This window comes from Quercus robur, chromosome 3 (assembly GCF_932294415.1).
Source record: "Quercus robur chromosome 3, dhQueRobu3.1, whole genome shotgun sequence".
NCBI classification, from domain to species: Eukaryota; Viridiplantae; Streptophyta; class Magnoliopsida; order Fagales; family Fagaceae; genus Quercus; species Quercus robur.
In genome coordinates, this window is record NC_065536.1 from 6,038,875 (window position 1) to 6,110,963 (window position 72,089).

A 72,089-nucleotide genomic window follows, 5' to 3' on the forward strand; every position below is an offset into this window, starting at 1 on the left:
GGATTTGGGTTTGGGAAAGGTTTTTTTACATGTACCATTCATATTTGTAATTGTAAGGACACGATTTGTGACGACCCGTAACAGTGTTGGTTTCGTACTTAAAAAGGCCCAAACAATATCATTTGTAGAGCGTGGGTTTGAAAGGTTAGGCCTTGGTCACCGGACGGTGATTTTTCGTGGTGTTCATACATAGTTAAATGGTGTTCGCCCTAGGAATCTTTCTCCTGGAGGCGGGCTGGGAGGCTCTGATTTTTGGCCATTTTTCCCAGCCTCCTCCTTGGTGCATTAACCTTTACATTATATAGCCCTTCTTGGTTAATCTTAGCCCTCCACTTGTTGGTCAGGCAGGTGCTTACTTCTGTACCTGTCCCATCAACTGTCCTTTCTTACTTTCTGTTAGTTGCGATGATCGAAGTCTCCCCGCCCAGGCGTCTTTTCTCATTAATGTGGTCAAGACACTGGCTGATGCATTCAATGCGGAGGGGACGTGTTTACCCTGAACCAATTTTGTCCCGTACCCCCAAATGGGTCCCATTCGACTCGCATCTCTTTCAGGGGGCTTTTCGAGGGCATCCTTCATCAAGACGTCGCTCTTCCCCTTGAAGTCCTGGAGTGCCGAGGATAGGGTCGTCCTCAGCTGTTCCCCTTGACACCTCGGCCTTTCATCATTCGTCCTCGGCACACACCCTTCTCGGCATGGGCTCTGAGCCCTAATAGAACGTGGGCTGGATCATAAGTTCCCTGGCCCCACATTAATTATCACTATAAGTTGAGAATATTTTTCGAATCTACCCACCATCTAAATTAAACTCCAAAATAGCGGTGTACATTTCAATTATTATTATATTATATGGTGTATATTATAAATACCCTCATGATTTAAGATGAACATTGCAACTTCTCTTATAGTTTAATTATGGTGGATAATTACCCACTAAAATGATAATTTTTGACATTAAGTTAGATGTTGGGCTAGACATTGCAGATTAACATTAGGGTAGTGGTTGTAAAAAAATTGAAGTTATGATATACATTGCAAATATTCATATAGCTTAGGGTGGATAATGTAATCAACCAAATAAAAAAAAAAAAAACCTAAATTGTGGAAGGGAACTTGTAAGTTGACATTAGATATTTTCCCCTAATTCATTCACAACCTTCAAATTTTATGGCATTAATTGGAGTACCCAATTTGCACCTGCAACTTGCACGGTATTCCAGTGCTTTGATCCAGAATTCACTTAAAGCCATAACTTGTATCTTCTCTAGAAATTCTTGACGTACAAATTTCTCTCTTTCAAATCAATTAACAAGCATAATTAACAAGCATGCTTAAAATTTAAGGGTTAACAGGCTCTTAGGACATTTGTTAATGGATTATTTTAAGAAAATTTTGATACCATTTTTATCTATACTATTTATAAGAGGATTTCACTCTTTGAACTAGACTTTTATATGCTTCAAAAATACCCCTAAACCCTAAATTTAACAATGAAAAAACTTGGGGACAATTTGGTAAAAATATATCTCTAACTTCATTTAAAATGCCTACTGTAAGTACACGATTTGTAACGACCCGTAACAGTGTTGGGTTCGTACTTAAAAATGCCCAAACAATATCATTTGTAGAGCGTGGGTTTGAAAGGCTAGACCTTGGTCACCAGACGGTGGTTTTTCGTGGTGTTCATACATAGTTAAATGGTTTTCGCCCTAGGAATCTTTCTCCTGAAGGCGAGCTGGGAGGCTCTGGTTTTTGGCCATTTTTCCCAGCCCCTCTTTTGGATTGCTTCATTTTCCTTTTATATTAGCATGTGTTCCTTATCCGTCGTCCACGTGTAGGATCGATTTTTCCCAAACTGATACTTGTCCCATCAGCCCATATTCAGAGTGGTTGGGGGTGGTTGTAAAAGCTGGAGAATATGGCTCTGTCAGGTGCAGAGTATTGAATGGCAGTAAGGGCAGCTTTCCCTGGTCGTTATACTTTCCAGCGTATCTTTCTCTATTGACCTAGATATTTTTAGATTTTTTCCATGCTGCTCCTATACCGTTTTTGCCCTTCCTTTCAGTGAGACCTCGGACATGCCGAGGATTGAATCGCCCTCGACTGTATCCTAAGACTATTTCGTACTGGTATTACCGAGCCTGGGCTATAACCTTCCTCGGCTCGGGCCTTGGGCTCCAATGAATAAATGGGCCAAGGCCACAATTCATTGGGCCCCACACCTACAAAATAGGACACTTTCCTACTAATCTATGTCTTCAAACCAAATTTATCCCAAATTAAAAAAAAAAAAAAAAAAATTTAGTCCACTTTGTATATTTCCTTCAAGACCATGTTCCAACCTTTTTTTTTTTTTTTTTACTTTATCAAGAGTCAAGACTCACCGATTTCTTTTATTCATTTATTTTTTGGGGTTGTGTCATAATCTAAAAATTGAGATAAATAAAAAATTATGACAATAATAAAAAAGAGTCTCATCACACGCGTAAAGCGCGTGTCATAAAGCTAGTGAAGAATATAAAAATATTTCAAAATACACTATACCTTAATAGTAAATGGCCACATCCATACTATGTGAATGCACAACTTTGTCCCATGTCCCAGGTCAAACCTAGGAGCTAGACTCAAAAAATGAGTTACTTTTTAAATTTTTCTATAAAATATTTTTAAAAATATTTTCTAAATCAATACTCTTAAGGCATCTACTAACTTTTCCTTAAATATAATAAGGGCAATGTTAACCAATAACCTACGAGCATTGGTTTAAGAACTATTTTTGGAAATATTTTATTGAGAGAATGATAAGCAATAAATGTTGTCAACAATTTTTTGTATTTTCTATAAAAATGGTGTCAAAACTTTTCTATTACTCCCTTCGTCCCACTTTGTTTGTCCTCTATTCCATTTTGGAATGTCCCAAAATATTGTCCTGTTTCTAAAAATAAAAGTTATTAGTTTATTAATGTTCCTATTATACCCTAAGCCTCATTAAGAATAACTCTTTTTAATAAAAGTTAATAAATTTATTTAAGGGTAGTTTTATAAACTTATACATTTTTATAAGGCAGACAAGATAATAAATGATGTTCCTTTAAAATGTTTGACTTCTCAAACAGGACAAACAAAGTGGGACGGAGGGAATATGATTTATTAATAATTGCCTTAAGGGTATCTATTAACATAACTCATATAATAAATTGAGTGTTAAAATTAAGATTTTTGTAAATGCACAGTGGCCCAAAAGTTTTTAATATACAGGGCACTCAAATTGAGTGAGTTTATTGCAAGTTTTTATTATTATTATTATTATTATTTTTTTTTAATGAAATTCATTGCATGATATTGATCTGACTTTATAGTAGTATGATATTAAGGATAATCATCAAATCTTCAAACGTGAGACATCTGCATTTCCCAATAAATCTTGATATTGGTATTTTTTGACTAAAAAAATAATTTTGTTACTATTATTTATTTATTTATAGATTGGGTGTTGGACATTAAATAGGGTTGTTTCCCCACCTCCTCTCTCACGTGAGCATACCCACCATTTAAGAAAGGAAAGTGTGAAAGCACATATTTTTTTTAGCTAATATATAATTTCTCGTGTAGTTTGCCCTTTATAATGCATAGTATGTGGTTTTGTAAACAACCTTATCCACCTTTTTCTCTTTTCTTTTCATTGGGGTATTGAATAGAGTTAGTCCACCCTTTCTCTGTTCACGTGAAGATGCCCACCACTTAAGAAAAGCAAGGTATAAAAAGCTACAGTTTTTGGTGCTGAAATATCAGTTTTCTTCTATTGGTTGCTCTTTTATAACTTATTGCAGGAGTTTTCTAAATATCCTATCCACTTACCTCAATTGCCTGCATCACCCAGCATCGGCAATGCAACTACTCCACTCCATGTGTCATAATCTATTTTATTTTATTTTATTTTTGTCCTACCATCTATTGATTTCTATAAACAACAATGCAACCATATCATTATATAATTTTGGTTAGTAGTACAATTCTATAATACAATATAATATAAATAAATGTTGGGTATAAGTTACACTTGGTATAACTCTAAGCAATATTGTACCACCCAATAATTTGTTATTGAATTCATATTTTGAATTCAATCGTTAAATTACATGTTCTATATATTTTTAACATGCATGTCAATTTTCATGCCAATCGGATATAATTTACCATTTATCCATAAATTCATCTTTTATATATTATTTTAAATTATAAAAATTTGAATTTAAACAATTGTTTGATGACATGACTATTTATCTTTAATCATCTTTAAATTTTATAAGTATGGAGAATATACAAAAATAATGTAATCCGACGGTGAATTTATTGAAATTCAAATCTAATTTAAAAAAAATTAAGTGGTGTAACATTATCTAAAGTTAGTGAAACTTAAACCCAACTCATAAATATATATATATATATATATGTGTGTGTGTGTGTGTGTGTGTGTGTATGTGTAAGGACTAGATTTGAGTTCTTAGCCCAAAAGATGGGTGGACTTAGACCCAAAAAGCCCAAAACAATGAATTTGTAGAGAGTGAGTTGGAAAAACTGGGTTTTAATGAATCAGACAATCACTAAAGTGGATTCAAATCACAAGAGACTGAAAATAGACAAGTTTATACTAAAGAAAATCGTCATCGGCATAGTCCGAGGAGATCAGTTCTTCTATATTCCTTTCAAGTTTGATTACAAAGTCAGTTCTTAATTCTACAATGTTTTTCTCTTAGTTTCTCGATCCCCTTCTCTCATTGCCTCCTTTTTCTTTTATACTATCTCCTCATTTCATCTTTACCCTCCACGTGCAGGGTAGATGGTCGGTGTTGATACCTGTCCCATCAGCACCTTCTTGAAATCTTTGGGGGTAGCTGTAAAGCTGAAAAACACTGTTCAGAGATCACTTCCTCATTAATGCGGCTAGAAAGTTAGCTATAGAGCATTCAATGTGGTGGTAACAGCTTTCTCTTAAATAATTATGAGCTTTCATCCCTCCTATATGTTCATAATACACATCTTTATCAGTGGAATTCCCTAGAAGGTCACTTTGAACGATAAGATATATATTTGATCTGTGCTTTGTCTATCCGAGGAGATACTACTCCTTGGACCACCTCCCCCAACCATTCCATTCGCAACATACTCATCGGACTCTAAGCTTAACACATTTACTACTGTTTATTCGTCCTCGGACCAATCAACATCCTCGGCCAAGGCCCACTATATAATTTTGGGCCCTTGTCCCTACAATATATATAGTCCATTAAGTGGATTTTGAATTCTTTGATCTTCAAAAGATTACTAATAATAATAGATCAATAGTTGCAATTGACAATAATTATAAGTAAAGACCTTCATACAAATTCGGCACAAACTTTTATTTTTATTTGTGTTTTGTATAAAGCACTCAGTATTTTAAATACCTATTTTTTTATTTTTTATTTTTTTATACAAGATAAAATTTCTACTCTAACCTAATCTAAGTGTATATGTGTGTAAAGCTCCTTCCTAGAGACTTGAACCCGGTCCTTACCTCCCACACTTTACAAGCACTTATACTTGTGGAGTGATCATTGCACCAATGGTGCGCAGTGGTAACGTTTTAAATACCTACCATTATGTTAAGTAACACCGAATTTATGTTGGATTCTTGAGTAGTTGATATTATTGTTGTCCAACATATGATAATGATATCACACGTGTAATAATGGACAATTATAAGGACAAAGTTAGGCCACAACCTTACTCATTAAAACAATTATTACTACATATTTTGAAAATCTAATTGTTGAATTGCATATTCTTTACACTCTTAATACACATGTCAAATTTTATGTCAATCGGATATTATATATTATATGATCTATAAGCTTATATTTTATACATAATTTTTAATTACAAAATCTAGCAATTTAAAAAATTTATTGATGACATAGCTATTGATCTTTAATTTTCTATAAATTTTGTAAGCATGAAAGATATAAAAAGAAGATGTAATCCAATGATGAAATTCTCAAAATTCACCTCCAATAAAAAGATATTAAGTAATATTGTAGTCTTAGGTTACAACTAATTTTATAGCAAAACTTTATCCTAATTATAATGCAATGATTAATAACAATGAATATCAACTTATGTAGAACTTTTTCTGACAACTAATGATTAGAGTAGTTTTTTTTTAGAGAGTTTCAACTTATGGTATCTGTTCTTAATAATAGTATTTTATTATCAGACCAAGACACCGATAAGTTTTTAGTATAAACGAGGATTAAACTTTAGATCTTTTATTCAACTACTCAATGATTAGAGTAGTTTTTTATTTTTATTTTTTTATAAACAATGATTAGAGTAGTTGATACTTGATACTAATGTTGTCCAGCAGATGATATTGATATCACGCGTGTAACAATGGATAATTATTATTGTTCACAATGCAATGGTTGATAACGATAAATATCAACTCAAATCGAACTTTTTCTAACAACTAATGATTATTCTAGTATGTCTATAGACTATAGATTTGGTAGAATTTCATTATCTTAATGCCGATGATTTATGTTTGATTTTTTATCCATTTATAGACACTACTTTGCTAATAAGAGTTGCAATCGACCCTAATATAAGTAAAGATCTTTGTCCTTTTCAAAAAAATAAAAATAAAAATAAAGATCTTTGCTGCCGATAATAATAAAAAATTAGGCACATTAATATTGTATTTTGTATAATGCACTCAATGTTTTAAATTTTCGTCATTATGTCAAATAACACCAACTTTGTGTTGGATTTTTTGGGTAGTTGATCTAACAAATAATTCCGATACTACATGTTTACAATGGATTATGATCAATGTTCACTATGTAATGATTACTAACGACATATATAATTGTATCAACCATTTTTTTGACAACTAATGATTATTCTCATATATTTATAGGTGTAACAGGATATTATAATCAGAAACGCTCATAATTATATATATGATTATCGATACCTTAAAAAAAACTTCTATAAAGTTTATTATCACATATATGTATGGCTTGTTACCACGTACACGTGAGTAATATATATTATCAATGACTTCTAGGTCGATTGGCAAACTCTCTTCCATTGGGTGAGCTAAAACCTATCATGACAACATTTCATTCTATATATATATATATATATATAAAATATTGTCTTTTGTTTTGATCTGGTGATAAAGAGCTATCATTAGAAGCGGACACCATAAATTAAAATTCTCTAAAAAAAAAATTAATAAAATAAATTAAACTCCATTAAGAAAAACGAAAGAGTTGAGCATATTTACGACAGCCAAAATTCAAATTTGTTATCATATGGCTGTATAGTTTTATATTGAGTATGTGCATACGTTGCAAGTGGTGCATGTTCATAACTTATAATCATTATGTCCATAATAATTAGGAGCATCTTTCATACTATTCAAAAAAATCAATTCAAATTATTCCATATCTCATGAGTTAGATGCATTTGAAATGTACATGGAGAATTAAGATGACAAAATAGATGTCAATCCGATCAATACAGATAAGTTTACATGTCGGGGGTTCTTTTCACGTTTCTTGTATCTTAAACATACGTCTTGATGTTATTGGATAACGCTTAGTCTAGGCTTTTTTCTAAGAAGGAAGTTGGGCCTGGCGCTCCACGGAATGGGCTCCAAAGTACCATTCTGCCGCTGTCAGTTTGTGCGCAAACGTTGAGTCCAAGTCCAAGGAAAGACGCTGCAAATTGGGCTTATCCTCTGTTTCTGCAGCAGAAGGAACTTTTCTCCAGTTTCTGTCATAGGACTGACTTTTTTGCTGTGCGGTAAAATTTTCTGCTGTGCAATAAAATTTTCTGTAGCGTAGTAAAACTTTCCGCTGTGCAGTAAAGCTTTCTGCTGCGTAGTAAAGCTTTCTGCTGTGCAGTAACACCTTCTGTTGTGCAGTAAAGCTTTCTGCACTTTTCTGCAACATGAATGACTATTCTTTATTTTTTACTGCAAAAATACTTTTCTACTTCCGGCACATAAACAAATCTAAAATCCAAAGAAAATACCAATCAAGCAATGTTAGTTTACATGGGTTAGCATATTCTTAAATATATACATACATATATTCATATATGTACTTATACGTATTCACATATACATATATAAAATATATGGCAGAATATAAGCTACAATGTATATGTATATATATTTATGGCAGGATAATGATTAGTTCGTGTCAAAAGTAAAACACGTAATAACAAAGAAATAAGAAAGCTTCAGCAAAAAAAGTTTAGCTAGTATAATAACTAACACAGTAAATATAATAAAAAGGTGCTACAGCAGAATAACTAGTACAACAAGTAAAGATATCACAGCAAGACAACTGATGCAGCAAATGTGATAAAAACGTGCTACAGTAGAATGACTAAATACAGAAGATATAAGTTCTAACGAGTGAAATCAAATATATTTGCAATTGAAATTAAGTATTGAATCTTCCCACAGAATAAGTAAACCAAGAAGGAACCCAAACCCTAACTTGAACAACTTTGTCATAGGCTTTTGCCATCAAAGTTGTGCATTTTAGAGAATAGGCCTAAATGGCTACTAGCTATTACTTTTGGGGACTTCAAAGAATGGGTTTGCTAATAGGAAGGGAAAAGATAATCTATTAATGCATGCCCCTATTCCTGCCATGGTTTTTTTTTTTTACCACTTTCTATTTCTCTTTATTTCTTTCTCTCCGTTCCTTTTTTACTCTTAGTTTCTAACTACTATCTTGTTATAGGTTGTTTTTCTCACTTGGGTCTTTTCCCTTTTGGATCCCCCTCTCCCTGGGTGCCTCTCCTAAGTGCTTACTACTCTCTTACCATGGATTCCTCCCCTTAGGTACTTCCCCCATTTCATCCATGGTTATCTCTTTCTTTTATAGTGAGCTAATTCAATGAGATTTCTCCCTTTTACCCCTAGGGCTTCACCAACTGTTTTTGACTTGTTGTGGGCATTCCTTCAGGACTGCCCACCAGCCCATTGGTTGCTCGGCCACTAACTCTGCTCAAAACTACTTATTTCATGACAAAATTCAATTTTGTTTGTTCTTACTGTATACTTCTACCTCTAGGTTCAAATGAATAATGATTGAGCTACCTCACTACCTAGCTCTATGGCATGCATCAGATGGTTCCAACCATCTACTACTTCTTTTGGGTAAGATACTATATTCCCAAAAGAAGTTACGTTTGGAAACCAAATATAGACCCCTTTTTCCCCCACCACTAAACCACACCCTCTGAATCCCCTTGACTGTGGGCCTACCTTTCTTGTAGTGGCTGGGTACAGGTTGGTGGTGCTCTGACCCTTCTGTGCTTGCTCCACTATCTTCTGTTTTTGTCATCTTTCGTTCCTACGCTGTTTCTGCTGTAGCAGATTAGTTTTGTTTCGTTCTGTTGTATGTTTTTGTCTTATTTCTTCATGTGTTTCTTGCTGTATTTGTCATTTCCTTTGGTTTGACTTTTCTTTTCTTCATGCAATTACTACTATTGACACTTCTTGTTGTTCCTTGTTTCTTTTCACCGTGCTTCTTCATTTTAGTTTTCACGCTTGTCTTTTTATAAAAAAAGATTTGGGCCTTTGTGGGCCAAATAATATTAACTGGCTTAAAAGGGTCTTGGACCCAATTTGTCTTTATTTGTCGAAGCCATTTTGTCAGAGAACTGTATTCTGCGGTAAAGTTGTATTCTGCTGCAGATTGCTTTCCCTTGCATTTCTTTCTTTGGACCTCTCTTGCTCTTTGGTCTTCTTGGTGGGCATTTGGGTCTTGCTTTTCATTGGGCTTTCTTCCGTATAGGCTTTTGGGCACAGATTCAAAAAATAGGCATCAACAGTTTACATACACAATTTTTTTTTATAATTTATTAAAGTGGAATTATGATGAGTATGATGTTACTCTTATATGCTATCACCATTAACATTATTCTCAATAAACTATAATTACAAATAGTTATTTCAATAATTATGAAATTAATGGAGCATTTAAAAGTATTATTGCAAGATAAAGAAAACAAAAATTATATGTCAATTAAAACAGTTGACTAACTGATTTCCAATTGGGCAATCAATCACTATAAAAAGTAATTAAAAAAAACCCATCAAATTGTTAACCACAACTTCGGAGCAAAATTGACTTTAATAGTGCCCAAAACTCAAAACGTGCATATCCCCCAACTAACGAAAGCTAGTGGGCTTCTACCAACCAAAAAAAATAAAAAACAGCAAGTGGACCGAGTTGTAAACTAACATGTCATTTAAAGTAGAAGATTTAATCTATATATATATATATATATATATATATATATAAAACCGAAGCCTTTGCTGGCACCACAATTTTCCACGTCAGCATAAAAAATAAAAAATAAATAAAAATTATAACTCCTCAAAACCCTAGCAACCTTACCCCTCTCTCAAGTTAAGAAATATAAAGCCACGGTTTCTGCAAACTCTCTCTTTCTCCAGACGTAGGAAGCCCTAAAGCATTCAAGATCTACAAAACCCTAGCAACCTTACCCCTCTCTCAAGTTAAGAAATATAAAGCCACGGTTTTTGCAAACTCTCTCTCTCCAGACGTAGAAAGCCCTAAAGTATTCAAGATCTACAATGCACGGTATAGATTTTAGCTTATAAAGTTCAGCTTTTGTAAGGTTAGTTTGTTTATATATTTAGTCCTTATGTTTAGGTTTAGGTTTTAAGAGATTTATATATTACTACTATGTGGCTGAATTTCCCGTGACATCAGTTTTATGTTTTTTTTTTTTTTTTTTTAATTTGTTTTATGTAAGGTTAGTTTGTTTACATCAGTTCTTTATCTCAAAGATAAGGCTTTTATTTCTACCGCAAGAACTATTTAAGTATGTATCCCTTACAAGCACAAATGAACTTAAATTGTCTTTTAATATATGCATGCTTTATTATTTTCTAATAGTTTTTCCGTGCATCGCACGGATTAGCGACTAGTTTTCATAAAACTAAAACTTTCATAAGACATCATGTTATTAATTACGAAGTTTAACTTTTGCCAATTTAGTCCATTGATTGTTTTTTAGTTACCAAATAATCTATAAGGTGTTTTTTTTTTTTTTATCAGTCAATTTAAAACACTCACAATACGTGGAGTATTTAATAAATATTGTTGTTTGATGAGTATTATTTGAATAATAATAATAATAATAATAATAATAATAATAATAATAATAATAATAATAATAATAAATGTTTGATTGTTTTCATTTGCTAATAAATCTGGGTAAAAGGATTATATTGACTCATTTTGATAAAATGAATAACTTAATTGACAAAAATTATACCATAAGAAAGTATTTTGACAATTAGAATAAAAACTAATCAAACTAAATAAAATTTTAGCCTAATTTAATTAAAATAGAAGTTGCACCTTGGATGGGATGGTAATTACCTTTCTTAAATGATGTATCGTCAGTTTAACCATTTAAGTCCTCTTCAAAGGTAATACTACGTACTTATCAATTATGAATAAAGATCTTATGTGTCACTTTTAGTGTTTCACTTTATACTCCCCCAATTGTAATATGCTACATGTCTTTAGGAAACATTGGTTATTTTATTAAGAAAGTAAAAAAAATATGTGATAGGCTATGATTGATGGAGCATAAAGTAAAACCTATATTTATTAAAAGCCTTAGGTGTCAATTTTTATTTTGTTATTCGTCCTTTTCCCTTTCTCATCAAAGTGAAAAGAAAAAAAGTAATTTAAAAAATGACCACTAAAAAGTTCTACTAAATTATTATTATTATTATTTTTCATTGTAATTTGGAATTGTTTCAACCCACCAAGGATAGGTTTGTTAAAAATTTTAATCTTAACTTGCCCAAATCAATTTGTGCCAAATCCTAATACCAAATGTATAAAATTTTCACAACTTATCGAGGTAATTGGCTATGATTGGTGCAATGTCACTTTCATATTGATCTATTATTGATACTACTTTTATTATACACTTATCACAACATATTACCTTAACAATTATGAAAAAAAAGATGAAAAATTTATTGATATATTAACTAGATGATCCAAAAGGATGGATTGCATATCAATCAATCTCCTATTATAAAAACAAGTTCATCTCCATTTCAAGATGGAAGGAGTATAGTTCACAATTATGATTTTATTTCTTAAATCTAACCATGAATATAATGCTATATCTCACTAATTTGGGTAGTATATAATTCCCTCGATTTTTTTAAGATGTAAATCTCTCATTTCTTCAAGTATTTCTATTTCTCTAGGGTTTCCAAAAACATAAAGCTCTCACTCATTCGGATAGTTTTGGTCATAATTCCATTAGGTTTTCTAAGGCATAAATCTCTCGCTCATTAAAATTCTAGATACCTACATTAAAAAAAAGTAATTGCAAAAGTTAAAGATGTATTTACTATTTAGTATTTATCTTTACTTGAAAAATAAAAGACAGATACAACCTTTTTCGACAGATAAAGCCAAAACAAATGGTAAAATGTCCAAAATGCCCCCTCTGATCCTCAACGTGTTGCCCTCATCCCTTCTCTGCAAAGACTGTATATAGCTCTAACTCCCTCGGCGCACGTTAGCCACCACTAACACTAATTTCGCACAGCTCTCTCTCTCTCTCTCTCTCTCTCTCTGCGAAGAGAAGAGAGCAAAGAAAACCAAAATTGCCTTATTAGGAAAAGATCTGGTGGGCCCGCCCACAGCTTAGCATTGCCTCTTACCCCATTTTATTATTATTATTATTATTTATTTATTTTTCAAGGCTCAATCCGTTACCGAATGTGTACATATACGAAGTCCCATATATACAACTTTGCAGCACAATTTCACACTCACAAAAATAGAGAGAGAAACCGAAGCTTTAAAAATTCATTCAGTCTCTCACTTCGGTAAGTCTCTTCGTTTACTTTTTCTCACTTTCTTATTCGCTGTTTGGCTGCTGAGAAAGTTTTCGAAAATTTTGTTGTGGAAATTGTTTTTGTTGCTTTTAAGCTTTTAGTATTTGTGTGTCTCTCTACGTGTATTTTTAAAAATTTTTTTTTTTTTTTAAAATTTCATTTTCTTTTGCTTCATTGTTTGGTACAGAGAAACTGTGGAACTGAGCTAAATGATTGCATTGCGTTGAGCTGAGTTGAGTTGATTTTTGTTTCGGTGAAAGGCTTGTTTTGACTTTGTAGTTTTCCATGCGTTTTTCTCTGGAAACAAACAGGCTAAAATGTGTCAGATCTTTTGCTTAAATGCTTGATGAGTGCTCATTTTCATGTGTTTGAGTGATTTTATGTGTTAGTGTTTGCTAATGTAGGTGTTAGTGAATGATTTACTGAGTTATTGCTGTTTTAGTTAGTTGTGGCTCTTGTGAGCCATGGTTGATTATGGTTAGGTTCGACTATTTTGGTCCAATATAGTAGCTTTACTAGTCTAGGGGGAAAAAAACAAGGAAAACAAGTTTTACCTTCTGTTTGGTTCCCGAGAAAATGGAGGAAAAAAGTGTGAATGTTTGTATATTTTAGCAATAATGAGAAAGAAGAATGGTTACCACAGTAACCACACACGCACTAAATGAGCAGCATGCCCGTTTGCATGGATTAATTGATAAAATGATTGTAAAATTAACAAAAAAAAAAAAAATTATATTAATGAATTTTCCTAGATATGAATGATTTACTGAGTTACTACTGTTTTAGTTAGGTTAGTTGTGACTTGTGAACTATGGTTGATTGTGGTTAGGTTCAACAATTTTGGTCCAATATAGTTGCTATACTTTTCTAGGAAAAAAAAAAGGGAAAACAAGTTTCACCTTCTGTTTGGTTCCCGAGAAACTTGGGGAAAAAAGTGTGAATGTTTTGTATATTTTAGCAATAGTGAAAGGAGAACGGTTACTACACACACACACACACACGCTAAATGAGCAGTATGCCTATTTCAATGCATGGATTAATTAATAAAATGATTGTTAAATTAACAATTTATATTAACAAAATTTCCTAAATATGAATTTGTATTGATCTAGAAATCATTATAAATAAAAAGAGAAATATCAATTTGTATTAAATAGAAATTTTTGTAGCAAAAGTTTCTAATGGAATAAAGTAGGATATGTGTGTGTATGTGTCATATACAAGGAAAATGCTAGAAACAAAAAGAAATTTAATTTTAGAGTGCTATGGTTTTTGTTGTTGGTCAATGTTATAGTGTGTATTTGTTTGGGTTTAGTGTTTGATTCTTGTTTTCTTTGTGTCCTAAATTGTATGGCTATGATGTGGGGTATGTGTGAAATAGTTGGAGCTAGTTGAAAGTGAAATTGGGTGAGCACAGTTCCATTAAATATTTGCTAAGAGTACTCTTGTCTGTTAAGGCAGAATTAAGAATGCAATTATGAGGTTATTAAGAGACTTTGGTCTTTGTTTTAAATCAAGGGTGTGTTAGTTCACTGATAAAACTTATTCTAACAGATGGTTGTGAGTTAATGGTCAAATCCAATCATTCCCTAACACAAGTGTGATTATTGTGGGGGAATTAAGATTTGTTCATCAATAGTTTTGTACTTTAGTTTTGGTGATTGTGGGAGTTGAAGGATATGGAAGAGTATGAGAACTGAGATGGAACAGGATATGGCGGGCCACTGACCATAGTGCACGAAACCACCTAGCAATAGCATTGCTCACCTATTTAACTTATGTAGATTCTGTAGTAAGTTGTAAAATAGATGATTTATACAGGGCTAAAAAGTCCCATAAACTAAATGTCTTTGATTTTACTTGAGGAATGAGAACTCAAATGCCAACTTAAATCATTAATCCCATTACACCAGGCTCTGGAGCTATCTGCATATGGATCTCTGTTTTACTTTATACATATCTGAGTGTCTTCTGCTTTATTGTAAAAGCAGCTTGTCTTTTTTCTGTTGGCACATTCATTTTACTCCTTAAGTTATGGTATTCGAACGGTATTTCTTCTTATGGGTGGAGGATTGGCCTTTTAGATTATGCTGAATTCTTTGCCTTATAGCTCAATTGATACCTCTTAGTGTTTACAACAAAGACATCCAAAGTTCAAATACCCCCACACTCAGCTATTGAATTATCAAAAGAAAAAAAAGTTTATACTGGGTTTGTTTACTTTCTGTGACATGATCTAGAGGACAGATAGTTGTTGGGTTACAGTTTCTGTTTTGGATATATGGTCAAGTAATACTTAACATGAGTTCTTCCATTTATGTTTTATCTTCAAATTAATTTTTCATTCTGTTTCTAGGATCATAGCTGATTTTTCTGGCATGGGCTTGGAGGAAAGACCTATGGATCTACACAAGAAGAATGACAAAACTGACCAAACAGGGACTATATGCGTGCATGCCTTTTCTGATCTAACCTATATTTCTCCAGTGGTATTCTTATACCTCCTGAAAGAATGTTATACTCATGGTATGATTTTTCTTCCAATCATCACTAGTTTCATTCAATCATGCAACTGCTTTGGATGCCTATTGGAAATTAAACTGTCTCCTTTTCTTTATATTTTTTGTGTTGAAAGTATTTGCTCTGAGCTTCTAACCTTAAACTGGTTGTTTGGATGGGGATTATGCTATAAATTGAAATGGGAATAAATTAGGAGATTCGCTCTAAGGAAAAAAAAGGAGGAAATAGTTTTGTTCTTCTCTCCCAAAGGAAAAGCATTCTACCCGTTTTTGGGCGGAATGCTTGATTTGCTTCATTAAATATGGTGAAATTTTATAGAGAAGAATACATAAAATCCCCATGGTTTTTCCTTAAAACATGGAATCCCCTTGAGGTTTTGAGTGTAACACTTAGCCCCTTGTGGTATTGTTGTGTAATACTTAACCTCCAGGGCATTTCTGTTCCCTAAGGTTTTTGAGTGTAACACCCAGCCCCTTGTGATATTGTTTTATGTGAAAATTTACATTTTTACATAAAACAAAATCATAGGGGCCTTTTGTGTTTCACTCAAAAACTTCAAAAGAGTAAGTGCAATACAATTAACAGTTTACACATAAAACATTACCACATGGCGGTTTAGTTTTGCACTCAAAACTTAGGTGGGTTTGTGTTTTCTGGAGAAACCATAGTGGGCTTTGTGTACTTTCCCCAAATTTATATTTATCCCTCTTTCTTTAAAAGCCATAATAAAAAGAGAAGTAGCTAATAGTCAAATTATTTTTTAAAAAAGTTTAACTTTCAATTCCTTTCTTTATAAGTTCCCAAACACACTAGAAGGAGAATACCACAATCCCTTCTATTCATCTAAATTCATTTTTCCTTATCATCCCTTCAAGCTAGTGTGGTGGTATACTGCAAGACTCATTGTTGGAACACGGCTAAATGTCACCCTGCTTGGATGCTCTTGGTGTCATAAAGTTGGTCTTAGTAGAGTGATTTGAAATATTTTTCCCTACAGAAATGAGGTATGGTCTAATACTTTGGTCTTGTTATTGAACCTAATTTTTAGGTTATATGGTTAGATCAGCTTCGTGTAGGTCAAGTTTTTTTACAACTCACTGCAGTGTCCTCTGGATCTTGCTGGTTTCCTAATATTTCTAGGACACCTCCACATCGCAATTCATTTTTGGGACCTTGTTTGGTTGGCCTTTTAGTGCACGTATTTTGTAGGACTGTTTTTTCAGTATTTCATTCCATGCTTCCTTTTGCATAATTGTTTCTTGTTGATTCCATTTCATAGGCACATTGAAGGCAACTACTAAGTTCCGAGCTCTTCAAAATCAAGTTTATCAAGTGCTGCATAATGATCCGCAACCTGGACCATCTACTTTTGTTATTCAATGTCTCTATGTCTTGCCCATATTTGGCATATATTGTGAAGGCTTCAGTCATCTTATAGTATCTGCTCTACGTCGTTACCTTAAATTAGCAACCAACCAAGCAGATTCCTTGGAGGCAAAAGACCTTGCTGGTCAATTATTTCTTGATATTGTAGGGGGCTTTCTCAACCATGATGAGAGGATTGTTGTAAAGATTCTTGAAGTCTTTGATGTCAAATTAATCAACATTGGGAAATTCATGTGCCATGCAAGGGAAATGAATGATTCTAGCGGTGATGCAGCAAAGAAATTTGTTGAGCAATACATTTTTGGATTGGTAGAATCCCAGTCATACATGACAGCGGTCTCACTATTAGAGCAATTTTCCATCCGCCAGTCTGGAAAGTCTTTTCTATTTACTATGCTACAGAGCAAAGAATTCAAAGCTGCAGACAAGTGGGCAACATTTATGGGAAAACAAATGTTATGTGTACTTGTTCAGGAATACATTGATAGGAACTTGCTAAAGCATGCATACGATATTATAAAGAAAAACAATCTCCGCCAGGAGTTTCCTGATGTATATCACAAGTGTAAAGAAAGGTATCTTAAACAGTTTATATATTCTTCTGACCCATTCAACTCTTTCTCTTGGTAAAATTCCGTTTGATATATTTTGAACACCCTTAGTCCCACCTTTACCTGAAAAAAATTAAAAATAAGAATGAATATTCAACATTGCAGCTCACTGAAGAAGCTAGCAGAAAAAGGATGTTGGGAAGTTGCAGAGGCAAAGACAAATGGTGATAGACAACTTCTTGAATATTTGGTTAGTAGCTTTTGGCATGAGTAACCTTTACATTTTTCTATCTTGCTTTTACTTCCTTTTAGCTGAGGTTTGTCAAAACAATGGTGGTAAGACCTATAAAAATTGTAGTATTATTGTTTGGAGCTATAGTTACAATTTATTCATTTGATATGCTCCCTTCTTTTTTGGGTTATTTTCTCTACATTATATACATTGATTCTATTATATTTTTAAGATTTATTTGGCAATGGAAGCTGGGTACTCAGAGAAGGTCGATGAACTGTGTGATCGATACTCCCTTACCGGTTTTCTAGATGTCAAAGGTATGTTCTATTTTCCACGGTCATTAATGTCTTTATACTTGGGCATTCTTTAATTTCATTTGTGCCATCAACAATGGCTGGAGATTAGCCTCTTTTAGATAATTCAAAAATATTTCTTCACATTTAGCCTCAACCAATGCTGCAGCTTTCGGCCTCCTCATTGTTTTTTAATCCTAAAATTTTATATCTTCATTCCTTCTGGTAGTGCATTTACTGGTTTGCATTGCTCCTAAATGCACCACCTTAATATTTCCTCCCATTTCCATAGTTATGTGACCTTTAACTTGTCATGCACGTAACAAACTCAAGCTATGATACCTTCTTTGAATTTTCTTTTCTTTTAAGTTAATCTGTTTTTTTGCATCTCATACTTTTGATTAAAGCTCCTTTAATTATAATTGCTCTCATCTACCCCTACAATCAACAAAAGATAAACACAAACTGTGCTCAAAGCATCTTCATCATATGAAGAAAAAGAACAAAAGGAATCAAATCATTTTTGATAGTTACAATGGGGAGAGGGGATTTAATTATCAAAAAAAAAAAAAAAATGGGGAGAGGGGATTTAAGCCCTGGATCTCTTGGAAAGACTGGGAGGTGCCAACCAGTTGAGCTAACAAGGCTCTTGGCCAAAAGGAATCAAATCATTACAAGCATGAAATGTTGTCTTTAACCTTTTATTGTTAAGTCTTACTTATCAATCTTTTTGGAGATGCCTATTATTCTCTGCTCTAGTGAAATTTCTAATCCATCTTAGACATATCTTTGCTTCTCGGCTTAATCTAATAAATGTGTCATTGCTGATACCCAACTTTTTTGATGCAGAGCTGGTAGGGTAGAAAATAGAAATATAAAGATGAAAATAGGGAATGGGTCACAAGACTCTAGGCTTCACCTCCTAAGATTACCTAGAGTGTGTTTGGCATGAGCTTATAAGTTCAGTTTTTAGCTTTTAGCTTTTCTTAGCTTCTATGTACGGCTTTTTAAAACCTTACATTTTTCCCGCATTTTCTCACATTTTTAAATTTTTTCCAAGGTACAAGTATACTTTAGCACACTTTTAGCAAAAAAATTTCAGTTTCAGCTAAATAGGCTGTTCCCAAACAGACCCTTAGAATCACCCCAAGCTGTAGGGAAATCTCAAATCAGAAAATTCTTATTCAAATTGCACTACTCAAACTATTGCTGGAGCCTCTTTTAAATAGGCTTCAAGGCATCATCGGTGGAGTCACAATCAAACCACAATTACATTACATAAAATTCTCAACCACAATAAAGCCCAAATTCAAATTGAAATCTGGTGTCTCAAACCTAATAAAATAAACATTAATTCTGGTTGCATTTCCTGCATCATTTTTGCTCCTTGGAATATAGCTAGTATTTTGCTTCTTTGCAGCAATAATAAGGCATTGCATAGAATAGCATTTTGTGGCCCTTTATATCCAAAGGAACTTGTTTTACTTTATGTTCATCTAAAGGAACTTGTTTTACTTCATTTCAATTCTGAAGTATGACTTGTAAATGTGAGCATTGTATCTTGGTTTTCTTTGTTGAATACACACAAACAGACCCTTATGTGTTACTGTTTGATGTTTTACAGTGCCTGAGGCAAGTCTTCTGCAAAATCGTTTTCTGCATCTTAATGAGTTAGCTGTAGAAGAAATCATATGGGTTGATGAAGTTGATGGTTTGTGTAATGCAACGTGCCATATTGAGGGGTGTAAAGTCTTGGGTCTTGATTGTGAATGGAAGCCCAATTATGAAAAGGGGAGCAAACCAAACAAGGTAATCAGCTTGATCTTCTATTTCTCTCTCTCTGGGTTTCTATACTGTATCCTTAATATCTATATATATGTTGTCATGTTACTATTTTATTAGAAAAAAAGAAAAAGGTGCATATTTGAAAAATCATGGAGTTATTACATTGGAAGTATTTTCACTTACCTATGCATTTTGCACTTTAAAACTACTGAAGTAGTTTTGTGCACTTACAGGTTGTCATATTAATATTGGGCCTTGAATTTAATCATTCCTTTCTTCCTTAAATTTAGCATATATATTACTTTAGTTCTTTATCTTACAATATATAGTAGTTTAACCTAGGTTAGATTGACATTTGGTGGAAGGCCAATTTTTCTTTAGTTCAGATCTTGCATTAAATTTATGGGTTATTTCATCAATGTATTCTGATATTGAGTAGAAACCTAGTTCAATTTATTCTCAACCCCCCTCCCCCCCTCTCTCCAAAGTGAATAACAGCCATTTTTGGAACATCAAATACAACAGAAGGTGGAATGCTAGATGAGGATGTATCTTTCTACAAGTGCAGTAGCAGTGGAGTAGGAAGTCTGTTAGTATTGATGTTGTAGCACCTGGGGTTAAATGGGTTTGATTTGACTACTAAAAGTGTGGGTTGTCAGTTGTCTAGATTATTGTTTTAGGTTAATGGTAAGAAAAATATACAAAAATGATGAATAAAAAGGTGAATTTGAAGTGAAGGACAAAAAGAGTTGACCTTGTACCTCAATTCTTTGGGGTAAAATCACAAAAATGACCATGCATGGTTGGGAGATGTTTATTAGTGTGGTATATCTGTTGTCATCCACAATCAGATGGATGGTTATGATGTTTTGTCCCTTGCAAGAATTTGCTCTTGCCCATCATGATACTTGGAGAATGCTGCATCGTTTGATTCTGCATTTTTTGTTCCCTTTGTTAGTGTTAGAATTGTGCTGTTAAATGATTTAATTTACCAACAGTTTGTAAAAATGACTTTGTTCCATGTTTCAGGTGTCTATCATGCAGATTGCTTCTGATAAGATGGTTTTCATCTTTGATCTGATAAAGTTATTCGAAGATGTGCCTGACGTCTTAGACAACTGTCTGGCCCGCATTTTGCAGTCCCCTAGCATTCTAAAACTTGGTACGAGAAATCTAGATGCATTAGTATGGTAGAATGACTTGTGAAATCATAGCAATGAGTTCTAGCTCAAATGGCACCTCCTCCACTTACAAGAAAGGGTGGAGAGTAAGGTTGTCGGTTCAAAACCCACTTACCAAAAAAAGAAAAAGAATTGACTCTGCAAAGCCTTCTAGAAATGTATATCTTCAAAAGAATTTATCTAATCTATGATTCTGAAACCTAAAAATCCTTGTAATCCCTGTGATTTTTTACATTTGTTTCAATTGACTGTGTAAACGACTTTTAGGAAAGGTTAATCAAATTATTGGATAGGAAATAGTTGGGGGCATAGGTGTTTCTGTGAGATGTGAGTTTTGTTTGTAATGTTATGGTGTGGTTGGGAATTTCATCTATACTACAATATCTTGTTCTTGTTTTGTCAGCATTTATATGGACATGGCTGATTTTTTATTTATGTACCTTGTAGGCTATAATTTTCAATGTGATGTAAGGCAGTTGGCTCATTCATATGGAGATTTGGAGTGTTTCAAGCACTTTGAAATGCTACTGGACGTTCAGAATGTGTTTAAAGAACCTCGAGGTGGCCTATCTGGGCTTGCAAAGGTAAATTAAGCATTTAATTTGCTTCAGCTCCTTGTGTAATCTCCTGTAATCATTGGACATAATCTCTTGGTGATTATTGCATACTAGAAAATATTGGGAGCTGGTTTGAACAAGACAAGACGTAATAGCAACTGGGAGCAACGACCTTTGACTAAGAATCAGGTAACTTCATTTTCTTATGTTCTGTAACAATTTAACTTCCTGTAACTGCATGAGGAAGACCATTAGGAAAGAGAAGTACATAAACCTACTCCTGTAGGGCAAAGTAAAAGATCTCCTTTCCCTTCCACTTTCAATCAGCATCTATTCATGCTTGCAGTCCAATAATATCTGGTCTTATCCCAGAAAAGATGCATCAAATAAAATATGTATTGCGATGTGAAACTATCTAGTACAACCCCCATTAAACGTAAATAAAGAGCTCTTGCATATCTATTACGTAGTGGATTTGGAACAAACAGAGATGGCTGCTTGCCATTTGGGAACTCATTAACTTCTTATTTTTCCAAACTGGACATATTTCATAACATGGGAAAGGAAAAGACTTTTCACATATTCCATGCAAAGTAAAAGTTTAGTTAGAATTGTTTGAATCTAAGGTCTTATTACTTTTAAGAAATGGGACCTAGTAAATTGCTGTTTGTAGGCATGCATGTTTGGTACTTTCAACTCAAGAGAGCTGATTTTTCTAAGGAGTTGAGTATCTGGTTTTCCTTATAGATTCTATCGTGATTGTAGTTTAAGATCCGAAAATCATTAATGCTTGAACTATAGATTCATCCGTAATAACTATACGAAACTAAAACAATATTTTGGATGCAGCTAGAATATGCTGCTCTGGATGCTGTCGTACTGATTCACATATTCCGCCACGTAGGCAGTCATTCTCCACCTGCTACTGGCACCGAGGGGCATGAAAAAATTGAGTGGAAATCCTACATTGTAAGTATAGATGACAGAACTACCGTCTGCTGGCAAACTATTTAACTTACATCTCTCTCCTCTCCCTTCTTGTTGTATCAAGCTTAATGTTTGAAGAGGACGTGTGTTTTGTATTTGCACATGCATTATCCCATTATGTGTATGTATGTGTGTGATCTCTGTGGTCGTGTTTAGATAATTTAGTACCAGGTCAGAGCACGGGTAATCAGTAGGTTTGCATGAAAGCGTGAATATATGCCACCAACTTTAGGCAGTGTAGAAAAGTTGCATGCATGTGTTTTATTTTGTTAAAGCCTTCTCTATATTCTGGACTAATGACAGGTTTCCCAAATGGATAACATCAAGAAGCCCAAAAAGGGAATGAAAAGTAAAAAGCAGCCAAAAGAAGCTCAGATCGATGAGCATTGTCAATCAAGTTAGTGCAATGTTGCAGAATTTTCAGCCCCAATTGCATTAGTCCATAGTAATCTGTAAATATTTTCATGTAGTTGAAGAAGGCACTGCCATTTAGAACTGTTGCTGTATATATCTGCATGTTTATAATGGGTATTTCTTTATGAAAGAATGAGAGTTCTTCCCTATGCTATTAAGTATATATAATCCGCTATGTAACTTTTTCCCTGCTTCTACTTAAGAAAACAAAATATGTTGGTACAAAATGTGAAAGGGATGACATGTTAGGGAACTGTCCATCTTCTTCGCTGGTTGTGTTTGGGAACTGTTTTCCATGGAAGGAAATACACAGAACTAGGAAGCATTTATCTACTGCCTCCTTATCCCCACTTTTTGATGGGCACCTATATATACTGCCCTTGTATTTTGTTGAAAGAAAAACTCAAAGCTCGTTGGTTTCTATTCTCAGGAACATGTTAGGAAGTCAATCCACTAATTTGCATCACGTTTGGCTCGATTTTATGTTTGTTCTCACTTAAATTGAACAAATTCCTTGAGTTGGCTTGGGACTGTTATATACTTGTAAAAATGCTTGCTTGCTACATTACATTAAAGGGAAAAATGTGAGAATTCGTAGCATTCTATCATATATATGATGATTTCCGATAGCTCAGGCCTTATTCCTCAAATTCACCACTGCTCACTGCTCACTACTAGATCATAGTAGCATAAACTAAAGAGTGAGCTTTTGCCATGTGCTTTCCTCTTTTGCCGCGTCACAATTTATTTTCAAATATTAAGAGCAAAAACTTGGCTATTGTTTTTTAGCTTTTGTACCATGTCAAAACTTCTTTAAAACTTCTTTAAGACCATTTAGTAATAACGTTATAGATTGTAACATCTAACTTTGGTTGAATAAAGTTTTTCTCCTAATTTTACTTTAAAAGGAAATTGATCGTTTAACTTCTATTCGTTTTCAGTTCTATCTTTTAGCCCACTTTGTTTAGTGGGTTGTCGAGTTTCATCTCATACATCGTTCTTTGATATATTTAAAATTATAAATTAAGAAAATAATAAAATGAGTTGAAAAAAAGAGTTAATTTGGTTTTCACTAATTCAGAGAATAAAAAGAACTGGCATATAACCTCCCAAAAAATGATAAAATGATATAAAGAGAAAAATTGGATAATTGTATCAATTATATACTTAGACCATCTCCAATAGACCTTTTTTTTCTCTCCCCAAATTTTGAAGAACCACAACTTGAAATAGGCTCCAAAAGATTAGCAATCAAATAGTCATTATTTTCTGAATTCATACAGTGGCTCTCCACACCGAGGGAGCCATTGCCATACCTTTTTTTTCCAAAAATAAAATATTCATCTCTCCCTTCTTTCTTTTCCCATTTTTCTAAAAAAAGAATAAATAATTGGTAAAGAAAGAATAATTATAAAATACGAAGAATGGAAACTTGAAAAGTTTATTGGAGACTGATTGAAAATGTTATTAACTAAATTAGAGGGGTAAAAAGAATGAGTTGTTGGTTAAAAATTGGGTGAAACTGTTAACCTGTTGGAGCACCAGCATCCTACTAGCAAGAGAAAAGGAAAAAAAGTTTAGACAATTGAATCAATTTTATATATATTACTTACAAAACGTACTAGAGAAACAGTTAGATAAATCTTAGAAACACACACATATATATTCAGTGAAACTAAAAAGAAAAGGAAAAAAAAATCTAGAATCCAGAACGAATGTTTGATGATTCTTGCATTCAAATTCGATAACTTTATATTTAAACTAATAGTAGTATTATTTAACTTGAAAAATTATTTGATTTCCCTTAGCCATTTTATCTTGAAAATTTTGTTTTTGTTTTTCCTCCCTTTATGTTAACTTTTTCTTCGACACTCTTTGTCCTCGTTCAATAGGTCACTTCTTTGAGGAATGAATCTTATGATGTGCCATTAAAGTCATTACCAAATTATTGAATAAAAATATATTTAATTTCTCTTATGTTGACATTTATACTAATATAGAAGAGGATTTTTCTATTTAGATTGGATTTTTATGTGGTTTAAACTTCAAAAATACCCTTAAATATTACGTTTAATTGGGAAAAAAAATTTGAGGACAATTCGGTAAAAATATATCTCCAACTTCATTTAAAATGTCTACAAAATAAGATATTCTTCTACTAATTCATTTATTCAAAATAAACTTATCCCATTTTTTTTAAAGTAAAATTATGACACTGGACCAAAAGAGAAAAAAAAAACAGCATCGCACGCTCGCACACACAAAACAACGGGTATGATAAAAACTAGTGGTAAAAATGTTGTAAAACAACGACCTAAAATATTGTAAAACAAGGACCAAAGAAATTGGAGAAGAATTTTGACCAGTAAATGCCATCCCCTGAATTCATGATCTATCTTAAAGCCTACACTCTCCTCCAACACACAAAAAAAAAAAAACACATCTTTTCTCTCCACCTCTCTTTCCCTTTATTAAAGGAATTTTTATTACCAAACCTTTATGCTCTTCCTCTGTCTCTATCTCTGTCTCTGTCTCTCCCTCTCTTTATCTCTATGTCCCTTTAACAAACATCCTTGGGGGCATGAAATAAAAGGAAAAGAGGAGAGATAGAGGATAGAGATGGAGCATAGCCGGTACCGATCCAATAGAGCCGGAGGCCGGAACCAAGGGATCCTGACAGTGAGGAACTTAGCCGAAAACAAAATTTATGTTGGCTGCCGGCCTCCATTTGATCCTCGCATGATAAATCAACATGGGACTAATAAGTCGTCAAGGACATCCTCTACCTTAGCAGTGAAGAAATGGTGGAATGATCCTGAGTCAAAGAGGAGAAGGAGAGCTGCCAAATATATGCTCTATAGCACTGAATTAGGAAGGATCAAGAGTTCTTGAAAGTAAGGGTACTGTTGCACATCTATTATGTAGTGGATTTGGAGCAAACAGAAATGGCTGCTCGTCCATATCAAGTTTTTTGGTTTTCAATGAGTCATGCCAGGCTCTGTGGTGGGGTTGTTATTTTGTTGGAATCACTGGCTTGGAAATCATAATTCAGATTTTTGGAATTTGATTTCCAGACTGTTCGTCGTTTCTTTGAGGATACTGAAAATACGTTGGTTGAGTTAAAAGATTTTTGTTAGCGTAGTCTTTTTTTTATTGGTTTCGGTGCCGGTTTTCTAGTATTGTTCCTCTCTTAGAATAGCCTCTTGATTTCTTTTTTTCTCTGTTATTGCTTTCCTGTGTTCATCATTATGAACACCTTGTATTTTCCTTTCCTTTTTTTCATCAATAATATTACTCTTATTACCAATCAAAAAAAGAAAAAAGAAATGGCTGCTCGTCATTTGAGAACTTATTAACTTCTTATTTTCCAAACTGTACATATTTCATAAGATGGGAAAGGAAAAGACTTTTCACATATTCCACGCAAAGTAAAATTTTAGTTAGAATTTTTTGAATCTAAGGTCTTATTACTTTTAAGAAATGGGGCCTAGGAAATTGCTGTCTGTGGGCATGTGTGTTTGGTACTTTCAACTCAAGAGAGCTGATTTTTCTAAGGACTTGAGAATCTGGTTTTCCTTAAAGAATCTATCATGATTGAAGTTTAAATTCTGAAAATCATTAATGCTTGATCTATAGATTTATCCGAAATAACTATACTTTTTGGAAACTAAAACAATATCTTGGGTGCAGAGCTACAATAAGCTGCTCTGGATGCTGCCGTACTGATTCACATATTGCCAGGTCAGAGCACTGGTAATCAGTAGGGGTTTGGTTTGCATGAAACTGATGAAAGCGTGAATATACGCCATGTTACCAACTTTAGGCAGTGTAGAAAAGTTGCATGCATGTGTTTTATTTTGTTAAAGCCATCTCTATATTTTGGACTAATGACAGGTTTCCCAAATGGATAACATCAAGAAGCCTAAAAAGGGAATGAAAAGTAAAAAGCAACCAAAAGAAGCTCAGATCGATGAGCATTGTCAATCTAGTTAGTGCAATGTTGCAGAATTTTCAGCCCCAATTGCATTAGTCCATAGTAATCTGTAAATATTTTCATGTAGTTGAACTGTTGAAGAAGGCACTGCCATTTAGAACTGTTGCTGTATATATCTGCATGTTTATAATGGGTATTTCTCTATGAAAGAACGAGAGTTCTTCTTCACTAGCTATACTATTAACTATATATAATCTGCTATATGACTTTCTCTTTGCTTCTCCTTAAGAAAACAAAATATGTCGGTACAAAATCTGAAGGGGATGACACTTGTCCTATACAGAACTAGGAAGCATTTTCTACTGCCTCCTTATCCCCACCTTTTGAGGGGCACCTATATATTATATCCTGCCCTTGTAGGCTAGTATTTTGCAAAGCTTTGTTGGTTCCCATTCTCAGGAACATGTTAGGAACTCAATCCGCTAATTGCGTCACTGCTTGATTTTATGTTTGTTCTCACTTAAATTGAACAAATTCCTTGAGTTGGCTTGGGACCGTTATATAATAGTAAAAATGTTTGCCACATTAAAGGGAAAATGTAAGAATTCGTAGCATTCTATTATTTATATATATATATATATATACATATACACACACTAGTATGTAGATTCGTGTATATGTACGGGTACAATTAAAAACAATTACAAGGTTCAAATTATAAATTTTTTTGTAGAAATGATTCAAATTATACATGACATTAGTTTACACTTTTTTTAAACCATATATTTCTAAAATATGTAATGGTATATATATATATATATATATATATGATTTAGAATTGAATTGGTTTTAGACTCTTCAGTTTTTGTACTCAATAATTCACTTACCACAAAAAGTAAAAACTTAGATAGACACATGATAGAAATCAGACTTCGATTGAAATCCAATTTATAATCTAATAGGATTTAGGCTCCTCTATTTTTACAATCAATATTCACTAGGTATAAAATTAAAAATTAAATGGGGCACATGTTGCAAATTGATTTTATCAATGGTGATGAAGCCAGAAATTTTTTTCAAGGGGGACAAACTATATATATATTTATACATACACATAAAAAATGTTTGTAACATGATTTAACATATGTTATTTTCTTACATTTTTAAATTATTTACATCTTTTTTTTAGATGTAAATATGATTGATGTTGACGGTTTGGCTATTGGAGACACCATGCCAACAACTAGCATTGGAGGTTCGATAATTGGAGTCATCGTTTCGATGGCTTGAGACACCATTCTGGCCACCAATGTTGGTGGTCCAATCATCGGAGACACAACTCCAACGACACTCAGAATCAGTTTGCATATGCATTGGCTACTTTGCCCTCCATAGTTGAGATACTTGAGGGAGTATGGACACGTCCTTCGAAGATTGAACAAAAGTATCAAGAAACAAAAACTAATACATGAAGAAAATAGGAGACATGGCTTTGCATGGAATGCAACTGCTAATGATTGGTTGTATCGGCATTCTGTCCAGAACAGAAGTATCGCATTTAAGCAGCATGAATCACTATTAAACCCAACAAATTCCTTATCTATTTGGAACAAATGAGGGTTGTTCCTTAATGAATCGTTTCTCCTTGCATGCAATTACACATTTGGGAGTCACAAACTATGGGTTGCAATTATGTTCTCAGCATTTCCTTGGATGGAGAAATAACAATTTCAATGCCTATTATAATCACTAGTTACGACCAATTTGGCGTTAGTGATACCATTGTGACATTGCCTTTGTAATAGAAGAAAATCATTCAATTTTTCAACATTATGTCTTCGAAGTTTGCATAGTTCCAAGACTATTCTACACACACACACAAGCACCCACTTAAAATATGTTTGCAACATGATTTAACATATGTTATTTTCTTACATTTCATAAAGTATTTACATCAAGTGTATATAACATTAACAAAACTTAAAGACTCTTAACTCCTAACCATGAAATCCACATTTATGATTTCTTTTAAAAGGAAAAAAAAATTGTCTGTATCTCTAATTTTCTAAAAACATTAAAAAATAAATAAATAAGGTTTTTACTAAATATATTTATAAACTTTTCTATTTAATACTCCCTTCGTCTCACTTTGTTTGTCCTCTATTGCATCTTGGGATGTCCCAAAATATTGTCCTATTTTTAAAAATAAAAGTCATTAATTTACTAATGTTCCAATTATATCCCTATTAATTTACTAATTTAATTTTTTGATAAATTTATTTAAGGGTAGTTTTGGAAACTTATATATTTTTAAAAGGTAGACAAGACAATAAATAATGTTCTCTTAAAAAGCTTGACTTTTCAAACAGGACAAACAAAATGGGACGGAGGAAGTATTATATTATAGATGTTTATATCGGTGATACAACATTTCCATAAACTCTTTAATAAGAAAATAAAAAAATAAACATTTGCATAAACATAAATGTTGTGCAATAAAATTGATTCATGATTCAATTATTATTTGACAATTATTATAACTAGGCTTACAGTTCCGATGAACCTAAATTGATTGGGTTGACTTTACCTTAGATACTTTTTCGTAAAATGTCATTTAGAGTCAATTTTTTAAAACTTATTTAAGACCATTTAGTAATAACATTATATATTGTACCATCTTATTTTGGGCTGATTTTAAGTTTTTCTCCCAATTTTACTTTTAAAAAATATGGGTAAATTATTAAATTACAAATTACCCACATGTGGTTTAGTCGAAATTTAAGTCTCCTACTTGTGGTTTGAAATTTGACATTTTATACATCTGAGACTAACTTAGTTAGATTGTTGTAACTCACATATGTTAAACACATGACTAAATATGTAATTTTGCTCATCTTTTACGTGTCTTTTCTCCAAAAACATAAAAATACAGGATCAAATAAGATAAAAAAGAATTCAACGGAACACTTGCATCATAGGATTTCAAACCATAGATAGGTAACTTAAATTTTGGTCAAACCACAGGTAGGTAAAGTGTCAAATTTTAAACTATAGGTAAGTAACTTAAATTTTAGCCAAATCACAAGTGGGTAAATTGTAATTTGTCCTAAAAAAATTGATCATTTAACCTTCATTCATTTTCAATGCTATCTTTCAGCTCACTTCTTTTAGTGGGTTGTTGTCAAGTGCCGTCTTATACATCATACTTTGATATATTTAAAATTTTAAATTAAGAAAATAATAAAATGATAATAAAAATGTGAAAAAAGGAGTTAATTTGGTTTTCACTAATTCAAAGAAAAATGATAAAATGATATAAAGAGAGAGGTTGGATAATTGTATCAATTATATACTTAGAGCATTCTCCAATAGAAAAATTAAACCTCTTTTCTCTCCAAATTTCGAAGAACTACAACTTGAAAATTGAAATAGGCTCCAACAGATTATATATAGCGGCTCTCCACACCAAGAGAGCCACTGCAATACTTTTTTCTTTTTCTTTTGTCCTTAAAAATAAAATATTCATCTCTCCCTCCTTTCTTTCCCATTTTCCTAAAAAAAGAATAAATAAATGGTAACAAAAGAATAATTAAAAAATAGAGAGAATGGAAACTTGAAAAGTTTATTCGAGACTGATTTGAAAATGTGATTAGCTAAATTAGAGGTAAAAAAGAAAAGAAAAAAAAGAATGAGTTGTTGGTTAACATTTAGGTGAAACAGCTAATCTGTTGGAGCACCAGCATCCTAGCTACTAGCGAGAGAAATGGAAAAAAGTTTAGACAATTGAATTAATTTCATATATATTGCTTACAGAACATATTAGAGAAATAGTTAGATAAATCTTAGAAACACACACATATACATTAAGTGAAACTAAAAAGAAAAGAAAAGAAAAAATCTATAATCCATAACAAATGTTTGATGAATCTTTCAAACAAATTCAATAACTTCATATTTAAACCAACAGTAGTATTATTTAACTGGAAAAATTATTTGATTTCCCATCACCATTTTATCTTGAAATTTGTGTCTTTTCTCCCTTTATGTTAACTTTTTCTTTGAAACTCTTTGTCCTCGTTCAATAGGTCACTTCTTTGAGGAATGAATCTTATGATGGGTCATTAAAGACATTACCAAATTATTAAATAAAAATATATTTAATTTCAGAAAATTATTGTGTACTTTCGGAGTACTATAAATGCGTACTCTCTCATCTCAAATGAATGGTGGGTCTCACTAATTAAAATCATGGTGGGACCCACCATTTATGTGAGAGGAAAAAATATGCATTTATGGTACTTTAGAAGTATCTAATAATTTTCCTTTAAGATCATGTTGACATGGTAAAAGTATTGCAAAACAAGTACCTAAGAAATTGGAGAAGAATTTTGACCAATAAATGTCATCCCCTGAATTCGTGATCTATCTTAAAACATCCACTGTCTCCTCCAACACCCCAAAAAAAAAAAAACACACATCTTTTATATCCACCTCTCAATTCTCTTGACTAAAGGAAGTTATATTACCAAACCCTAACGCTCTTCCTCTCTCTCTCTCACACACACTTTCTCTCTATGTCCTTTAACAAACATCCTTAACAAACATCCTTGGGAGCAGGAAATAAAAGGAAAAGAGTAGAAATAGAGGATAGGGATGGAGCATAGCCGGTACCACTCCAATGGAGCCGGAGGCCGGAACACAGAGATCGTGACAGCGAGGAACTTAGCCGAAAACAAAATTTATGTTGGCGGCCGGTCTCGCCCTCCATTTGATCCTCATATGATAAATTACCATGGGACTAATAAGTCGTCAAGGACCCTAGCTTTGAAAAAATGGTGGAATGATCCTGAATCAAAGAGGAAAAGGAGAGTTGCCAAATATAAGCTCTACAGCGCCGAAGGGAAGATCAAGAGTTCTTTCAAGAAAGGGTACTGTTGGATTAGGAGAACATGCATTATGATGGTACGTAGGCTTTGATGATGATGATGATGATGATGAGGAGAGAAAGCAAAATAATTGAGAGGAGGGAGGGTGAGAGAAAGAGAGTTTCTAACTTTCTATGCTTTTTCATGCATAATATGTTAGTTTTTATACATATATATATATATTATCAAAAGCTTTCTCTCACATCTACTCCACCCCCTTCGGCTTTATTTCATTCTTTGATGCGATTTTTTTTGTTTTGTTTTGGATGAGAGAAAAATAATAAAGAGGGAGAGAGAGAGAGAGAGAGTTCTATGTTTTTTCATGCATGGCATGTTGGTTGTTATTATCAGAAGCTTTTTCTCTTATATATAGTGCTATCCTTTGCTTTGTGCTATTCTCCATTGCGATTTTTGGTTTGTTTCTGGACGAGAGATCATCCCAAGCAAAACATGCATTACCGTTTTCTTAATTTGTTTTGTATGATTTAGATATGAGAGGAAAGAGGAAAGGGGGATGGCTTCGAATAGAAAAAGGGTTACTTGTACTTGAAAAAAAATTAGTGAAAAAAAGTTTCAATTAGTGGTTTTATATATCATATATGAAAGGTTCTGTTTTTCTCTAATATATATCTGATTCCTGGACAAGAAGAACATGGGGCTTTTCATATATGTGGCATATAATGCGAAAGCTTCTACAATTTTTTTGAATGGTTTTCTTTTTGTTGTTGATAATGTCAGTGTTTTTTATTTTTAATTTTTTTAATTTTTAGGAAAGTTACAACAATGGGAAGGGGTGATTCAAATTTTGATTCTCCTTATTAAAGAGAACATGCAATGAAATTAAATTATAAGACTCTTAGCACTTCTTTTAAATGGTTAATCATCTATTAGGATGTGGAAAATGTTATATCTCTCTCACCTAACTAATATGCTTGAAAAATATTTTATTATGATACGTGAAGTTCATAGTAGAACCTAAGGCATCCGCGCTATATCCATAATGATTACTCTTTATTATAAGATCAAGAACTTAATTAATCTTTGATGTAGACGGGAATTGAATATCAGCTTTCTTATTCAACAGCAAGATAAACATTACTAATTGAACTAAATGAAACTCATTAGGGAACACAAAGATGGTAAATGGACTTGTATTCTAATACCTTTTAATCTATACATTAACAAATCAGATTCAGTCTAAACCACTTGTGAATAAAGTGTGATTATCTATTTGTTTTTACGTCTGAGCTTGATATTTTCACTCTAACTAAAGACTATTTTTATAACTAACAGATTTCCCAGTTCTCCAAAACACTAACAGATACTATCAGCATCCTCTTGTTTAGTGCTTTGCGGGTTGGTAAAGCATCCCACGCTATTTTCTAGATCAATAACTCTAACTTTTCATGCATCTTTATCTTCCTTAAATTTTCCTCTCACTGGGAAAGTAGGGGACTAGTTTGAAGAAATCTAGTTCTTTGCTTTTAAAGGTAAGTTGATCTTACAGTGGAACCTTTTGCTTTGGTTATGTACCCAGTTTCATTTACCAATCTGGTGGAAGAGAGAAATTCTGGTTTTACAAATACAATTAGCTGTTGCTTGGTCAAAAACTTGGCATCTTATTTCTATCCCAGGTTCTACCATCTTCAAGTACTAAAGTCTATGACCAAATTCAATTCTGGAGGCCTATCTCCTCGAGGCTTTGGAATGAACCCATATAATAGAGTCATCCATGACCATAGGTCATACCAAATACAGGTAGATGAGTTCGATCCCACTAATAAGCAACTTCCCTTCTTTAAAGTTTCTTTGCTGAAAAATATTTTTCCACAGCCAATAGCCAGTTTTGGGTGAGGGAGCTTACGCATGAAGCTTTTTCCTCTAGGTAGAATCAGTTTTCACCCATATCTATTCTGAGTTTTGAACCAAATTCCAACTCAATTTTGTGACAAGGGCTCCGTTGAAATCTTGTATTCTTCTTATACCCAAAACACATTATTTAGGCTTGCACAGTGATGCCTAGCTTTTAAGTGGCAAGCACTTCCCATTTGAATTCTCACCCTAAAAGAAAGATCTACAAGCTGCATTAATTTTAATTAGTACACACCATTTTTGGAATTTCAAGGGACGACTTTGTGTATACAGGAGTGGTTATTGCCACTGATTTAATCAAAGTGAGACGACCAGCCTGTGAAAGTACCATCTAGCCATTTAGCATAAATTGATAATTAGAGAAAGGAAAGTGTTTTTCATTGTTGTAGCCGTGAATGAAATATTCTTCTTCTCAGTAGACTGGAAGGCTAATTGTGCCAGAATGGACGGATGAGTTGCCTTTGGTAGAAATAAAAGGGTGTCACTAATGTAGGACATATATTGATAAACTATTTTAGAAAAATTTTTATAAGAAAAAAAAAAAGGTGACTAATTTTTTTAACAGTTTTTCAATTTTCCATAAAATTTTTTATAAGATGGATGATTAAGGGCATACATTAATTAAACCCGAGATAAAAATAGAGTTTTGAGGGCAATAAATGATAATGAGCCAACTCAATAGTGGGAAAATAGACCTGACATGTACTCTGTGGTAAACTTGCCTTCATCCTTTTGGTGTATGTGTGTTTCCCTACAAGCACAACAACCAAAAGGTGTGTAAGATTACAAATTTACTACTTCTTTGATTTCTCCTCCCCTTGCTACCAAACTTTACCTCCCTAGGTTTGATGCTGATGGGTTAGGTCCCTTTGTAAGTTTTTATTGTTATTTTGGTTGGACCCCTTTTGATGTGGTCCTTTTTTGTTAAAACATGTTATGCTCCTTTGTCTGCAGCATGACTTAAGCTAATTTCCCCAAATTTTAGTGGCTCGTGCTTTTGGGTTTTATTGATTTGGGCCTTTAAGGCCTTTGTAACTTAGTTTTTAAGGTTTGGGCCTTTTGGGAGACCTTAGTTTAAATAATAGTAACAATAAATAGGGCTTGAACAAGAGGCCTTAGGTATTTCCTTAATTTAAATTATGGGATAAAATCAATTACAAAAATCACACGTTAGAAATCCAATGGTTGGTAGCTAGGCTAATTTCTTAAAGTTTTATTGGCATACTTCTTGGGTTTTTATATTTGGGCATTTTGAGATAATAATAATAATAATAATCATCATCATCATCATCATCACATCAATATATACATCAAAATATATATATATATATATATATTTATATATAAATTGAGACCTTATACGGGAGTGTATGAGGTCCTGCCATGTGGTGTTCTAACTTTGTATTTAGCATTTTTTTTAACATTTTTTCATTAAGTTTTTTTACTGTTATCAAAAAGTTCGTATTAACTTATTCTACTGTTATCTCATTAATTGTTTGAGCTTACACTACACCTTTCTCTTTTCTTCATGTCTTTTAGTGTACCCACCATTTTAATATTAAAAACAAAAGAAAAATAATAATAATTAAGGACTAATAGTAATTGTAGGGACACGATTCGCGTTGGACCACAGTAGGGTTGGGTTCGCACGTAAATGGACCCGTACAATATCATTTGTAGAGAGTGGGGTCGAAAGGCTAAGTCATGTTTACTCAGCCGTGGTTTTGTTAAGTTGTTCATGCATGATCTAGAGGTGTTCACCCCTTTAGGTCCTTTTCTTTCCGGAAGACCCCCCTTTTAGGTTGCAAATTTTCCTTTTATATTAGCATGCATTCAATTTCCTTCGTCCACGTGTAGGGTCGAACTTTCCTAGCCTGACACTTGTCCCATCAGTTTAAGACCTGAGCTGTTGGGAGTGGTTGAGTAGGCTAAAGAAACACGACTCTGTGAGAGGCGAAGTTCCGTCTAGGGCAGATAGTTTGGGCAGCCTGTCCTAGATATTTTATATTTCTTACAAGATTATCCCTTTGCCGCTTTTACCCCTTTCCTTAGTGTAGCTCTGGGCTAACCGAGGGCTGTACCTTCCTCGGCAGCTTCTATGGCCCATTAGTGCTTTGTGTTTATTGGGCTGGGACTACTATCCTCCTCGGCCTGGGCCTTAAGTATCCCTGTGAATAGGTGGATCTGGCCCATCTGTTGTCGGGCCCCACAGTAATAATTAACCAAATAAGGCCCTAGAGAGAGATAAAGAAACACGTAAATGTTGTGGATTGTTAAATGAAACATATTATTTCACTAATACCAAAATAAAATACTTGAGATTGAAAAAGCATTTGTAAGATAGAGAAAGAGGAATCTGAGGGGCCACCACCTCTGTCGTACTAGCCTCCCACTACCATCAAGTCGCCGAAACCCCTACAAATAATTTTTTTCCTTCTTTTTTCTTCTTAAATTAGGAGATTAAATATGATTTAGGTTTGGGTAATTTGGTTGGATAGTTTTTGTTTTAGGTATATAAGTAGAGAGAACATTTGGTGCATAATGTAAAGCCATATTCTACCATGGATTTAAATCATCTTTAAGACACATGCGTACTTGCCCACACCATGTCTTAATGTTGCACTATCAATGAGTGGAAGACGGTGAGAGAGTTGGGCATACTTTTTGTGCGCGCCGGAAATGAGACTATTGGGCTTAATTTCACTTGGGCTCACAACTTATTTATAAGGTGGGCTTTAGGATTTCCTACTCTAGGTCGTTCTCAGCACAGAGGCTCAAAGTAATATCCTCTCTCCCTCCCTGAATGACTGTATTTTCTCTCTTTTTTCTGAATCCCCATTTCTCCCCCAGCTTCTCCTATTTATAGCTCTGAGTTAGTGGGGAGATCATGATTACTGCCATTGTTAGTGCAATTGAAGGTTCAATATTATCTGTTGTTAGTGGATGTTTAGGTGAGAGTGGAATGCAGCGATTATAGCTTTGGAACTTGGTTCCAACTCAGGTTAATATGCTCGGTAGTGATGTTTCCTGAACTGCCGAGCATCCTATGGTATGTCCGAATAAGGTTTCATTGTTTGTTCGGGAAATTTATGCCGAGCATCGGTTAGGGGTTGAGGCTCAAAACTCGTAGTTCGTGAAGGTAGTTTCAAGCAGAATTTAAAGTAATGAAGCCGTGCCATTGGGCCTCAACCCAGGGCCCAATTGGGTCTTGGGACCTCGGTGCCGTACACTTTTATTTCATGGTATGCAGTCTGTGAATATAACACAAATTAGTTAATTTTTATGGTCTTGTTACTCTTTTGCATTTATTTTTGGTTTCTTGATTTAAAAAATGAAAATTAATTTTACCTTAAGAATGCTACAAATGTGCAGTGAACCTACTAAGCTAATTTTTAATATCTCAAAATGTATATGTTTCTTTACTCTAATTTAGTTTACTTTTTCTTTATAATATATGTACAACATTCTCCAAAACCGTCTTACATAAAATTATCCTTGTAATGCATGGTAAACTTACTAATAATAATAATAAAAAATAAGGCTTAAACAAGAGCCCTTAGAGATTTTCTTACTTTAAAGTAAGGGATAAAATCAATTACACATAAGTAATCAGACCTTAGAAACTCAATGGTTGGTGACAACTCCCTAAAATGAATAAAAAGATAGACACACAGATCCTCCCCCCCCCCCCCCCCCCCCAACAAACACACACACACACATCACTAAGGCTCCAAAAGTTGCATGGGGGTTGGCCGAAATCTAGGGCCAAAAATTAGGTTAATTGTTTAATTGTTGATTACTTCAAACTTATGTCCTTGTCTCACCCCTCATTCTCTATTTTTTTTTCTTTCTACTTTATATTTACTTATGTATAATTTAATTAGTTATTGTTATTGTTATTAATATTGGTATTGTTGTTGTTATTATTTATGTAGTATACCTTTATTTGTGTGGATCTTTGTTATACTATTTTTTTAAACCTTTCTAGAAGGTTGTTTGCACAAAAAAACAGAAGGATGAGCTTGTCACACATGACAAATGTAAACAAGATGAATTTGTCAATTATTTATTTATTTATTAAATTGACGATATGAAAAAAAAAAAAAAAAAAAACTAATTTTACTTGCTATTTTAACAAATCTTTATGGGGTATCAATTTCTTATTCAAACGGTATTTTTTTTATTGGGATTATTCTCAATTTCAATTTTCCTTTAAAAAAAAATTATGTGACTAATAATTTATCATTACATGCAGAAGCAGTAACTCATGCAATGCCCTATGTAAAAGATTGCAAGCCTAATAACAATGTTAAATATTGGTTTTAAGGTTCATATCTGGGCTGTCATCATAGTTTAAAAGGGTGAAATTAAATTACTAAATTAAACAGTCATGTAACCTCCAATATGGTGGCTGAAATTTCTCTGCCCGAGTTTGGAGACAATTGCATTAACTAATAAAAAGGTCGGCTTCCTTTCAACCAAATCACTTAACAATGTTGTTTGTCATAAACCCAATATGGTTGAAAACAATTTCAACAATACATTTTTTTTACTATTGTTTTCTAAAAACTTGTTCACACATTTTAGCAGTCAACAAGAAATGCAAGCTTTTCTCCATATTCTTTTAAAGGATGAGATCAAATGATTGAATTGCATAGCCCATATCATCTTGCTTCTATATCGCTGAACTTTTTCAGCCCAAAATTTAGGGATAATTGCTCACCTTCATTGAAGATTTTCTTCTACATTATATATTGCAGAATTTTCCCAACCCAACCTTAATTGAAGATTTTATTCATTTTTGGCCACTTATTTGTTTATGTATAAGTGATTTCATTTATAAAGGTGGGTTAAGTTTTTATATATGTGTTTTTTTTTTTTTTTTTTGAGAAGCAGTTTTTATATATGTTTAAGTTTATATATATGTTATGTTTCCTTTCATATTGATTATTTTATAAGTTCTGAACAAGTTGGGAATTAATGCTTGGAGTCTCATATCTATCACGTCATCCAATTATTGCCGATGTTATGTTTATCAAAAACTCCTCATTGGCTATTGAAGGAGGTAAGGTCATTTTTATTTTATTTTATTTTAATTCATAATCACATATTTATTGTATCTATTTTTGAGTATCAAACATCCACTAGTTTGTACGCGGTACGAGTTATCTTTTATTTGAAAAAAAATTATTTACAATATCAATATGCACCTCTTCTTGTGCTCCTCTCTTATTGTAACTATCAAATTATCAAAACAGAAGATCTTTTTGTTTTTTTTTTAAATGCACCTCTTGTGACAATATTTATATTATTTTGTCAGTATAACAAAGATTTTTTTTTTCTTCTGCCATTAACAATTGCAGGCTAAACTGAGAAAATAGTCAAAGATCATATATATTATATACACTAAGCAAAAATATCTTCCATTAAACTTATTTTGATTAGTATTAATGAGCCAAGCTTGACATTTGCTCAGAAATGCAATTCTCAAATATTCAACCTAAAATGCTTGCTTGAAAAAAAAATAAAGAATTATAGTGAAAATCCTAATAAAGTCACTATCAAACACAAATGCCAGGTACAGAGCCTTAATGGATAGGATCTCTCTGTTCTATGGTTGTTTATCTCTTTCTTCTTTGAGTTCCAACTCTGATGGAATCTAATTAGTGGGTAACATCACAAAAATTCTAAGGACTGAGGTTCATCACCCATGTTAGAGTCAACATAATAAACATATACATCATTATATACAATAAATCAAATTACTAAAAAGAATTCAAAAAGAAATGAAGAATGCAAAATTACTATGAAAATAAAGCTTCATCTCTGCCAAGAACATATCTTATATTAAAAACCGTAATAGGCTAATAGCTGCTACCCAATCTACCACATCAGGGATCTTCATGCCAAAAAACTTCAGAAAACTTATGTCTAGTTTGCTTGCCATCCACACCTCCATCACGTTTGGACAGTAAAATAGTGCATGAATTATAGACTTCAATTCTTTATTGCATTTATCTCATGGCTCATGGGGTGTTACTTGTTAGCCAAAACATTCCACAAACTTATATAGCGCTGGGCTTGTGTAAATTGTAACCGAAGGTAACTTCTAGCATACTAAAAGGCATGCAATTTAATTTTGTAGATATTTTTTTTTTTTTTTTTGAGGAGCTAATTTTTTAGATATTGTACCTAATAATAGGTAATATTAGATAATATTATAAAATCCAAAGGTCTACTCAATATATATGGACAATAATTGATTTATTATGTAACTGTATCTCCATAATAATTTTTTTTTTTAGAGTATCAACATATAATAATATAGAGAGTATCAACATATTATTAACAACAAAGTTCCTCAAAAAAAAAAAAAAAAATATTGTAGAGTATCTCTATAATAATATGGTACTATTATTTACACGAGGAGTTCTATGTTCATAATATTTTCACAACAAATTATAGGTGGTAAGTTGTTATTGGTTTTAATTTGAATCTACAACTTAAATTACTTTTTTACCTACCCATAACAACTAATAACAACTCACCACTTAAGATTTGTTCTGAAAATATTGTAGACATAACATTTTTCTTATTTACACATTTAAAGAGCTATTTTAGGAGTACTTAATTATGGTATTAGATAACGGGCACATAGTTATGGTATTAGACTTTTGACAATGCGCATTATATTAGGATTTTTTTTCCTTATCAATTAGTCATTAAGTCTCTATAATTGTTGTGGCTATTATTTACACGTTTACTTATGAATTTTTTTCCCTGTTCAATTTCTTCACCCCAAACGTTTTTTAACCTAAAACGTGTGGCAATTCTTTTCAGTTTTATTTATTTATTTTTATTTAATTAATTTTTTTTTTAAAGTAAGTTGGGAAGAAGAGAGATGTAAAAGTGAATTTTCTGCAAAATCAGCCTATTTAGCTAATATATCTCATGATCCAGCCCCTACCTTCCTGGGTGCCTGGGTTTGGAAGTTAGATGTGTTGCCCAAAATTGCGAATTTTTTGTGGCTGTGTGTTCATAAGAGTGTTCCAGTTAAAGATGTCCTTGCTTCTAGGGGTATCGTTGAAGATAAGATCTGCCCTCTCTGCAAGAATCAGCCTGAAACAATTGAGCATTTCTTGAGGGAGTGTGACTTTGCCCGAAACTTTTGGCATCTAATGAGAGTGCCACCTGATGCTGTGCAGTCATTCCAAGCCTCAGATGTGATTACTTGGCTTCGGGAAAATTGTTTTAGTAACGCAAATCACCAATCTTTGGTGCCATGGAGATTTGTCTTTCCTTTTGCTATATGGGAGTTGTGGAAACATAGAAACAAAGTGTCCTTTGAGAATATGCCTTTAAATCCAATGCTGTGCAGACTATGTATAAATCAAGCCATGGAGTATTATTTTTGTGTGGGCAAGATCAGGGAACAAAGAAGCATGGCTGTCATTGCTGTGAGATGGGGAAAAACCACCTCTAAATTTGTATAAGCTAAATACTGATGGGGCGTCCTGTGGAAATCCTGGGAGAGTAGGAGGCGGTGGTGTCATAAGGGACAGTGCAGGAAATTGGATAAAGGGTTTTGCTAGATATATTGGCTATACTACAAGCATAATAGCTGAGTTTTGGGCACTTAGGGATGGTTTGAAATTAGCCATTCAGCTTGGCATGCAAAATTTGGAAGTTGAACTTGATGCGAAAGTCATTGTAGACTTAGTTAATTCTAGGAACTCTTCCAACAGCATACTCTTCCATATTGTTGGATTGCATATTATTACTGGAATTGATTCCTCATACCAAGATGAAGCATGTGTTCCGGGAAGCAGATAAATGTGCAGATGCTTTAGCTAAGAATGGATGTCATGCTCATGAGGAATTTGTTATTTTTGATAGTCCCCCATCTGCTGATGTTTTTGATATAGTGTATGTAGATGAGATTGGGAAAAGTTTTTGTAGACAAGTTGCTGCTAACTTAGCCACTCTGGCTGCCTAGTTTAGCTTTATCTTCCTGTACACCAAAAAAAAAAACCAAAATTATTGTTCTATACGCGAACCTAAAAGGAGTGGCAGTAAAATATCAGATAAAATAGTGTAACTCCAAAAAGTGGTAAGTTGTATATTTAAATGTCAATTCACAAATCATTTAATTAAGGATGCAAATAAAGGGCAGAATTTTTTTTGTTGTTTGTGAAAATTAAATGCTTGACACATGACTCATACGTAATCAATAAATTTAACACATGTCAAACATATATGGCGTGGACTAATTATAGTTTGCCATGTAGAATTGTTTGTCCTAAATGTCTTGAAGACTCTAATACATCTCAATTTTTTAAAGACTTAAACATACAATTTCACCATTACGTGCATCCTCCAGTCTGAGAATTCAACTTTTATAATATATTATAAATAAGTCAATTACGACCATACCTGTAAAGGAGAACTCCATGTATAAGAGAAATTTACTAGGCGAACCCTATGTGTCAAAATCAGGCAAAATAGACATATTAGTCATTACAGTGGTTGTTTAGTTGGTGTCTCCTAATATAAAGTCTCTATTTCTCAAATTCCAAGCTATATTTTATCATAATTTATATAATTATGATTTAAACACATAGATCGATATTTAATTATGCATTGATATATTTTATTGTAATTTTAATTAAAAGAATTTTTAAATTGTTATTGTTATTGTTATTATTATTGTTATTGTCGTAATTATAGATAAACTCATAATAATTTTTTTTGGTGATGTTTGAACAAACTATGCGTTTATATCTTACCTTATTAGTTATAAACAAGTTTTAATATCGATTTACGACACACAAGTCAATAACCTTGTAGTTGAATTGACACATCTCCGTGTACAAAGTGATTGGAAGTCCAGGAAAAATATTCAAGTTGCGGTATTAACAACATATCATAATTCTCTCTCTCAGGAAAAAAAAAAAAAAAAAAATATATATATATATATATATAGATTTTAGGTTAAGAACATAGTTACTTAATCCCGCAACTTGAACCCTTTCCCCCTTAGACCTCCAAGCACTTTGTGTATGGAAATGTGTCAATTCAGCTACAAAGCATTTGGCTTTAATGCGATACTTTTTTTATTTTCTTTTCATGATTAATGTCATAATCCTTGTTATATGTTTGTGCTTGCTAATATCGTTTTAATGTTACATTTTTTAGAAGTTTGTACATGTGATTGATTTGGATTGAACAAAATGGAGGGGGTTCACAACTAAAGGATAAGATAGGGAGCTTTCGTGCTTTTCTCACAATAAAAAGAGCTCCATAGTCCATACATATTGCGGTCCTTATACATATCCTAGGGTCCATCCAGATGGCAACTGCAATAGCTCCATCATTAATTGTCTTAAGTCGAGCATTTGCATCTTCAATGACATCTTAGTTATATATTATTAGGCTCCCTGTAACTTTGGACAGGTATTCTCCTTCCTGATTAACTTGCCTATTGAAATGGTGCTAATAGTCTAGTCACTTTCTCAAAATTTCCTCTCAAAGATCTTTTGAGACAGCATCTAATTTTGAGTAAGAGAGGACATTGAAAGGTAAGCCATATTTAAAATTTGTCCATAACCACTGTAGGGACACGAATCTCTAGCGGCCCAACAACGATGGCGTTGGGCTTGCGCGTGATGGATCCCTCACAATAAAATTTGTAGAGAGTGGGCTTGAAAGGCTAGGGTTGGGTCACGGGGCGTTAGTTCAGGCCGGGCTTTAGATGAACCAAAACCAGAAAAGGCTTTAGTTTGGATATTCAGGTCTTACACCTTTGTAACTCGAGAGATTTGGCTCCTCGGATCATATCCGAGGAGCACTAATGTTTTTCTCCGGTTACCCGTCGATGGGTTTTCCATGATGGAGCGAATATATTATCCGGGCATTCTCATTCCTGGAGCTTTTTCCAGGAAGTGAGATGGGAGCCCCTCACTTTGTCACCTTACGTTTTCTTTTATACTAGCCTACGTTCATTATCCCCCGTCCACGTGTAGGGTCGACTTTTCCAGGACAGAGATTTGTCCCATCAGTCTAATCCCGAAATTGTGGGAGATGGTCAATAAAGCCTTGGAATCCGGTTCTGTTAGGTGCAATGTCATATCAGTGAAGGGTATTAAGGACAATTGCCCCAAGATATTTTCTGATCTCTCAAGTTAGCTTGAAGGCCACTCTCATCCATGAGACTTCGGGCCTGCCGAGGACTAAGCTGTCCTCGGCTGTATCTTTGGGCCACTTTGGGCTTCCTATTTTTGAGCTTGGGCCCTGGCCTCCTTCAGTGTGGACCTGTAGAATCCCCATAAGCGAGCGGGCCGGGCCCATAAACTATTGGGCCCTAGTTACATGAATTTTTTTCTTCATTCTATCTTATCAAAAGTCATATTTTTTGTTACTTCCCCAATTGACATTTTAAATTACTTCTACTAATATTTTTTTTGCCTTTCCTCTATTTCTTTTTGTTCTCTTAATTTAGATCAACTCAATCTTTCTTACTAGTTCATTACTTGTTTTCCTTTGAACATGACCAAACCATTTTAAGTGACTTATATTCGTCTTTTTATCAATAGGGTTATACATTTATTTTCGTAACATTTAAAATATTTTTTTGTGACAAATTCTTCAAATATAACCTTTAATTACTTTTATTTTATTCTGAATTATCTTGTGTAGGTATTTTTATTCCGTTAATTAGCGTAAAAGATTTGGCTTCGAGCACACGCATCTAGCACAAAGAGATGGTCATTTATAAACACTCTATTTCACGACTGGCCATTAATTCAAGACTTAGAGAAAAAAGGTTGTTTCACTAGTCTAAGGGTACAATCAATAAATTATCATTTTATGCCATTAGAGACTTCCAATCCAATCTAAATTCTCACCCTCAAAAAAAAAAAAAAAAAAAAAAAATCCAATCTAAATTCTATCACAATGTTTAATGAACAAAAAGCCATTTCTTGAACAAAGATTAGAGTATCATACTTGAAGATAATGAGAAATCTGATTTCAACATTTGAGAAACATGATTTAAAATTGAATTGAAGACATAGAATAAAGAATAACTATATCAATCCATAAAAAACAATGGTGCAATTAAAAATAAACAAAATGTTTAATGAGGGAGATTTTCTGGGTGTATGAAGGATGTAGTCTCTTTTCCAGTGAGATTTTTGGGGGTGATATTAAGGAAGATGAAAAAAATGAAGGAGAGTGTCTCTCTCTGCTCAGCTCTTATGGATGAGAGGGAGAATTGGAATGTGTTTAATTTCAAGTGGGATAGACTTTACAGACTTGGGTTCAGGTCTTAGTGGGTTGGTTTTCAAGAGTCTAATGTGTTGATTGGTGAAGGACCCAGATGGGTTGGGTTTAAAAGCTTTGTGTTGTTTGATGTGGACTTGGGTTGAACTTTGCTTAATTTGAACTGGGCTTTAGATTTAAGTGCCATTTTTGGCTCAATATTTTTGGATGAGTTGTGTTTGCATATTGATAATTTTTGGGTGGCTAAGAATTAGGAACTTAAAACTTATGATGAGAATCTCAACATTGTTATATAATTGAGCCTGATGCTCAGGCTCTCTTCAGGCCTTGGTACATGCTATACAGGATCATAAATTGGAGCCAGGTTGGGAAGTCAGTAAGCATGATTTTGTGTGTGATATTTAGTCTATCTTGAAGACCTTAAAGAGATAAAGTAATTTTGTTTAGAGTAAGTCCGCCATCATAATCATTTCCACAACTTTGTCACAATTTGTTCACATAGCGATTTGTGAGTGGTTAAACTGTGAACCCACATCGTCCTATCAAAGTTGTGAAAGTTGTTGTGGTAGTAGACTTACTCATTTGTTTAAGTTCTTCATAGATGTTATAATACGACAACCCACCATTACTGTAAATGGGCTATTGTTTAATGTTTTTAATTTTCAAGGTCTCTTACAATTATATTACTCTCTACCAACTTTCCTTGGGAGTTTTCTCATTCTCTGATGTATGATATTCATTTTGTTGATTAATGAGAGTTCCATTTAAATAAATAAAAAAGACTAGGAACTTTTTTTTTTGGCTAAATAAAATACTTAGGAACTTAAACTTAGGTTGGTAACACTGTCTGGATATTCGTAATTTCTGTAGGGTGTAGGCAGTATTTGAGGTGAAAAGGAAATTAAAAATTTGCAGTGAGCCCAGAAATTTCAAGAGGACAAAAAGGCTCTCAATACAGGCAGGGTCCATATGTGAAATAAGAGGAAGGCCCAAAAATTAATCTAAATGGTCTGTTATCCTTTATTTTAAAAATAGGTCCAATACCAATTCAACAAGCCCAATCTAAAGTCGAAAATGGGTTTACTTGAAAATCAGTCGGCCTATCATAGAAAAGCCCAACTTCAACTTCCCGTGAATGAAGTGTATAAAGACAAATTCAACATAGTTGGCCTATCATATGGATAGTGTAAATTACTAATTCAATATTGAGTATTTATTGACAGATCAAATGTAGCCTAAACCACTTGTATGTGTGTGTGTATATATTGTTGATGGGAATGAAGTATAATATTTTGGGTTTGGTTACTAACAAATTCTGATGACCTATGATTATCTATTTGTTGTTACTTCTAAGCTTGATATTTTCACTCTAACTAAAGACAATTTTTATAACAAGAACAGATTTTCCAGTTCTCCAAAACACTAACAGATACTGTCAGCATTCTCTTGTTTAGTGCTCTGCGGGGTGGGAAAGCATCCCATGCTATTTTCTAGGTCAATAATTTAACCTTTCATGCATCTTTAGTTTCCATAAATTTTCCTCACTTGGAAGGAAGTAGGGGACTAGTTTGAAGAAATCTGGTTCTTTGCTCTAAAAGGTGTATATCTTACAGTGAAACGTTTTGCTTTGGTTATGTAACCAGCTTCATTTACCAATCTGGCGGAAGAGCAAAATTCTGATTTAACAAATACAATTAACTGTTGCCTGGTCAAAAACTTGGTATAGCTTATTTCTATCCTAGGTTCTATCATCTTCAAGTATTAAAGTCTATGACCAAATTCAATTTTGGAGGCCTATCTCCTTGAGGCTTTGGAATGAACCCATATAACAAAGTCATCCATGACCATAGGTCATCCCAAATACAGGTAGAGTTCGATCCCACTAATAAGCAACTTCCCTTCTTTAAAATTTCTTTGCTGAAAAATATTTTTCCACATCCAATAGCCAGTTTTGGGTGAGGGAGCTTACATGAAGCTTTTTCCTCTAAGGTAGAATCAGTTTTCACCCATATCATTTTTGAGTTTTGAACCAAATTCCAACTCAATTTTGTGATAAGGGCTCTGTTGAAATCTTGCATTCTTCTTTACACAAAACACCTTCTTTAGGCTTGCACAGTGATGAGTAGCTTTTAAGTGGCAAGCACTTCCCATTTGAATTCTCACCCTAAAAGAAAGATCTACTGGCTGCATTAATTTTAGTACACACCATTTTTGGAATCTCAAGGGACGACATTGTGTGCGTATAGGAGTGGTTGTTGCCACTAACTTAATCAAAGTGAGACGACCAGCCTGTGAAAGTACTTTTGGCCATCCAGCTATTTAGCATAAATTGATAATTAGAGAAAGGAAAGTGTTTCATTGTTGTATTCGTGAATGAAATATTCTTCTTCTTAGTAAATTGGGAGGCTGACTATAGCAGAATGCACAAATGAGTCGACTTATTGGTAGAGATAAAAATGGAGTTTGAGGGCAATAAATGATGGTAAAGGTTTTGTTGCATACAAGATTATGTGACAGCAAAAAGAAATCAACATATGTCCAAGGGTTGTGTTAGACTTGCCAAATCTGGGTTGTGTTCGTTCTATTTTTTTTTTTTAAATATATCTTGGTTGTGTACATTTATATTAAGGAATAAACAAGCAATATACAGGGCAACATTTCGGTATGCGCAAAAAATAAACAAGCAATATTCACAAGCAACAAAGGAATAAGCATATATATATATATATATATATATATATGTAAAGAGGTGCAAATTGTTCAAAAGCCCCAAAACATACAGGGCACTCAAAAAAAATTGTTCAAAAGCCCCAAAACATATAGGGCACTAAAAAAAAGGGTCAAAAGAATGAAACAAAGAAGCTAGACAATAGGGGCATCATTTCCTCCCTTTATAGGCACTAGAGGATCCTTGTCAGCAGCTGTAGTTGCTTGGGTAGCTTGAGCAGCCTGTGCAACCTCATCCGCCTCTATCTCCTTGTCAATAGCTTTAAAGTCCAAATCCTCCAAATTAGTCTCCGGACCACGTTTCACCAGGTATCTTCTCAACAGCTCAAAACCTTTAAAATACCAGCCAAACAGAATTGCGTTATATTCATTCGTGAGTTGAAAGGCATGGACAACCTTGGCCATGGCATTCTTCATCTTCTGGTTGGCCGCCACAAGTTACTCATCCCTCTGCTTCACTAACAGCTTCTCTGCACTCAACTCCTATGACAAAGTCTTGATTTTCTCCTTGGATGCATTGTTGTCGTCCATTGCAGCTATAAAGTCCTTCCTCAGATGAGAAGCTTCAACCTCTAGTGACTCTGCTTTGGAATGGGCCATCACGGCCTTTTCCTTGTTTATCAAGTATTGGGAGGTAATGTGCATCGTCTCCCCCAACACCTAGCAACCAAACCATGTAATAACCAAGATTGACTAAGATGACTTACGTTTATGGACGAAGAAACAAAAAATGAAAGAAAATTACCTGGATGAGCTTGTGAACATGGCGGCTCACCATCTCATGGGAAGGCATGCCCCAGATTTCCTTCATCTCCTCGGGCGTCACAACTTCATTAGCTCGAGCCAAAGCCGTCCCCGCGTCCGCCAAGACACTAGCTCCTACTTTCTCCTTCCCTTTGTCTCCCATCTTGCGCTTCTTTACACGAGGAGTAAGCTCCTCGATAGAAACAATCGGGGAGGCAGCCCAGCCTTCATCCAGGACAGGGGTGGATGAACCTTTCTTAGTCACTTCCTTCTCGACAACTCTCATCCTTCATTGGCCGATGCTAGAGAAGGGCTTATTCTTCTTCGCCTTGATCCTGGCATATACAAATCCTAGTTAAATTTAGTTGTCATCTCTACAAAAGAAAACGACAGATAGTCTAAAAAAAAAAAAAAAAAAGGAAAGAAAAGAAAGAAAACATGAATCACTTTTCGTCCTAAGACTACTTACTTTTTTCTTCCCGACGAATGGCATGGAGGACGTAGTGAGAAGGCTCTAGTCTCAAACAGTGACGAGCTAAGGTTCGGCAGTCAACGAACTCGTCAAAATCGCCGATAGTGCTCGCATACCTAACAGCTTCTTGAACACGGTCCTCGAACTTGCTCTCAAGCTCCAGACACACCTTAACTACAAAATAGAAAAATGCGCAAGGTCAGAATGGACGATCAAAGTTAGTAATGAATTTAAAAATGTTTCGCGTAAGAGGCCAGCACATCAAGTTGAGGGGTCTCCCACCGACACAACAGCCTAGGGACATTCCCTCAAAAATTTTCGAAAAGAGTCTCCCAACCATCACCCGACACAAAGAAATATTTAGACTTTCAATAACGGAAGGACGAAGGTAGATCGATGATGAGCCGAGACCTTCTATCCTAAGGCACGAGCTCATAATACCCAAACTCTTTGGACTCTTTCAGGCGGTAAAGGTGGACGAACTCATTTAATGTGATCATATCCCCGTTAGCTATGATCGTCTAGATCACCATACAGCTTATGACGATTCTCCACGAATTCAGCATAAGCTATCTTGGGGCTATATTTAGGTGATGAAGGAGTTCCATTATAAATGGGTGGACATGAAATCTAAGGCCACACAAGAATGCAGCCTCATAGAAACAAACCTCACCATGGGCAAAAGCACAAGACTTCTCGCCTTTCTTAGGAAGACGGACCCTAGTCTCCTTGAGAAATTGGAACCTATCCCTAAATCTACTAAAGGTTTCTTCTTTCAGGGAACACTCCTCTTTGAAGGCGTGAAATGATCGGGGTGGTGCAGAAACAGAAGGTTGGGAAGACAAGGGTATGTAAGCAGTTGTGTTCGTCTCAGCCCCAGTTGTGCCAGCATTGGATGACAAGCCTGTCTCTAAATCGCTCGATCTAATCTCGGAACCCATATTTTCCCTCCTTAAAACCTCTCACCCAAACCTAAACCAATCCAAGGACTGGCATAACAATAGGTATAAACTACCCAACACTAGGCCTAAGCTACTATCACCTAGGACAAAATCCCCAACTTGTGAGCAATGGCTACTAGAAGAACCTAAAGATGCACCCAAACGAGCAAAAAAGAATGCAACAAAAGGGGAAGTGCGCCTAATATTGGAATAGTCAACCATCAAGCACAAAAGAGGAAGAAATAAAAACTTAAAAAGGAAAAAAGAGCAGAAAAGGGGGGCGTACCTATGAAAAAGAGGAAATTGAGAAATCTAAGGAGTGAGCATAAAAGGAAATTGGAGAGGGATGAGCGCAAAAGGAGAAATGAGGAGGAAAGAAGAAGAAGACAAGGAGCTTAAAAGGTTACCTCAAAAAACAGAAAAGGAAGGAGAAGTTGAAAGGTCTCAACAGAACCAAGACCCCTCAACCAACCTAGGTGTGACATGTGGCTACGTCACGCGCCATACCGCCATTAAGCAATTAATGCGGAAGAGTGGAACCCCAGAAGCCATAACCGCCCAAAAAAAAGAAATATACGTATTCTAGTGGTCGTCATCAATTAGACGACCTCGGAATAGGAGGGCAACTGATAGGCTAGACATAATCTCCTCAGGAAATTACCCTTCATCCACAAGGAGCCATCACTGGACGAAGAGATAACCACTCATCCTCGATAACCATTGCTGGATGAAGGAAGGTCCATTAACTCAGACAATGGAGAGGCGTTACACATCAGCAATAAGTCTCATTACCGTTGGAGATAATGGGAATCCCCTCATTGACACTTCCCAGAGGTGTTACAAATACCACATTGAAGCCACCATTAATCACCCCCATCAGTTATGACCAAGAAGCAGGTATATATATATATAAGTACCTCAGACTCCGGAGGTACTTACTCTCTGAACCATATACTTTAATAATCCGATATCTAGATTTCTCTCCTCTATCAGTCATTTGACTTTATCATAGAGGCTTTGTGGCAGGTACTACACCGGTGACTTTCACTTCTTCCATTTCTCATTTTCTTCTCGCAGGATCTTGGATAAGCTTGGACGACCCTCCTTTTGGACGACCACCTCGACTAACGATATTGGCATCATCAGTTCCCACATCCATCATCTCCACCTCGTAGCTGTTGGTGCTACCGCAGTGACATCGCTTCAGCGCTAGGGTCCCAAGCAAGTCGCGGTGTCCAGCTCTTCTTTTTTAGCGTTCAACCGATTTGAGCATGCAGTACTCTCTAAACTATAGGAAGCTTCGTCCTTGAGCCCATCTCACTGCTTTTGTCTTGCAACTACCTGCATGTAAGCTTTCACTGGCTCCACCGGTGCTTTGAGATCCCACCAAACTCCTTGTGATTATCGTCGTAGTCTCATAGACAGTGCCCGTGCATCTTCTTTGAACCACGAATGGTATTCTCATGGCGGTGGCATAATCAACGTCACTTTAATCCTCCATTGCGTCAATGTCCAAAACGAGTCTTTGTGTTATGATCTTCTTGCCTTAGCGTCCAACGGATTCGATCATTGGCGGCTTCGTCTTCAAACAACCTTCTTGAGTCGACGCTAAGTCTAGAGCAAGTCATCATGTACTGCTCTTCATCTTAGTATCCAATGGATTGCACTTGCTGCCCTCATTCCACAACCATAGGTGAGTAGCTTTGTTTGCGCATCCATCGTCTCCACCTCGTAGCTGTTTGCGCTGAAGCATAGAGATAGTCATATATCGGATTCAAGCACCAATTGTCATCTCTTGGAGGCGACAATGTCGTGTGATCTCTGTTTCAACTCTGAACTACGCTCTTCTTCTTTCAGTGTCTTGCGGATTGTAGTGCCAGCAGCTTCATCTTAGACTTTATTGCAGCTGCCTTCCTTTGTGAGTCGATGTCCTCCGCGCCATAACGAGTTGTGGGTTTCTAATCTTCTTGTCTCAGCATCCAAAGGATTCGCGCATCGGCGGTCCTCTCACTGTCTCTGAACAACGGGTGCGTAAGCTTCGTCTGCGTAGCCATCTCACTGCCTTCGTATTGCGACCATCGGCGTGTAAGTTTCGTCTGCGTATTCATCTTCGCCTCGCAACTATCGGTGCCAGTGCCGGCTCAACAGTGGAGCAAGAAATGCAATCGCCTAAGGCCCCAAGGAAAAAAAAGGCCCCCAAATTTTAACCAATAAGATTATTTATAATCAATAAATAAAATAATATTTTTTTACCAGATGAAAAACAAATAAAAAATAGAGAAAAATGCAACATCTACAATATTTTTTACAACACTTTTACAATTATGCTAAGTAGTAGGTTGTTACAACCTGTTATTGATGGCAAAAAAATAATTATAGTGATATTTTCAAAGAGAGAAAAAAAAGCAACTTAAAATCTAGGATTTGTTGTAAAAAAATATTGTGAATGTTGTACTTCTAAAAAAATTAAGAATAATAATAATAGTTTAATTAGCAAACTTTTACTAGTTCTCATCTAAATCCATCACTAACACAATTTTTTTACTTACTATTATCAATCTACCATATTAACAAGTATGAAAAATTTTGTCAAATTTTTTCTGTTTATAAAATTTCTAAAAAAAGAAAAATTTCTATGTAATTTTTGTTAATTAGTAGTAATTTTACATATAAAACAAGATAATCAATTTTTGCCTTAGGCCCCCAAATATATTAGGCTGCCCCTGATCGGTGCTCCTTGGTCTCCAAGCTGTGACGCGATGGTACATAGGCACTCTGACTTCACTCTTTACTAGCCACGTGTCTCCATGTTGATTCTTTGTATTTGCAGGGCTTAAGAAATTGTTGTGGTGTTCCTGAAATTCTTTGTATCGATTCTGCACTCACTTGAGGTCGACGTCTTGTTCAACAAGCATGGGCTTCTCAATTTTCTTCGTTTTACTTCTGCGTGGTCCTACTTTCATGGGTTTTAATCTTAATGCTGCATGTGATGAACAAATTGTTCTGGAAACACATGTCTTTCACCTTTGGATGGTAAGCATGCAATCAGCCACGCTTCCCAAAATTTCAATGCATGCGGACACATGGCTATCTCCCAACCTTGCACCCCAATACCACACCTCATGATTAATAAGCCACAATCCACAAACGCATGGCTATGACTTTAGATAATGGACATGGGCAATTATCCTTTGATCTTAACATTCACACGAATACAAGTACTTAACTTATGATGATGATTTTTTTTTTTTAGGTGTATGATGTGATTTGGACTAAACAGAGCTCTTCTTGACTAGTCGCTCTTCGACGCTCATCTTTGCTCGAGTCATGATCTCTACATGCTTGATATTTTTAAGAGATCTTGATCAAGTAGATGTTTTGCTTCTTCTTTCACTTGGATTGCAATCTCTACATGCTTGATTTTTTTTCTTTTTCTTCAAGCGATTGGGATCAAGTAGATCTTCTGGCGTTCGTCTTCATCCCATGGATCATGAGCATTACCTTGTAAAGTACTCATCCGGCTAGCTCCTTCAACATTGCTACTTGCTAGCATTACCAATTGATTTGAAATTTTTTTGGATTTGCACTTCACAAATTTTTTTAGTTTTGAGATGTGACTGAACTTAGTGAGTAATACCAAGTTCCCTACGTACCTAATAAGAGATTAAGTCATAACGTAGTTCAAGGTTTTTTTTTTTCCTAACTTTTATCTAAGTCACCTCTTTCAAGGTTTTCAACTTAGTGGGATTTTTTTTTTTTTTTTTTTTTTTGTGGTGGGCCATTTAAGCTCTTAACGAGGAGCACATCATATTTTCAAACTTAGTGATGTTTTGCCTTTATGGGACTAACCATTTGCCCATTTTTGTCAACTATTTGGTAGGTACCATTGCTGTGAACTTTTCGAACGACATATGAGCCACCCCATTTTGATGTAGACTACTTGGACAACATATTGAATGGTTGTCGTGTTGCGAGTGCCAAATCTCCTTCTTGAGAAGGATATGGACGAGCTCTTTTGCTGAATGCTTTGGAGATTTGATCTTGGGGATTTTCATTGCGTGTTTTCAACTCACCAATTCTCAAGCCATCATTCATCACCTTGAAATAACCTTTGGCGAAAAAGTCATGAAGGGTGATTGGAGAGCTGCTTCTTTGTTGCAACAATTTGTCATCAAGAGTTTCTTCATTTTGGATGCTTGGATTCCTTTTCACCTTCTCGCGAGGTCATCTTGGATTGTTCTTTTGATATTGCTTTTTTACATGGATCACTTGTGATTTCGAGTTGCATTGCTTCCAAGATTTCTTTCGAGTTACGAGAGCCCAACTCCCATCTTCATTCATTGGCTTACCTTTTATTTTAGCTTCATTCAGTGGACCTAAGCATGGCATGTGAAAATTTCCAATTGTTCCAAATTGAATATGCTTGCCAAATGCCCCTAGTGTTGAAGCTAAAGGTGACCGTGTCTTTGTTGGAGTTTGTGACTTTATTAAAGCTAAGGATGTAGTGATGAACGTGGTATAGTTTAACTCAGTCGTTTCATCCATGTCCAAGAGGATTTTACCCTCCTTTGCAAGCCTTATGATGATATCTTTCAGAACAAAGCATTTCTCCACCGGGTGACTTACAACTCGATGGTATTTACAGTATTTTGGATTGTTGGTGTGACCCATTTCTTCCGGTCTTCTGCATTCTGGTAGCTTAATTATCTTCTTTTCTAGGAGGTCATCAAGCATTCTTGAAACATCAAAGTCCGGAAAAGGATATGTCCTTTCTTCCATCTCTTTTAAGGTGGGTTGACACCGTTCCTTTTCTTATGGTAGACTTGCGTTCTTCTTGTAATGAATAGACTCTGTAGTGATGACTAGAGACTCCTCAACAGTAGACTTGGAGTACTTGTCACCTCTCTTTGTATCTTTATCAATGGGTAGGCGTTTTTCTCCACGGCTAGACAAGCTAAGCTCCATGTCATGTGTATGAGTAGCAAGTTCTTCAAAGGTGCGAGGCTTGATTCCCTGGAGGATGTAAAGTAGTCCCCAATGCATATCTTGGATGCACATTGCCACCTCAGACGCTTCTGAAAGACGATCTTTGCAATCAAGGCTTAAGGAACGCCAATGGTTAATGTAGTCGATGACAGGTTCATCCTTCCATTGCCTCATGTTTGTTAGTTCCATCATGCTCACTGTCCGGCAAGTACTATGATAACGATTCAAAAACTCTCTTTCCATTTGCTCCCAACTATCAATGGACTTGGGCTCAAGATCAGTGTACCAATCAAAGGCATTCCCTCGAAGGGAGTGGAAAAACTGTTTCACAAGGAGATCTCCTGCTGTGCCAACATTGTTACAAGTTTTGATGAAGTGAGCAATGTGTTATTTGGAATTTCCCTTCCCGTCAAATTGTTGAAACTTAGGAGGTTGATAACCTACAGGCATTCGTAAGTTGTCAACCCTCTTTGTGTATGGCTTTGAGTACATAAGAGAACTCTAAGGTGCACCACCATATTGAGCTTGAATAGTATTTGCTATCATGTCTTGCAATTTCGTGTTGGTTGTCAGCCTTCTATAGAGAGGATGTATGAGCCCCTTGCAACATATGTTGATGAGTTTGAGATTGGCCATTGCTAGACTCCCCTTGATTCTGAACCTCAAGCTTGTTCATAAGGGTGGCGAATTGAAGGTCCTTCTCCTCTACATTCTTGGTAAGTTTAGCGATGGCACGTCCCATTTCAGCAATCTTTTCATCAACGGTAGTAGTCTCCATCATCATGGCTGACATGAATATCGTACGAGATGAGCTTCCCGAGAAGATTAAAGAGGTAACCTCTTGAGAGGCTCCTGGGGAAGAACCCAGACACGAAGTAGTGCTTGATTTAGTTTTTAATGCATAGTAGGATGATTTGCCCCCTGTCACTAAGTCCTCTAAAGTGAATGCTGAATTTTCCTTCTCGACAATGGTGTGCTTTTCTACCCCTAAAGTGATCAAGGAGATGAATTTCTTTGGTTGAGTCGAGGCATTGACGAGCTTGGTCAAAGGAGCTTTCCCATCGGCTTCTTGTGATGTGAAGAGTTCCATTGCCTTAGCTTTGTTTCGAGTTACGGGACCTATAGAAGTACTGCTACTTATTGACCCTCCAATGCTCTTGGTAGCATTCTTAGACATCTAAGACTTCTTTGAGGTCATTGATCTTGGTAAATTGGAGACTTGAAGATTTGAAGGATGGAGAAAGGGATGAGAGGCAGAGAGGTCCCACCGAGCGTGCCAGAAATTTGTACACACAATTTTCGTAAAAGATAAATCACACGATCACGAAATAATGTAACAAATTATCAATTTATATTGATTTGTATATGTGTGAGTACAATCCTCTATGTGACTCTTTACAAATAAAAGAATACAATAAACTCCTTTGATTCAATCTCCAAGAAACTTTACGATCAGAAGGGTTTTGAAGCTTGATCTTGAATTGTGCCTTAATGTCTCCAAGTTGAATGAGTAGTTGAACGTACTTGATTTGATGCGAGGGCTGTTGGCTTGATCTCGATTTAAATTGAAGGAAAATCCCTACTTTGATTTGAAAAAGTAGGAATGAGCTTGATTTTTGGGGGAGCAAGGGTGCTCTTTTGGACTTAGAGATGACTCTCTATTTTGGCAAAGTGTCAGTAGGGTTTTTCTCTCAAAGTTTCTCCATTTTCTTATATGAGAAGCCACTATTTATAAGCAGCTCAATAGCATTTGATTTGGAATTTTCTCTCAACATTTATTGAGAGTTAATTATGAATTTAATTTGATCTTCCATTGAATAAGAGCTTTCCATATGAGTCTTTTCTTCTGACGTTGTCACATGGCTTTCTTCATTTGATGTTGTCACGTGGCTTGATTTCATTTGCTAATCATCCACATCATCAATTGGAGATTAATTTGATCATGAACAATCAGAAAGTTGTGAATACATCATAAAATTTTGATGTCTACAATTGGAGATTTGCAAACATAATATTTTATCTCCTATAATTGTCAAAGGGTTCAAGGTTAACTTCCATAACCGCTATAGGAGTTAGAATATTTTATCTCCTATAATTGTCATGGAAGTTAAGTACTGCGGAGGAAGTTATAACGATGAACCAGGACTTAACTCATGCCTCAAGATAGTAACACGTGGTCTGATTTAACTCTTGTAAATAAATTTCTGGAATTATTCCCAAGTGTCAGAGGTCGTCCAAGGGTTTTCCTTATGGATGACCCACATGCATATGGATGACCGTCCTGACGGGGGAAGCCATTCTTGCCTTCTTGACCTAAACAACCCCTATGGACGAGTCGGAGTTCATTTTCCCTTTGGTTCACCATCAAGGTTCATTCTTGATTTTTTTTAAGATTTGATGCACTGGTTCTTAAAACAACATATTAATCGCTTGTGGTGCAACAGTAGCCCTAGACTGCCTAAAAAAATCCCGCCGAGGACGATTATTATTGTACTTGTCCGACCTGAAGTCCCTCATATCCTGAGAGACCACCTTCGCTTTACCTTTACCTAATTATTGGTCCTCCTCGACCCGTTTGTACTTATCAATGTGGTCCATGAGCTGGCACACATTACTAACCAGTTCCCCCGTTAACGATTTCCCTAGGTCGTGCTTGGCAGGCAGGCCAACCTTAAAAGTTCTTATGGCCACATCATCAAAGTCCCCATCAATCTCATTGAACATCTCCCAGTATCTTTCTAAGTACATTTTAAGGGTCTCCCCCTCTCGCATAGTCATAGACAACAGGGAATCCAAGGGTCGAGGAATCCTACTGCACGTAATAAAGCAAGATCCAAACGCTCAGGTAAGTTCCTTAAAAGAATCAATAGAACCTAGTCCCAGGCCGTCAAACCACCTCATTGCCACAAGTCCCAAACTGGATGGGAAAACTTTGCACATCAAAGCTTCATTCTTGGAGTGCACAGCCATCCTCTAGTTGATGTGGCTCACATGCTCCACCGGGTCTGTTCAACCATTGTACATGGTGAATGTAGGATGAGTGAATCATTGAGGAAGTTTTCCTCCTTCAATTCTACGCGTGAAGGGTGATTTAGAAATCTGGTTCAACGCTCTGCTCATAGCGTCGTTCCCCAGGCCTCTGCAAGATAAATTCCTATTTCTGCGGCGATGATGGTTGTCCTCTTCATACGAGAAAGACTCACTAGGGGGAGTCCTTAACCTGGGCCTGTAACTCCTATCCCCATCATCATCAAAAGAAGGGTTAGAAATGGAAGGAGTTCGCTTTCGTCGTTCGTGGCACAACTTCCTCTTCAAACGATCAATCTCCAATTGCATGGCCCTGGCACTATCCTCATGAGAGACGTGGCTTCCACCTTGAGATTGGCTTGTGCTACTATGGGTGGTGTGCACACTCTCCTCCCGGTCGCTTCTTCGCTCAAGGCTAAGGGAATGATCTTGACGTTGGGACCCCATAGACTTCGCTTAGTGTGGACCTGAACCTACCATAACTAGACATTAAACTCACCAAAACACAAGGATTTCCTACAAACGGCACCAATTATAGGGACACGACTTAGTACCTAGACCCAAAAGGGGAAAGGGAATAGACCCAAAGAGCCCAATACAATGAATTTATAGAGAGTGGATTTGAAATCTAGGTTCTAATGAGTTTGGATAACAATCACAGTGGGCCAAGATGACAATATAGTAAAGATGAAGCAATTCTATATAAGGAAAATCGTCCTCGGACCCTATCCGAGGAGGCTAATTCTTATATTTATCTCCCTTAGGGACAAAATACAAATATTGTTCTTTAGTCTACAATGTTTTTCTCTCCTTTTCTTCCGATCCCCATCCTCTGGGTCCTTTCTCCATTTTATACTATCTTCCCCCTCTATTTCTACCCTCCACGTGTAGATCAAACAGCAAGTATTCATCCTTGTCCCATCAGCACCTTCCTAAAATCTTTGGGAATAGCTGTAAGGCTGAAAACTGCTTCTCAGGTATCACTTCCTCATTAATGCGGTCAGAAAGTTAGCTACAAAGTATTCAATGTGGTGGTAGCAGCTTTCTCTTAGATATTTCATAACTTTCCTTTGTCTTATGCTCTCACGATATATATCCTTACTAATAGAATCTCCTGGAACCTTACTTCTGGGAGGCAGACCACACCTTCTAACCTCTGACATACACAGCCAAGGAGGCATCTCTCCTCAGCCCCCTCCTCGGACAATTGTAACTAAACCCCGTTCTCTATTCATCAACGCTGATCTCTATAACAATGTCTACCCCATCCTTGAACAATTGGGCATCCTCTGACCAAGCCCTCGGCCCAGTATACACTATTGGGCCTGTCCTCCCTACAATATTTATTAGAACACATACAAAAATAATAATAATAATGTTTTAAACTGGGTTTATAATACATTATATAACCATAATACAACTACAAAAAGGCAGGCCCTTTTGTAGTTGTAGACTGGAATTTTTTTTTTTCCTACTTTATGTATAATTATGTATAATCTAATTGGTAATTGTTATTGTTATTGTTATTGGTATTGTTGTTGTTGTTTTATTATTATTTTTGTAGTATAACTTACTTTGTGTGGATCTTTGTAGTACAATTTTTTATACCTTTCTAGAAGGTTGTTTTCACACACACAAAAAAAAGGGATGGGATTGCACACATGACACATGTAAACAAGATGAATTTTTCAAAAAAATTTAATAAAAAAATCCAAATGACATGAAAAAAAAAAAAAAAAAAAAAAAACAATATAATTTTACTTGCTGTTGAACTATTTCAACAAATCTCTATATCAGATATCAATTTCTTCTTATTCAAAATTTCTGTGACTAAAAATTTATCAACACACGCATAAACAACGACTCATGTGATGCCCTATGTAAAAGATTGCAAGCCTAACAACAATGTTAAGCATTGGCTTTAAGGCTCATGTTATTTGAGCTGCCATTAAAGTTTAAGAGAATTACATCAAAGGAGTGAATTGGGCAGTATAGATAGGGTTTACCATTTGTATCATATATGAGATTTTCTTCATTTATCTCACTTAATTTTGTATGTATTAATTATTTCTTTTATAAAGGTAAGTTTTATAAATGTTTTAACTTTATCTATGTTATGTTAGTCTCATATGATTGTTTTATAGGTCTCGTATCTATCATGTCATCTGGTTAATATTAATGCTATTAAAAAAAAAAAAAAAACTCCTTATATATAATAATAGGTAAAGTAGAGAGAAAATTCAATTAAATTTTAAATTGGAATTCAATTAAAGTCTAATTTAAGTAACAATAATATCAATTCAGCTGGATTTTCAAGGGAGGTAGAATATTCCATTAGTATTTTAATAGCATTGATTGGAGCTATTTTTAGCGTGTTTGGGACTCTGAAGATATCAAGGAAGAAACTCTTGGTTTTATCCTTTTCTACTCTTACAGTTGTATTATTTGGCTTATCTTGGGTCTCAAAGACAGAGTATGAATCAAAAATGGCCTATACTACAAAAGCTATCTTTGCTGAAATATACTTATTAATATTCCGTCTTCAATTGGTATCCTTTTCTAGATAATTGCAAATGAAATGAGATATGAAGTGCGGAGTGTGTGTTGTGCAGTGTGTGCTAGTTGGCTATAGAAGAACATAAGGTCATTTTTTTTAATTCATAATTCCATATTTATTGTGGCTAATATTGAGTATTAGACTATCATAGGTCAATTACAATTTTTTTTGTGCTAAATATAGGTGAATTAAATTATACCTATAAGGGAGAACTCGATGTATAAGAGAAATTTACTAGGCGAATCTTATGCGTCAAAGGGCAGAATATACATATTTGCCATTACATTGGTGTTTAATTGGTGCCTACTCCTAATATAAAGTCTCTATTTCTCAAATTTCATGATATATTTTATCATTATATATATATATATATATATAATCATGCATTGATATATTTTATTGTTATTTTTATTAAAATAAAATTTATTATTTATTGTTATTGTTACTATTATTGTTATTGTTATTGTTGTAATTACAAATAAGCTCATAATAATAAAAATAAAAATAAAACCTTTTTGTGATGTTTGAATAAACTATGCTTTCAAATCTTACGTTATTAGTTTAAAACCAGTTTTAATATCTTTCTTTGACACACGCACAAAAAAAAAAGTATAAATTTTAGGTTAAGAAAATAGTTACTTTACTTAGAGCATTCACATCAGCTTTTGTATAATTGTGTATAAATGTGTAAAATACACATTTGGACCATTTTTACACATTTTGAAGCAAAAAATACACTACATCAGTCTTTGTAAAATCATCTAAACTCGTGTATAATTTTGGACGAGCTACAGTACCCGTGTAAATTTCTGTACATATAATACTGTACATATAATATTATTTTAAGTTATAAACGAGCTACAGTGCCCGTGTAAATTTACACGGGCACTGTAGCTCGTTTATAACTTAAAATAATATTATATGTACAGTATTATATGTACAGAAACTCATTTTCGCTCATTTTTTCTCTCTCATCTCACTGAGCACACCAACGCCTCTCTCACTCTCAACTTCCCTCTCCCTCTTGAGTTCTTCCTCTCATATTCTTTTGCTCATTCTCATCACCGAATTCTTTTGCTCATTCTTTTGCTCATATCCCAAAATCAACAGAAACTCAAAAATCAACCCAACCCAAAATCAACAGAAACCCAAAAATCAACCCAACCCAAAATCAACAAAAACCCAAAAATCAACCCAACTCAAAATCAATTAAAAATCACCAGGAAACCAAACCCAAAAACAACACCCACCCACCGGAAAACCCAGACCAACGGAGCTGGATCTGCCGCCCGATCTGCTGCCACTGCTGCTGTCGGGTCTTCCATTGCTACCGCCGGATCGTCCACTGCTGTCGTCGGTTGGAGGTGGGAGGCGAAGGGTCGGTTGTGGAGGAGAGAGGGAGGGCGAAAGTGAAAGGAGGCCGATTCGACTGGTGGCTGAGGCAGCGGCGGCGGCGAGCTGGATCGGCTAGGTCGGCGAGCTGGGAGTGAGTGAGGGAAAGAGAGAAAAGGATGACTGAGCTGAGAGAGAGAAAAGGATGACTTTGCTGAAGAGAGAATGGGTGAGAAATGAGAGAAACAGGTAGGGAAAGAGAGAAAAACTGTTTTAATAACTAATAATAAAAAAATAATAAATAATATTATTTAATTAGAATAGATTTGTAAAATAGATGAACTGATGTGGGTGTTTTAAAAACGTGATAGTGTAAAATAGAAAAAGTAGCTTTTTTCGTGTAAAATAGATGATAAATTTACATGAGCTGGTGTGGATGCTCTTAGTCTCAATATGCTATTTAATGCAGTACTTTTTTATATTCTTTTAATGATTAATGTCATCCTGGTTACAGGCTTGTGCTTGGTAATAAAAAATGACTAAGAACTTTTTTTTTTTTTTTTTGCTAAATAAAAGACTATGAACTTAAACTTAGGTTGTACCCTACAGGATTTCCATTTGTAATCTTGTAACTTAATCTGGATATTTGTAATTTCTGTAGAGTGTAGGTAGTGTTTGAGGTGAAAAGCAAATTAAAAATTTGCAGTGAGCCCAAAAATTTCAAGAGGATAATAAGGCTCTCAATACAGGCAGGATCCATATGTGAAATAAGAGGAAGGCCCAAAAATTAATCAAAATGGTCTGTTATTCTTTATTTTAAAAATAAGTCCAATACCAATTTAACAAGCCCAATATAACGTTGAAAATGGGTTTACTTGAAAATCAGTTGGCCGAACATAGAAAAAGCCCAACTTCAACTTGACTATGTCTCTTGAAAGTGAACTAATGGTTAAATCTCATTTGGATAGTATAATATTGACAGATAAACTGTAACTTTTTTTTATTTTAATTTTATTTAAGAAGAAGGTCAAATCATCAAATGTAACCTAAACCACTTGTAAATGAAGTGTAAAATTTTGAGTTTGGTTACTGACAAATTCTAACGACTTATGATCAGAACTAAAAGGTCAGTTGAATTAATTTTTAAGTATAGTTTTATTTTTACTCAATTTATTTTTTAAGCAAAATTCGTCAAGATAAAGACAAATTAACCCAAACACAATAGTCTCTCAAAAAAAAAAAAAAAAAAAAAAACCAAACACATTAGAAATGAGTTTGGGACTCTCTCTTTCTCAAATTATCCTAAATAAATAATAAATAACATAAAAAACTTAGTAGTTTCTTCCACCTTATTTCATCATCAACAATGGCAAAAACTCACTATTAATGTGATAATGACTAATTAAAAATCACATAAAAGTTTAAATTAAATTTAATTATATTCACTACTTTTTTATATTGAGAACTTCTTTTTAAGATTGTGGGGGTCAAAAACACAAATCAACAAGAACATGGCTTGCTTTCTTGATGTGCACAACTAATTTGTTATCAGAAAGGGATATAATTCGACAATGGGAAGATCAGACAAATAATTGAAGGCAAAGAAGGAATAAATAAAAACTTTGATTGATGGAAAATCGATTTTCTAAGATACAAACAAAGATTCTAAGGAAGAAAACAAGTTTTTTTCTCTCACTATTCTTTTTCTCTTGTTCTTCCTCCTCAATTTTTTCTGGATCCTCTTCCCTATGGGCATTCTCCTCCTTTTATCATCCCTCTCCCCTACCTTTTCTAACTGTGTTCTTCTTTGTTGGATTTAGAGGATACTTGTCCCATCAGATACCTTTCTTGCCATTTCTTAATCATGAAAGTAGACTTTTGGGGGTGTATTAGCTGTTTAGACTAGTCATTCAGTATTTAATGAGGCTAACATTAGGTATGAATAACTCATTAATGTGGAGGTGACTATTACATGGGGTTTTGCGTCGTCTTCCTTGCATTCCTTAGGGATGGGAAACAGGATGGAGTCCTTAGTGAATGGTTTGCGCTCCTCGGCTAGGTTACTACACCTAGAGATAAGCCTGTTTCTTGGATTACCTTGGTAGCTAATCCATATGGCCCTGTTTTCTCTAAGACTTGGGCCATTCTATATTTGCATTTGGACCAAGTCTTTACCTCGAGAATATCTCTTCAGTTCAAGGTCTATAGGGTAGCTTTGGTTCAAGCCCCCCACCCCCTACAAAGATAATTACAATATGTTGCAAATCCCGCAACTTGAACTCATTTTCCTCCATAAACCTCCAAAGAACTTTATGCAGAGGAAAATGCCATTTGTTACTGTTATGAGCTCTTGTCTTATTGAGAATTAAATAATTGTAGTAATTTTATAAAATTATTCATTTAATTTTGTGAAACAAGTAAAAAAATGTTGTCTAAAACTAAATGACTTATTAAACAATCATTTATGACATTATCCAAGTCTTTACCAAAAAAAAAAATTAATAGTATTTTCAATTTTTAAATTATATTAAATTACAAATTACTTCCTTTAAATCTCTTTAATATATATATATTTTTCATTTCAATTCATTAATTTACTTATGTCTTAAATACGATCCTCTTACTTCATACTTTTTTAGACACAAATGCACATATAGAATTGCTTGTTTAGCAATTATTAGCTTTTATGTACAATTTTTTAAAACCTCACTTTTTTTTACCTTTTCAAAGTACAAGTATACTTTAGCACACATAACAGAAGTCTTTTGCATTGGATACAACGTTTATTGTTCATAATGCATATTTCAATATCATATTCGTGCATTCTTCATTTTGTGGCTACAACTTTCACAGAAAATTATCTATTCTATTTTAGAAACCTATATGTTTGGAATGCAGGCATCATGTGGTTTGAAAGTAATCTTATTGTTTTATTTTCTGAACTTCATTTCAAATGGGTGATGATAAAATTGTTAAGTTGACTAGGATATCTTACTTCATACTTTTTTAGACACAAATGCATATGTAGAATTGCTTGATTAGCCGTTATATTTTATGACTTTGTAGGTCATCTCTTCACGGGAGAGGCTTAAATAGATTCTGGTCTAATATTGGAGAATACAAAGGTCCATTGCTAATGTTGGTGTCTGCAAGTAAAGAAGATGCTCATGGGGGTAGCACCAATGTTAAAAAATGGATCATTGGTGCACTTACAGAGAATGGTTTTGAAAATAAGGATTTGTTCTATGGAAGCTCAAGAAGTCTATATGCTGTAAGTCTTGTCTTCCATGTGTTTCCGTCTGCTGGTATATAACATAGGTCCATTTCCTTTCTAGTATTTTGCCAGAAAAATTGAGCAAGTCCAGTGACATATGTAATCATTGACAGGGAAAGAAAAGAACTTTGTGTATAGCCACTTGCAACCTACTGGTAAAGTATATGAACGACAGCATAAGCCTGTCGGAATTGCATTTGGAGGAACTATGGGAAATGAGAGAGTCTTTGTCAATGAAGATTTTGCTAGCTAGAGTTACTATTCGCCATCATGCCACTGACAAAACTTACCAACCTGGTTCCCTCTTCCCAGATCAGGTACAATTGTAAGGTTTGAAAGTTTTGAGACCAATATTTCAATGGATTCAAATGCTGGTTTTTAAGTTATTACAGAAAAAGCTCTGGATCTAAAATTGTTAAGTTTTGTCTGTTATTTCTCACATTTTAATAATAATAATAATAATATAATATAATATATATATATATATATATGAAGAATTGTTTTAGTTTTTCATATGTCATTTACGTTATTTACCCTATGTCTGACTTAAATACTGTTTTCCCCTCCATTTCAACTTGTATTGATGTTTCAAGAAAATAGACTACTTAATGTAATTAGTTTTGATCTCTGATCTGATATTTTCTTTCTTGACTTATAAGATAAAACTTAATGTATCCATCATGCATATTATAAAGGTTACATTGGAATTCACTAAGAAATGTGGTCTCCAATACTATGCAATCTATGCATTGGCAAGACCATCTTATACCCCAGTCAAAGCTTCACTATGTATTTACAAGTGTGAATTAATGTATTTCAGGGGTTCCTACCTGTTGAAGCTTTGATTTCGGAAATTGAAGTTTGGGGATTAGGTGGGAAAGCAGCTAAGGAAGTGCAGAGTACATACAAGAAGAGAGAGGAGCTTTTCACAGAGCAAAGACGAAAGGTAACCTGCCTAGATCAAATTAAGGCATCTTGTATGCTTTTGAATTTTGCATTTGAAAGTTACTTATAGATGACATAAATCTTGTGTTTATTCGCTCCTCTTGCAGGTTGACTTGAAAACATTTGGAAGTTGGGATGACTCGCCCGAAAAGATGATGATGGACATGATCTCTGATCCCAACGCAGTTCGGCAAGAAGATCGTTAAGACTGTATAGATTTAAGATAGTACAAATGCCATATTATACTTTTGCTGCTCAGGTGTATTAGTATTTAGAAAGTGTAAATTATGCAAATGACTCTTTGAGAGTCTTGTTAGGCTGGGAAGTTGCTGTAAAGAAAACTAGAGAAGCGTAAAAGTGACCAAACATTTGAAGCTTTTCTACATATAGCAATCTTCTCGATACATATCTACCGCTGCAACTGTGCTGTATTGTGCTTATATCAATCGGCCTTGTATAGCTAAATAGAATTTTAGGAAACAAATAGCTATTATTTATCATGTTGGAAGACCAAGGTAGCTCCGTGGTACAGAGTAGAAACGGCTAACAATAACAACCAAGAAACCACTTAGTACTCTTTGTAAAAGAAGGTAGATAATATTGGCAAGTTCACACGGTTTTTGAACTCATGAATTCACCTTCAGTCTTTTATTTTGAGAGAAAAAAAAAATGCCATTAAGATGGGCTCATTTGCATAGGGTGGTTCATGTCGCATAATCTAAATAGGACTCAAATTGGTTGTGTTAAATGTAGGTCTCAGTCTAGAAAGCACGGATGCGGCTAGGAGGGTGTCGCACCCGAGTCCGACGCGGTTACCCGTACGTCGGTGCCGCATCTGAGCCTCGTGCCAACTTGACTCGATACGCGCCAACACAGCTCTATTCGCGCCGAACCAAGTTGATTCGACCAGAATCAGGTCGTATCAGCCGGCGACCGATATGGTCGATATGACCGAAACAGGTCGAAATCGGCCTTGAATCTCGCTGGAACAGCCAAAATTCTGACCTCAGAGGCATAGTAATGTGTTTCTTGCCTTCTTCTTTCTTTGTTTTGTGAATCAAGGCATAGTAATGTGTTTTTTAAGAATATTTTAATAGTAAAAATATATAGAAAATATAAATAAAAATATTTTTAATAATTTTTTAATCACCGAGTCCTACCGCACTCTCACCTTACTTTTTCAAAAATTGCCGAGTCCCGCACCCACACCAGAGTCCTGAAACGCACCCGTGCTTCATAGGTCTCAGTCTAGGCTTAAAGATCTGCTTAAGGCAAAGTGATATTTGAACTCTTATTCAGTATGGCCTTCAACTTGTATCAATTCTAAAGCAAGTTTCTTGTGTATGAGGGGAAAAAAGAAACAAATTTTTGGCATGAGAGACACCGAGAAATTATTCACCCTTCTAGGACAATCATCACGTTAGCAATACTTAGTAGTTCTCTCACTCAATATTATTGTGTCATTAGTGAAAATTTATTCACTCTACTAGGAGGACCACATCAGCAATACCTAGTGGCCTTTCCACTCAATAAAATTGTGATCATGTGTGACAATTTATTGAGTCAAATCTTAGTCATCATCCCAATTATAAGGATTTATTTATTTATTTTTGAAAATGTATGATTGGGTTAATGATTAGGATCTGACTCAACAAACTATCACACATAGCACAATATTATTAAGTGGGAGGATTACTAAATATTATTCATATGATCGAATAATTTCTCAAAACACACCAGCAACAAAACTTATTCCAAACTTATTCGTAAGAATTAGTACTCGTTTGGGTACTGATTATATTGAGTGCATCTGCATTTTTAGCGTTTCACACTTTTTTTTTCATTGAGAAATGTGTTTCAGTGCTTTCTAGTGGGTCCGTGCACTGTTCACATGATACACAAATTTCTTTTTTCACCAAAACTTACATTAAAAATAGGTCTCATGACACTATTCACACATTTTAAAATTATTTTACTACAATATTTTTAGTTTTCAATTTTCAATTTTTAGTAAAATAAGCGTTATCCATACCTACCCTTAATTTAGAACTTGAAAACCAACAACAATATATCACGTTCAAAGACACCATCACTCCCATCAGAAACAACCACCAAACAATAAAAAAATTTCTATACAATAGCAACTCTACTTTTCCATATGGTGCTGGACCGCTGGTGTACTAGAATTTTATCCCTTTTTGTAAAGAAATATTTTACTTCTATTATGCGAAAGTAGAAGGGATTAGAGAGTTCAAATAAAAACTCTCTCAACTCAATTGGAAAGAGATGCAAATTCCTTGCTTGGTTGATACTTGGGGGATGGCTATGCCAAAGTACCGTATATGGAAGAGATTATATATTTTCACAAAGATGTTAGAGCTCGCATTTTTCTCTTTCTTTCTTTCTTTTTGCTAAAACCAACAATTTTATTTTTTTATTTTTTTTAAATTGAAAAATTGAGTGACTCACATTACAATAACAAGGCTTTAAATAGTGTTTTTTTTTTAAAAAAAAAAATTTATAAATTACAACAACTAAAAAAGCTATTTTATTACAAAAACCATTGATTGGGCCTGGACAACCACACAATCTCACTCACCCTCCACGCTCATCACCTTGGGAGAACCAGCTTAATATTGCAAGCTATCCCAAAGGCGAAGTATTGGTCCTTCGCTACCTTGTGTCAATATATAAATTCAAATTGGTGCATGCGAAATGCAGACTAGCTTTTCTTTGTTATCTAGTATAGGCATTTTTCAAGTCAGAACTTTTAATATGCACATACCGAGCCCTTATTATGCACATAAGTCTTTCACTTATGTCCATAATAAAAGGATGAATCAAAGGAGCAAAAGACTTCCAAACATCCACAACTCATACAGCGAGGATTCAATTAAATCACAGTGATTCACCCGATGCATCCACGGTGAAGCAGAACAAACATGCTAGCAGCACAAACCAAAAGAATAGTTCAACATCATGTCTGACGTGGCATTTTCTTTCCAAAAATGAAATGTTCTGTGAAGCAAAATCTGACTACCCACCATCCATAATGATCCCATGCTATATGTATAGCAGATAAGATACATTTACTGCTTCTTCTCTTCTGCTTTCCTCGGCTGCAAAAAGGGCACATTTGTAGCATTAGAAGATATAATTAATTATTAAAGTTCTTGCAAGCCGTGAGCAGAAACAGCATCCAGTCTCATGAATTACCAAATGTGAATTCTAACTTACCCACAAACATAGCGTGCACACAACAAGAGAAAACGAAGGTCTACCCTATGCTATATACATATGCTGCAGATGCAATTCTCGCCACAGTACCACCAATCAAAATTCACATAGCCACACAACAAAGCAGAACATAGACCAAGTTATCTCCAACATAGAAGTATGCATTTTCTGCTTATTCAAAGGATTATGGTTGTGCCATTCAAGAAGCATCCAGCACAACCCTTAGCCTTCAGTTAACAGTGATTCTAATTTCTAACATCCACAAAAGATAGCAACTTGTAGAGGATTACATAATTTGTATAATCATCAGAAGATATTGTAGTGGATTACATACTTTCTACAATCATCAGAAGATATGATAAATGAGAAGATTGCAATCATTTGATGTGAGAGATTTTTATTCATCCAGAGGTATAATTGACATTAAATTCAAACACAACTCCTTCCTTCCTCTTTAACCTAGATAGAAGTTTACCCAGGATAAAGACAGGAAAAGACATGCAATGCACCTAAACCTCTCACATAATACGATATTTAAAAAACACAGCACCGACTATTTGTAGGATACTTAGAGTTGAATGGCAAAACAAACATGTGAGGACACGATGACCATCAACAACAGTTTTGGACATTTACCAGAAGAAAATATAAGCAGAGCAATGAGGGTATTATGCATTTTTGACACCACAACCCATACATGGTTGTTATTCCCCTAATCCATTTTACTACCTACTGTCCTCTTGCATTCAAACAAACACTACATATAAAAAACAGACATATTTGACAACATAAATTTAAAATGATACGCATATCTAACCAAACCCTCAAGACTTGATGTTGGGAGTTAACCATGTCCAACACCCTATGATCATCTCTATACCAAAAATTTTTGAGAAATTATATAAAAAGGAGGATTCAACTTGGCTCTGAAAAGAAGTCTAACAGTTGAATGTTAAGGTGTGGTTCATGAGAGCCACAATTCATCCATTAAAATGCTAGAGTTTGACTTAGTGGATTGATGCGGTACACACCCCACCACATGTGTAAATACTTCAAGTGGTTTCTGTTGCCATGATTTAAGGAGGGATGACATTTAGCTGGGACTTTTATGGCATCGAGAGTCCAACCCATCATTTGACAAAATGCCTGAGCCAAACTGAATGTAGGGGGGTGGGGGCCTTGGGCTTGGACCCAAGGATTTGAGGTAGGTGTATATCATCCACCATTAGATGAAAGAAACTTATATTTTCTTGTTATCTGAATAACGATAACAGACTTCGAAAGATTATTCTGATATGAATCAATCTTAGTATTAGTTACATCTGCCTAGAAAGATTATCAGCAGGTTAATTGAAAGTCTTCAATTCTATAGTTTGATTGATCCAATAGTACTGTTCTTAATCATTACTGAATGATGTAAAGGAAACAAATGTAACCCATGGGCATTTAGAGGTTTAGTTAAACTAACTAATATGCACATTTTCCCTCTTAAGAGAAAAAGTAGTTGCTTTTTCCCATGTAAAAGCAGTGATCAGTCCCTGGCCATGTACAACCGCCTAGAAATTTTATTTTGAAGATTAATTGGAACTTTTGAACGTCAATGTTTGATCACTCCCTTATAATCTTTATTGCTATTGGACAGTATAAGGAAATAATGGGCAATCAAGAGATAAGGGGAAATATTAGGTGTGAATTCCTAACAAATTTTTGATATCAGTGAAAAAATAAATAAAAAGATAGAACCCCTCAGGAAAAGCATAAAAATTTGATTAGTTTACTTCTTCTTCTTTTTTCTTTTTTTAAGTAGAAGGTCCGTTGTTTTGGACCATTTGAATTTATTCAAGTACATTTGTCTCATCTATAGTCTTTGTGATGAGCTTTCAAACAATTGCCTTCCAGGCTTTAACTTATAAGGGTTTTTGGACGGTGATCGTGTACCCTTTCTTAAACTTCATGAATGAATGTTTATTTTCATTGTTTTACTTGCTATTGAACATGTTATTGCTTGGACAAGTTTATCTTTTATTTACATCATCCATGTTATACTGATATGTCCACTCATGGTGGTTAGCTTGTCCTTGTTCAGGCATTCTTTCATGTTCAACATATTTGTCATTTTTTGAATCTCATAAGTATGACTCGTCTTATGAATGGTGTTGCTTTTACCAGCTTTACTCGACCAGAAGTCTGACTTATCTAGCTTTTTTTCTCGTTCATAGGCTAGATAGTTTACTTTCGTCTTTAGGTAAGACGCCTCCAACACTTAACTCATCCATAGATTGGATTGTCTTGGCCGGTTGTATTTATCCATGGATTTCAAGTATTCTTATACGCTTGCATTTTCTCATCCGTTTCTTGGACGCTTATGCTTAAGGTTTTATCTCGTCTCGTGGGCGAGCAAATGTATGCTCGTCCATTGGTTAGACAAGTATGCCTTAAGCTTATGTTTCTTTGCTTTATCCTCATTTCAAGGAGAGCTTGTAAACGTTACATCCCTACGTCCAAGGATTTTTCTCGTCTTAGGCCTTAGCCTTCTTGTGGAAGAAATTATGAGAGTTAGATTTATGTATCACATACATTAGAAATCCAAACTGCATATACATAATATAAAACATCATCCACAAGCACGGCACATGCTTGGAAGCTAGTGCCTTAGGGAATTAAAATACTTATACAGAGACTAAGTACATAACTTCGTCCATCACAAACTTATCTTCAAACAGTGCATAAGTTAGAGTCTAATGCACTTTTTAGGGAATTAAAATATAAAACACGTAATAGTAGTAATAAATATAGGTAAGGTAAATAAGAGGGAAACCCTTCAACTTCGTTACAGATGCAGCTCGTCCAGGCTTGACCCTTCATTGATAGTACCTTTTTAAATGCTCGACGTTCCAAGGGTGCTCCAGCTTCTGCCCATCTAAGGCTTCCAGGTAGTATGGTCCCTACCTTT

The 72,089-nt window shown here is 34.7% G+C and overlaps 1 protein-coding gene and 1 pseudogene across 2 annotated transcripts; both read left to right on the forward strand.

Moving 5' to 3' along the window:
- Positions 1-12,664: 12,664 nt before the first annotated feature.
- LOC126716841 (uncharacterized) lies at positions 12,665-27,029 on the forward strand. 2 transcript variants are annotated; one of them, XM_050417841.1, is made up of 11 exons: positions 12,665-12,965; positions 15,331-15,500; positions 16,774-17,455; positions 17,597-17,681; positions 17,896-17,983; positions 19,584-19,768; positions 20,774-20,906; positions 21,373-21,509; positions 21,597-21,671; positions 22,332-22,451; positions 26,778-27,029. In XM_050417841.1, the coding sequence occupies exons 1-11, from the start codon at positions 12,856-12,858 to the stop codon at positions 26,874-26,876; spliced, it is 1,884 nt and encodes a 627-aa protein (XP_050273798.1). In that variant the 5' UTR covers positions 12,665-12,855; the 3' UTR covers positions 26,877-27,029. The 2 variants fall into 2 exon arrangements, with proteins under 2 accessions (XP_050273798.1, XP_050273797.1); XM_050417840.1 differs by lacking the exon at positions 26,778-27,029 and adding an exon at positions 22,773-23,332 and having other exon boundaries at positions 12,667-12,965.
- A 36,623-nt stretch (positions 27,030-63,652) lies between these two features.
- LOC126719144 (uncharacterized) lies at positions 63,653-66,301 on the forward strand (annotated as a pseudogene).
- Positions 66,302-72,089: the final 5,788 nt, after the last annotated feature.

What these genes read in the sequence shown, in the direction of transcription:
- LOC126716841 (XM_050417841.1), top strand. Translation starts at nt 12,856, where the DNA reads ATGTGTACATATACGAAGTCCCATATATACAACTTTGCAGCACAATTT. An exon ending in GACAACTTCTTGAATATTTG is followed by an intron (nt 17,682 to 17,895) that starts GTTAGTAGCTTT and finishes TATATTTTTAAG; the next exon opens with ATTTATTTGGCAATGGAAGC. An exon ending in TTGAGTGGAAATCCTACATT is followed by an intron (nt 22,452 to 26,777) that starts GTAAGTATAGAT and finishes GACTAATGACAG; the next exon opens with GTTTCCCAAATGGATAACAT.